The sequence below is a fragment of the Varanus komodoensis genome, unplaced genomic scaffold, assembly GCF_004798865.1.
Source record: "Varanus komodoensis strain SLA01 unplaced genomic scaffold, ASM479886v1 scaffold78, whole genome shotgun sequence".
NCBI classification, from domain to species: domain Eukaryota; kingdom Metazoa; phylum Chordata; class Lepidosauria; order Squamata; family Varanidae; genus Varanus; species Varanus komodoensis.
In genome coordinates this window covers 1,034,650-1,101,344 of record NW_025336455.1, presented here as the reverse complement: position 1 = coordinate 1,101,344, position 66,695 = coordinate 1,034,650, and the positions used below count along the sequence as shown (strand labels likewise).

The following is a 66,695-nucleotide window of genomic DNA, read 5'->3' as shown; positions in this document are numbered from 1 at the left end:
AATTTAGCTGCATCTTCCTGAAATCTTGGTGCCCAGAACTGGACACGGTATTCCAGGTGAGGTCTGACCAGTGAGGAGTATAGGGGAACGACTGCTTCTCGAGATTTGGAAGCAGTCCTTCTGTAAATGCATCCCAAAATAGCATTTGCCCCTTTGGCGGCTGCAGCGCACTGTTGGCTTGTGTGTAGCCTCGCCAGTCAGAGGCATGTTTTGTGTACCAGTTGCTGTGGGCAAAGCTCCCAGGGCCTGGAGCCGCCGGACCTTCCTCTGGCCCAGTGGAGCGGTGGAGCCCCTCCTCGTTAGGAAGTCACTGTTGGTGGGGTTGCTCTCATTTTGTCCGGGGTGGGGGGGGGGGCTCACATGGTTTCTCCTGGGCAGAGCCCTTTTCTTGGTCTGGGCACGAAGCTCCGAGTCTCATGCTCTAAAACAAAGGGATTGCAAGAGGGCCAAAGGAGAGCCAGCAAAGAGCCGCGGCTCCCGGGCGAGGAGCGTCATGGAAAGGAGGCAGGAGAGGTGACCTCTCGCCCCCCTCGTAGGCCAACAGTGAGTAAACAGGATGCTGGAGAGGAAAGACTGGGGATCCGGGCAGGAAGAAGAGGGTGTGGAGGCAGGAAGGGATGCAAGGCTGAACTAGGAGAAAGTGGAGGCCCAACAGGGCTGTTTTTCGGGCTCCTCGGTCACCCAGAGCGCCACGTTCAGGCAGCAACGAGCCTCTTTGAGAACTTGCTAGAATCCACAGAGGGTGTTTTATCCGGCACTCATTTTATGTCCTGCGTGGCTCATTTGACGCTCACGGCAATCCCCCCCCCCCATTCGCTTAGTAAATTGTGCATCTTAATCCTGCGGGAATTCAGTACAGGCATGGCTCCCATAATTACAGCTGGATTACTTCATCAAAACACCTCTTGTGTCCCTCTTTCTTTAGTCCCAGTGGAATTATTTGATAAAGGGTTCTCAGCTCTCTTGAGAATTGTTTTAATGCTTTAATCCAATTAGTGTCTCGAAAGAGGCTTAATATCACTAATGTTATTTTATACATGATTCGAATATGACGATGTATGATGTCCCAAACTGGAATTTTCAGCAGCTTCTGGGAATATTCTGTGGCAACCATATTTAATCTTATAAGTTCTAGTAAAACTTGTTTTAATCATGTCTCCTAAACACTTTTGCAATGTCATCGAACTGGCATGCCAAGCAGCTGAGGCTTTTTCATCACTCTTGCCCACCATTGTTGTGGCTTTGCAAATTAACCCTTGAAACAACCCAGAGGTCACCATTTGACTGGGTTTGCACATCACAACAACCTAGAATTCAACAAGCCCTGGATTACCTAACCATGGGTTACTCTTACATGTGAACCAGGCCTTCTGGTAAATATGTTGATCAGTCTGGAATTACTTTCATGGGGACACACCAAGAGTACAGCATGGATTTGGTAACACAGAAAACAATAATATCCCAACTCAGGCCCTGCCCTGGTCTGTCTAGGCCAGGTTTGTCTGGCCGAAATGAAGGGACCCTCCTGGGATTCTTCTAACCCTACTCAAAGATACAGCATGAAAGGCAGATGTTTCTGTGGCATGTTCTGTCCCCCAGATTATCAGCAGTGGTCCTCTTCCTCTGCCAGGGTGTATGTGATTTAGGGAACCCTCTGCCTTAAGGATGCTGGCGCTTCCTTGTTTCAGAAGTGTCCCTTCCAACGCCTGGAAGGACAAGGGCCATGTCCTGTGGCCCTTCGGAGCAGCCTACCGAGCTGGGGAAAGCTGACCTCGTGCCTAGTTGCTGGGATTCGTGGAAAGAATCCTCGCTGAGGTCCAGCACCTTGGCCTGTGCAGCAAGGCATGCCCCTGTTCTGCAGCCAGAGCGCTGCATGCAGAGTCCTTCCGTTTGTTCAGATGTTTTTGTTCGCTCTTGAGTGCCAATTCACTGCGATGCTTGCAATGCAGCAGAATAAAATCAAGCAAACTGTTAACAACAGGAAAAGAACGACTGGAAGTGCAGTAGCTTAAAAGAAAGCTCTACATGCAGGGAGAACGAGGCGGTTTTCTCCTGGCACAGGGAAAACGATGGATCGTCAGGAGACTTGTCCAGGCCAGAGTCCCTTTTCCACGTTTGCACTGACAACTTCTCCTGCTTTTCCAGCAATGGGGAGCGCGAGGGTCTTCCCAGGGGATCGTGCCCCTGTGCCAGCCGCTGAGTGAAGCTGGGGGCTGAACGGCCGCGTGCCCCCGGAGCTTGGAGCCCCCAGGCCACTGCTCAGCCGGACGGGCATCTGCCCCTCGCAAGCGGATTCGCCTGCTCATGCCTCCCCCACCCAGCCATGGCGAGAGGCATGGGATAAATCGGCTAATGAATCACAGGACAACCAACCCCGCCTTTCCTCCAAGGTGGTCTGGCAGTGCGCAGGTGGCTCCTCTCCCCATTTCATTCTCACAACCACCCTGCGAGGTAGGCTAGGGTGAGGGAGCGTAAGGGGCCGCTGGCCACCCAGGGAGCCACGTGTCCGGGGGTGGGGGTGTCTCCCGTCCAGGCTCTCCCTGGCCCAGAACTGGAGCGCCAGCTCTTCTGGCGGCTCTGGAAACCCGGACGACCCGCCTGGGCCCGGGGCCCTCCCAACCCACCCAGCCACGCACGGCTGCTCTTCTCAGCTCCACTTCCGAACTGAAAGGCCTGCCCCCGCACGGGGCTCCCCCTGCCCCCCCGCTGCCCCTGTTGCCCTTTGCTTCTTGCGTGGACCCTGGGATAGCCAAGCATATTCCGCCCTCTTCGCTCCAGGGGCACATCTGGAGGGGGAGCGGAGGGTCCGTGGGGACAAGGGAAGAGGGTGCTGCCCGGGTTGATGTTTCAGCCCTTCCTGCAAGCTTCCCCTGCCCATTGAAGCGGGGCGGGGGAATCCAGCGGGCGCCCACCTCCCCCTTCCTCGGAGACTTCCCCTAACAAACTCCCAGGCCTGTCCGGCCCGGAGCAGCTGCCTTAAATTAGCCGAGGGTGGGGTCGCGGGGGGAGCTGCAAGGGAGGCCTCCCCCTGCAGCCCTCTGCCGTCCGCAGGAGGGAAGCGCAAGCGCGCCGGCCGGGGCGGGCTGCCAGTTAGCGGATCGCTTGGTTCCCGCAGAGGTGGGTCTGGTGAGAGGGGCCGTGCGCCCTGCGCTGGACGGAGTGAGCAGCCTCTTTGGCTCTGCACAGGCTTCTGGGCACCCAGTGCCGCAGCCCGGAAGCCCCCCGGGGCCCAGAACAGTGCCCGCAATCGGAGGGGGTTTGCCGGTTCGCTCGCGTGCCCCGTGGTTCAAACTGAGTTTTGACCCTAGTCCTTGGCACCCGAGCCTTCTCAGGAACGTCATGCATGCGTGTTGAGTGGATGGAGAAATGTGGAAGGCGAGCGGCCTGCTTGGGGTGTAGCCAGGGCCCTTGCAGGGCTGTCCCAATGGAAAAGGCTTTGAAAGGACTTAGGTGATCATCTTAAGAATGATGCTCCCATTGAAGGCTTGAGTGTGGAGCTGGTCTATACAGCTCTGACTTTCGGAAGGGCTCTGGGGCCGTAATGGGGTGATTAGGGGCCTGTGACACAAGCATCGTTTCTGTCCCAGCAACGGATGAAATTCTTCTTTCATCATTGGCAGTGGCAGGAATGCGCTGGCACACTCCCGCACGGCCGGCTCCGTTTCACCTTCCCTCCTCTCTCTCTCTCTCTCGCAGCATAACCCCCAAGGATCTGAAGGCCATGTTGCCCCAGGTCAACTACAGAGTGCCTAACATGAGGTTCCTGAGGGACAAACTGCTGGTAAGGGGCCAGCCGCTTCCCACGTTGAATCGGCCTGCTTTGCCCACGGGGGGCGCGGAAGTCGGGCACCAGCTTCACGGGGTCCCCGGAGAGAAAGAGGCCGCCGGGCCGTTGCCCTGCTGCATGGGCCAGCCATGTGCCTGCAAGCGTCGCCTCGCTCCCCTCGCCAGACAGGTGGCCGTGCTGTGGGGACCCGTGTGGCACGGCTCTGCGGGCAGTCGCAGCAGCCCTCTGCCTGGGCACGGACGGTGCTCGGGTGGTCGCCCCCTCCCCAAACGCCAAGCCGCCTGGGCCCAGCGGGCGCGACGCAGTGAAGCAGGTGGCTGAGGGTGCTGTGCGGGAATGGTTCCCAGCGCGGCTCCGTCAGGCGCGCAGCCGTGTCCGGCAGCATCGTGCCGGGCCTTCGCCACAAGAGGGGCTGCCGGAGTGGGTTGCAGAATCTGCCGGGAGCCCACAAGGGGAGGCTGTGATGCAGCGGCCATGCGTGTCGAAGGGCTGGGATTGGATGTCCTCCACGCCTTTGGGCATCCCTCTCCCCTCTCCATAAGACACCGTGGCGAGGAATTCCTGTCCTAAGGCAAAACACTTGCCTTGAGCGGGCACGTGAGACCCGCGTGCTTCGCAAAATTCTTTTTGCCTGGGGAGGGGGGTGACCATGAGGCCGATATAAGGATCACCTGCACTTTGCAAGGTGCCACGAAACCCTGGCAGGGGTTGTGGCGCCCTCGGCCCCCCGCACTGATGCCGTGCGTAGCCCTGTCCCGGCCCCTGACCTGGGCTCGCCCAGACGGCCGATGGGGCTCAGCCACCTGGCTCCCAGGGGCAGCTGCAGCTCTGTGCACTCGGCTCCCCCGTGCAGGTCCCCCAGAGGGGGGCCCTTGGCTTGTCGGCCTCGCTGCAGAGGCCCGGCCGGGGCCTTGCTCCCCCGCCTCGCGTGTCGAGCCTGCAGGGCCCCGTCTTGCCCTCTTCGAAGTGCGGGGAAGGCAGCTCTTAAGTGCTCTCCAGGCGAAAGGTTGCAGGCTCTGTCGCAGAATCTCCCGTTTAAAATGGAGGCAGTGGCTGTTTGTAGCAGGCTGCTGTGGCAGGCCCTGTGAGCCGCTGCCAGGCAGATCCGTGGGCTGATTCAACTTGGAATCCTGTCGCGGGATCACAGAAGAGTGGAGTTGGAAGGGGCCAACCCTCTGCTGTTGCAGGACGCCAAGTCGCACCACCCCACCCGGGTGGCTGTCCAGTTTCTTCTTGAATGCCACCCGTGTGGGAGAGCCCACCGCCTCTCCAGGCAATGACGGGTTTCCTGCAGACCGAGAAGCCCCAGTCCAAGAAAGCTGCATTAACTCCTTCCTTTTGCTCCTTTGTCTGAACAGGAGGTAGAAGTCCGCAGTGAAATTAACTTCAGCCACTTTGCTCACTTCTACAAAAACCTGATGTTTGATGCCCAGAAATCAGTAAGCATCTTGGAAGAGCTCTTGCAATGGACGGAACTGGTTTTTTAAAAGTGTATAACCTCTGATATTGGCCTTTTTGCTCCATGCTGCCGCTTTCTATGTGTTGTAATACCATATTTTTATTCTTTAGTGCAGCCCCCTGGGTGTACCTACTGGGCATTGGTGGGGGGGATCTGCCTTCTGGGAACCATCCAGTGCCAGCGCCCCACCTGTGTGTATCCAGAGTGTGCTTTGCAGAGCAGATTGGGGCGGGAGCGGCAGTTGCCCTTTATAGGGATTTTCTGGAGGTGCAGCGAAACGCAGGGTCCAGACGGGGCTGGGCGACTGAGGCATTGAGACGGGTTGCAGAAACAGCACGGCCCTCTTAGATCAGTGCCTGGCAGAGCTGCTGAAAGGGGAAATGGGTTAGGCCGCGCTGGCTGCCCTCTGCGAAGGGGCCTTTCCTCCGGGATCCTCCGAGAGAGGTGTCTGGGATGAGCTTGGCCCTGGAATCCTGTGCCCAGGCCACGCACTGGCACAGAACAGCTGCATTTGGCACCTCTGGGGGTCTTCTCGGTGGGCCGGTGTAAAAGTCCATTCCGGCGGCATTCATTGACTGGTCCTGGGGCGAGTCTGGACTGAGGCGGCACCCGAGCGATGCTCCTGACGGCTGTGTCACTCCTTTGCGTTTCAGATCATTGAGCAGCTGGAGTTGTCCTTTCCCCTGCGGTAAGTGCCAAAGGCCCCTTCCCTTTCCCCGAGTGGAAGAGGCTCTCCTGGAGACCGTTTCCTGCCTCTTTGTGTGGCTGTTCACACAGAGAGGGAAGCGGCTCAGGAAAGGCACTGGGAGTCCTGCGCGCTTGTGAGGGTTCCCAGGGGGGCGGCGGCAACCAAGTTCCCCACGAGCGGAAGATTTCCCTGGCCGGTTGGACCAGCGCAGGCCCAGCCCTCCTCCAGCAGGGGCCAGCCAGATGCCCGGGGGGTCCAGAAGCAGGGAAGGCAGGCGGTTGTCCCTCGGGGTCAGTCCGCCTCCGAAGGTAGAGGTTCTGCATGGGCGATAGGATAACCTTCCCTCCAGCCATAGAAACATGGAAACAGAGCAAGGGGCCTCCCGGGCCATCTAGTCTGACCCCGGCTCCAGCTGGCTCCGCTCACGACATGCCCGCCATGTGCACGTCCAGCCTGCCCTTGAAGCCATGCGCCTCCCCTCTTTCAGAACCCGCTGTGCTCAGTGCACACATCTGAGGGATGGTTCAAAGGACCTGTGTAGCTCTCGGCATCCCAGGTCCCAGCGCCCGTCTCCCCCAGCTCCAGCCCTCTCTTCGTAGCGGCAGCCGCAAACTGAACCGCATGTGGAGTCTCCCTGCGTGTATGAAATGCATGCAGCCTTTGTGACGCGTTTCTGTCTCTCCGACTGTCTCCTCAGAAACGTCGACCGGCCGGAGCTCTGCCAGATCACCCTGTATGACTTCCAGAAGTTCCTGCAATATGATCAGAAGGTATTTGCAGAGCGAGGAGGGCGATTTCGCAGAGGAGGACAGGAAGGCGGGTGCGCTGCAGAGCCCTGGGTTCAAATCCCTGCTTGGCCATGCAGCTCACTGGGAGACCCCGGCCGCCCCCCCCCCCCCCCCCCGAGGCTAGCCTGCTGTGCAGGATGGGATGCCAAGGGGGCGCCCCCTGAGCCCGCCTGGACATGTGGGGTCATGACGAAAGGGATCCGCCTGGGCTGCCAAGGGAGTTGCCCCCTCACGTCAGAGCAAGGCCGGAGCGGCACCTCTGCGTGGGAGGAGGGCTCTTGTGTCCCCCACAGTCTCCGCAGCCGAGGGCTGCCGGGCGCCTTCCTTGCAGCTGCCGCCCGCCCTTCCTTGCAGGAGCCGTGGGCCAGCGACATCGCCAGAGTCCACGAGTGCATGTGCAGCTACCTGCGGGACCCCTTCATCGACATGGCGGAGCCGTTCTTCCAGCTGGATGAGGTGGGGGCACTGTGCTCCCACACCCTCCCTGCTCTCCCGCTGTGGGGGTTGCGGGGGGACTCTTGCTTGTGCTTGCAGCCCCCTGAAAATCTGCTCGAGGGACTTGCAGACCCCTCTGGAGCAGCGTGGGGGGGGCTCGCAGAGGACGGTGGCCGGCAGGGCCTCTCCAGGCCCAGAGCTTTAAGAGACCCGGCAAGAGTCTTTTATTTCAGTGGCCGTGGAGGTTCACGTGACATGCTGGGCTCACTGTGGGTTATTCGTGGGTTACGCAATGGGTGTGTGAGGGTTGTTTAATCCCGACACAAGCCACGGTGGCTTGTTTGGACGGCACACCAGAGCCCCGTCAGGGGCTACTTATTCGTAAGGGTGGCCTGTATGCCTGCTTACCCTCAGTTAAATAACCCCCAGGGAGCCCGAGTACAGCCCCGCTCTCCTCCTTTGCTTCCGGGCGGGCAGCATTCAGAGATTTCTGTCTCTGCAGCTGGAGGCCCCCAAAAGCCTAGAGGAGGAGTAACCCTCGGGAGACCTCCGGCCCACGAGCGTGCAGGTCTCCGTGCTAAAGCCAGCTGCAACATCTGCATCGGCTTGGCACTTCCACACGGCCCCCGGACCCTCTGAGGTCTCCACATGCCCAGTCGCAGCGCCGTCGCCTGCCCGTGCCTGGCTTATCCCCCCCCGCACCCACCCCACTCCCTCCCTCTGACTGCTTTCTCTGCCCGTGTGCCCACACAGTTCCTGACATTCCTGTTCTCCAAAGAAAACATGGTCCTGGACGCCAAGCACGAGCGTGTGGTGCCGGATGAAATGAACCACCCCTTATCCCAGTACTGGATCTCCTCCTCTCACAACACGTAAGCGCTTCCCTGGCCGATCGCACCTGGCAGGCTGTGCGCAGCGCGGGGGGCAGGGGGCCGTCCGTGGCCATGCACAGGGCCCCTCCTGGCCGGGCCGCAGCTCCTGCCCCTCTTAGGCTCCCCACAGCCGCAAAGGTGGAACCGGAGTGTTGGCAGGAGGCCCCGCAGAGTCTCAAGTCTGGCAGGGATGCTCAGGAGACGTGGTCTGAGGGGCAGAGTTGTTGGGCCGGGAGGGAGGCAGGGTTGCCCGTGTCACGTGGGTTTCAGATAGGCCCCCTGGCCACCCATTTGGGGCATTGCCAAGCGGGCCTTGCAGGGTGTGAGAAGCCGCGCCCTGGCTGGCCCGGCCTCACCCCGCCTCGCTCCCTCTCCTCTCGAAGGTATCTCACGGGAGACCAGTTCTCCAGCGAGTCCTCCCTGGAAGCCTACGCCCGCTGCCTCCGGATGGGCTGCCGCTGCATCGAGCGTGAGTCTGGCTTTGGGGTCCTGGCGCCAAGAAGCCCGCAGAGCCTTCGGTTCTGGTTTGGGGGGACTGGTTTTCGCAGCCTGGTCTGGCCTGGGCTTTCTGGCCAGCACGGTCTTTTCGTTGCTAGCTACTCAGGAGCAAGTACAGTGGAGCTTAATTTTCACCAGGATTGTGGCCCAGAATCTCTTGAGGCTCGAGTAAGAGGAGCGAGAGACCTTCTTTTGCACGTGGGCAGAATTATTTGGCCAGTAAAAAGTTTTGAAAGGAGTCATCCTAGCTGGTTAAACAGCTCAGCCCGAGCTTAAAAGTTAATCCAGCGTGGAACCCTCTGTGCCCGCAGTGGACTGCTGGGATGGCCCGGATGACCTGCCGATCATCTACCACGGCCACACGCTCACCTCCAAAATCAAGTTCTTGGACGTGCTGCACACCATCAAGGAACACGCCTTCACCACCTCGGAGTAAGTCGTCCCCTCGCGGGTTGTGCGCCTCGCACGCGGCCGAGGCCTCGGCCTGGTGCCCCTCCTTCCCCTCCGCTCCTTCCTGGAGGGATCCCAGCATCCCGCTGGAACGCTTCCGGAAAACGGAGGGAGGAGAGCGCACGTGGCTGGGAGGGACAGATCGGAGGGTTCCCGCCGCAGTAGCGCCCTCCGGGAGGCATCCCGGGAGGCAGGTGGGAACTTTTCAGCGCCGCTCCGTAGGGTGCTGTGGGAATGAGACCCCTCCGTGAGGAATCGCACAGCCTGTTCCTCCGTGTTCCCTTCCCTCGCCCCACTGCGATGTTTTTATCTGGGGGGTGGAGAAAGGGGGCAAATGTGAAACGTGTGAAACTGCCTGATGTTTGTTTATTTTATTTTTATTATCCAGAGTTTTTATATGCCATCCCAATACTAAAAGTCTCTGGACGGCTTACAAAAAACAAAAACAAAGCAACCATATACAACAAACAACACAAAACACACTGCATCTGATAAATGATGATAAAAACAAGGATAAAACCAATTAACTGTTAAAATTGGGAAAATAAAAAAGTCTTCGCCTGACACTGAAAAGACTGAAGCAACGGCGCCAGGCGAAGCTCCCTGGGGAGCGTGTTCCACAGTCGGGGTGCCACCACCGAAGAGGCCCTTCTCCAGGCCGCTACCCTCCTAATTTCCTTCAAAGAGGGCTCCTGGAGAAGGCCCTCTGCCTCGGATCTCAAGGGGCGGGCTGGCATATAGGGAAGAAGGTGCTCCTTCAGGTATCCGGGACCCCGGCCATAGAAGGCCACAGGGCTATATGCTCGCAGGGGCAGAAAACTGTCTCCCGGCACTCCATAAGGCACCTGCCCGTGGACGGAAGGGTACCAGTGAGCAGGCAGGCCAAGGCAAGGAGCCTGAGGTGTGTCTGACTGAGGCCCCCTGCTGCTCTCCAGGTATCCCATCATCCTCTCCATCGAGGACCACTGCAGCATCGTCCAGCAGAGGAACATGGCCTCCCACTTCAAGAAGGTCTTTGGGGACATGCTTCTCACCAAGCCGGTGGACATCAATGCCGACCAGCTGCCTTCCCCAGCCCAGCTCAAGAAAAGAATCCTCATCAAGGTAAAGACAGAGCCTCTGGCCTGCCCCAGGGGGCGGGGGGGCTCGCCGTCCTGCAGCCCTTCTCTCTGACGCAAGGGACCCCTTAGCCACCCTGATTCCATGCGGTGGCGTACAGCAGCGGTTTTCGACCTTTCTGCACTTGGGGACCAGCAAAAGTAGGAAAAGTATTTTGGGGACCGCCGAGGCAGAAATAAAAAGCATTATATACGTAATATAGTGTTTTATGTATTCGTTTTTAAATATAGTACCAAAAAATGAAAGTTCTCTAAAATAACTGGAAAGTGAGCAGTAAAAATGCTAATAAAGGTATATAATTTTGAAATTAAATGTAGTCGAATACAAATGAAGTTTTTAGAGAGCAATATGTGATTCAAATAAGGCTACTGCAAAATCTGCTATTGCTTCTTTTCAGGAATACTTGATCAAAAATTTACAATAGCAAAATGCAAAACTGTTATAATTACAAGGCTATCCTCCTAGCAGATACAAATTCAAATACAATATTAACAGCAAAGCAATACAAAATCAAACAAAGCAATGCTCAGAATGTTAAATAATAAAATACAGCAGCCACCCACCCCCCCATTCAAACGCCCCCAACACACCAGCACAGTCTGGCTGAGAAATACTCTCAGCCCAACTTCACCTCAACATTTCCCTTCCCGGTAGAAAACTCAGCAGAAAAAGGAGAAGGGCCGGTCTCCGCACGAGGCTCCCAGCTGCCCCTTGTGGAGCTGCCTCTCCCTGCCCAGCTGCGGAAGAGGTGGGCAGTTAGCAGCGAGAGCCCAGCTAACCCCACAGCTTTTATTCAGCTGTTTATATAGTGCTTTTCCTTGCAAGAAGCCCAAGATGGCCACATAATTCTCCTCTTCCTTTCCATGTGATCTCCACAACAACCCTGTGAGGTCAGGTGGGGAGTCCCTGTCACCCACTGATCCTCTTGGCCGAGAGGGGACCGGATTTCCCGAGTCCTGGTCCTGCCCTCCAGCCGCTGCCCCACGCTGGCTGCTGCCCACATCCGGTTTTTCTGCCACCCCTTTGGCCTGTTCCTCGGATTCGTCTCCTTGGCACATTTGCATCGCCGTCCCCGCATCTAGCCGTGCCCCGTTGGCCGGGCGGTCTGGCCCCCCGGTCCCCTTGGACACAAATCTGCCATGAGGTGGCCCAGAGGAACGCACATCCTCGCTCGGCCGGGGCCTCTGAACTTGGCCAGCGCAGTTGGGAAGCAGTGACGCTCGGGCGCCGGGCGGGCCGGTCCCCTGCGTGCCACCTTCTCTTCCAATTGCAGCACAAGAAGCTGGTTGAAGGGAACCTGTACGAGGAGGTCTCCGTGGCCAGCTACTCCGAAAACGACATCAGCAACTCCATCAAGAACGGCATCCTGTACCTGGAAGACCCGATCGACCACGTGAGGCTCCCGCTCAGTCCTCTCGGGGCCTGGGTTCCTCAGCAGCCTGGCCGAACTCACGCATCACCCCGAGGCCGCGCAAAAGCCCCCTCATGAGTCGAGGCTCTGGCTTCTGCCTTGGGGGCCAGTCTTCACCCCCGTCTGCCGTCGTGTCCCCCCATTGTGGTAGCCTCTCACGCTTTGCTCCCCGGAGCAGCCGGCGCCGGGTGCAAGGGGAGGGACCGCCGGTCTCTGTGGGAGCCTGCCTGGTGGGGAAGCTCTCCGGGTGGGGAAGCCAAAGCACTTCCCCGAGTCGCCAGGCCTCGGAGCACGCGCCCTGCCGCTCAGCCCCCGCTCGCTTGGCTTTTAGAAGGGGCGTGAAGACGCTTCCTTCACATTTCCTCTTTAAAAATAGGGCGCTGCTTTGATGCTGTGCTGTTGCCAATGCCATCGTTTTTCTTGCTTTCAATTGTTGGACGCTGCCATCTTGACTTTTAGCGATCTGGCAGCACAGACTGCTCACGGCAGATAAATCACGGAACGTCGGGATGCCCCGGCAAGCTGGTGGCCCAGGCGTTTTGTGGACCCAGCTGCCGCTCTGAGGGTGACCGGCAGCCAGAGGGATTCTGCTCTTCCTTCTCGGCCGATTTGCCGCTTCCCCTTTATTTTGACCGGTGCCCCACAAGCCAAAGAGGCCACGTCCCTCTCACGCCACGTTCCTGTGACACGTCTTTCTCTTCGGCAGACCTGGAGTCCACACTATTTTGTTCTGACGAGCAACAAGATCTACTACTCTGAGGAAACATCCCGCTATCAATCTAACGAGGATGAGGAAGAGACAGAACAGAAAGAGGTGCTTTTTGGGTTGGCGGGGGGGGGGGGGAATTGCTGGGGTTCCTCACTGGAATCTTGCACGGGAAGCCGGGATGCTGCCACTCGTGTGGGATAGCACGGCAGTCAAATATTCCGTGGAATCACAGAGCGTGAAAGGGCTAGTGCCGGTTGCATTGCAGTCAGGAAAAAAGCACCCAAAACCAGCACATGGCCAATGCAAACCAGAGTGTGCCCGGGCGCAGAATTCCTGCTGCTGCATCCTGGATCCAGGGAAGCTTCCGGTTTGCCAGGCCTTGGTCCTTTGGCGTTTCTGGATCCTGGATCTTATCATGCAGCATTTGTGTAATATTCCTTGAGCTTCCAAAGAAAATGGCGAATACTTTTTCTCTGGAGTTTTTCTATTCTCCCGTTCCACCAGTCTGGCAAGTTTTTGGTTTAATTTATTTATGTACGACGTTTCTGTACAGGTTGGTCAAGGCATAGCAGTTCCGAGAACACAATAAGGAGCCCACGGGGGTTTTCCTTGTCGCAGGACTTGGGGCAGAGGCTGAGACCACACAGTTCCTCAGGGACAGATTTGTAGCAGAACCGTGACTTCCTGATCACGGTTCGATGCCACAGTCTTTCCCAGCAAAATTATTGCTGTAATGACTGTGATACTGCAGTGACTGGACTTTGCCTGTAGCAAAGCTCACTTAGCACCCGTGAGGATTATGATGGGTTATTTCTTAAAGGAAGATGCTTTGGCAGGTGCTGCAGGTGAGGCCCTGGAGCAGGCCTGTTTCTTTGCGAGTTCAGTTGCTCCCTTTTGTGAAGCCCCTTTCCAAATCGGGGTGCTCATGATCGGGAGCTGGTCTGTGGGGGGACCTGGGGCTCCCCCAGCCCTGAGAGTCCCCGGCCAGGGCCGTTCCCTTTCTGAAGACCCTCAGAGTGACTGCCGGGGCGGGAGGGTCCTCACCTGCCGCAGCCCCCTGTCCTGCACTCCCCTGCCACTGTTCCTGATTCTCCGGGTGTTCCCCCCCCCCCCATTTCTCTCTGCCCCTCCCCTGCCGGGGCCTGCAGGAGTTCAGCAACAGCGAGCTGCACTTCAGCGAGAAATGGTTCCATGGCAAGCTCGGCGGGGGCCGCGACGGGCGCCAGATCGCGGAGAAGCTGCTGCACGATTACTGCACCGAGACGGGTGGCAAGGACGGCACCTTCCTGGTGCGGGAGAGCGAGACCTTCGTGGGCGACTACACGCTCTCCTTCTGGTAGGCCGCGTGCAAGGAGGACGCGCCGCACTCGGAAGCCGGGCGCGAGCCGGGGTGGCCGCCCCGGCGGGGTCCTCAGCCCTTCCTTCTTCACGCCCTGAGCTTGTGAGCATGAAATGAGGCGTGGCGTGCCCAGAAGGAAGCAGAGCGATCGGGACCCGAAAGGTCACTGGGTGCGCACGCGAGGGAGAGAACCCCTGTGCCACGGGGCATGGGGCGTGTGGAAGAGGGTTGCTGGAAGTATGTACGAGGCGCTCCCGCATTGCCTGGAAGGACCTCTCGAAGTGTCGGAAGCGTTTTCTGGTATTAACTGTCTGGGCATCATACCTGCCCTTAGGCACAGATTCAGACAACCCTTTGACCAAGAGAGGAACTTGCGAGTGCAGGTGGCTGGTCCAGACAGGCCGGCCTGAGATCCAGCCGGGGGGGGGGGCGGTGGGGGCGGCATTGATGGGAAGCCCGGGGCAGCCCCGGAACGACACGGAGGGGCTTGGCCGCCCGCCTCGTCACCCACCCGCTCCCGCCCCCCTGCAGGCGCTCCGGCCGCGTGCAGCACTGCCGCATCCACTCGCGCCAGGAGGCCGGGGCCACCAAGTTCTACCTGACGGACAACCTGGTGTTCGACAGCCTGTACAGCCTCATCTGCCACTACCGGGAGGTGCCGCTGCGCTGCAACGAGTTTGAGATGCGGCTGACGGACCCCGTGCCCCAGCCCAACGCGCACGAGAGCAAAGAGTGAGCGCCCTCCCCGCCCGTGCCCCCTCGCTTGCCCACCCAGCGTGCCGACGGGCTGCCCTGAGCGCTGGCGTGTCGAGGAGGAGGAGGTCTGGGGGAGTGAAAACAGGCGCAGGAAGACCCGGCGAGTGAGGTTGGCGGAGCGTGCCCGAGCCGGCCTGGCTCCTGGGTGCAGGGGGCTCTCTGCGCCGGGGCTTCCGCCCCTGAACCTCTCTGCTGAAGCAAAAGTCAGTCCTGCTATGAGGTGTGCAAAGGCATTGCTGGCCCCGCTTCGCGCGTCTCAGAGGAAGGGCCTGGGGGCTACGAAAGGATATTGTTGGGCAGGAGAAGGGGCAGGAAAAGGCAGGAAAGCCGTCCAGGGGCTGAAGCGACCCCCCCCACATCCCGGGGAGAAGGCGTGGCAGCTGGCGCTGTGCAGCTCAGGGAAAGGCGAGAGGTGATCGAGGCGTCGAAAATCGTGCCTGGGGTGGAGCGTGTCCCAGCTGGGGCTCGTCGCGGAGTCCTTGTGGGCCTGGCTGAGCAGAACGGGGCCCGGATGGACATGTGTCTGATCGGGCGTGGACCTTCGGGTGTTCCGGGGTCTTGCAGGTGGTGGCCCCATCCAGGGACTGTGCCTGCACCTCTGGGCAGGGTTAGAGCACCCCCTTCCCTCGCCAGACTCCCCCAGCACTGCGCCGGCCGTGCAAATGACGGGGGCGCTAACGGAGATGTCCCTTCCCTCCCGGCCAGGTGGTACCACGCCAGCCTGACGCGCCTGCAGGCCGAGCACATGCTGATGAGGGTGCCCCGGGACGGAGCCTTCCTTGTGCGCAAACGCAGCGAGCCCAACTCCTTCGCCATCTCCTTCCGGTGGGCCCCCTCGGCATCCTCGGGGCTGGGGGCGGCGTGGGAGGGATAGGGGGCCCCGTGGAGTGATTGCCCCAGGGAAGCGGAGATCAGGGGAGCGTTCAGTGCCCGTGCCGGCTCGCTCCCGGATTGCGGTGCCTGCCCCCTTTCCCCTTCTGAATGCCCTGGCCCCGTGAGGCTGAAGGGGCAGCATGGCTGCCGCCCGAGGCCCCAGCTGTGCCCCGGGGCCTCTCTAAGGGACGTGGGTGAGCACAGCCACTCGGCCCTCCCCTCGCAGGGTTGTGCCGCGCGACTTGACGCCGACCTCCGGAAGGCTGGGCCTGGGGTGGGGCGGCAAGTCTGGGGCTGCGGGGGAGTCCCTCGGAAGGAGCCACCGGCGCCCCACCCGCCTCACCTGCATGTGTGGGTGCCGCTCCCCGGGAGGCGGCGCAAGGCCCTGCTGCGGAGCCGCTCCCGTGGGCAGGGGCCCCTGCGGTGGCCTAACGCTGCCTTTCTCTCCCGCCGCCACGCCGGGCTCTGTGGCTCGGGGCCCACCCGGCGCGCTGCAGGGCCGAGGGCAAGATCAAGCACTGCCGCATTCAGCAGGAGGGGCGGCTTTTCATGCTGGGCAGCTCGGCGGAGTTCGAGAGCCTGCTGGACCTGGTGGGCTACTACGAGAAGCACCCGCTGTACCGCAAGATGAAGCTGCGCTACCCCATCAACGAGGAGGCCCTGGAGAAGATGGGCACCACGGTGAGCCGCTGCGCCGAGCCTCCCCGAAGGCCGGCGTCGCACTGGCCGGCGCACTCTGCCCGGGAAGGCGTTGCTCTTGCGCTCCCTGAATTTTCCTTCCACGCGGTGGGAATGGCCTCCGCTGACGGCCGCCCCTAGCCGCCTTCACGCACGCCTGCCTGTACCTGCCGCTAGGAGAGGGCGGCTGTGGGGAAGGTGAGCGGGGGGTGAGGCCGGGCCCTCTCCTGCCTTCATGCGAGGCAGAGCGGGGACTTCCAGGCACGCACCGGCCTCTGGGCGAGGCCCCCGGGCGTTTGAGGGGCAGAACGCCCGGGTAGGCCCGCCTGCGCTCCTTCCTCGGCCGGCTGCCGCCCTCCCCTCACGCAAGCCCCTTGGAGCTGGGGCCGCTCCCTCTCCGGCATCGCTCTCCGAAGCGCCACGCACGGGAAGGAGCGCGCTTGGAGCAGGGCCTCCACCCGGCCCTTCCTTGTCCGCTTTGTCTCGCTGGCTGCAGAGGGTAAAGCTGCGTTGCCAAGAGGCCGCTGCGTGCAGCGGCACCTCTGCCCGGCTCGAAAGAGCGCCGTCTGGGAGATGGGCACCCCTCCCCTCCTGCCACCTGTCCCGTCGTGCCGCCCGCACCTTCGCCCCTTCCGAGGGAGGGCGAAGAGGAACTGGAGGGGCTCCTGGCTGCCCGTGGGCCGCAGCCCCGTGCGTCCTTAGGCAGGAGTTGCCCCGCTGAACGCCGTGGGCCGGTCTTCAGAGAAACAGGCCCGGGGGCATGCTGTTAACAGGTCTCATCCTCCTCGCAGGAACTGGACTACGGGGCGCTGTACGAGGTGCGGACGCCCCACTTCTACGTCGAAGCCAACAAGATGCCGATGGCGAGGGTAAGGGTAAGGGAAGGCGGCCGGCGGGACGCTCGCGGCGCTCGCCTCCGTCTGTTCTGAGGAGGCCTCCTTCACGCCTTCGCGTTAGCACAATTAAAATAAACTAAGAGGCACTGACAGAAGCAACAGGTCGAACCAGAAAAGTGGAAGGGAAACAGCCGCTTGCGTTGCTTCTTGGATCAAGACTCACAGGACGCCTTTCGCAGCAGCCTTTCAGCCTGGACGTTTTTGTCCTTTAAAAAGCACAAGCACGTGACTAGTCCCTGTGAGATGATAATCCTGGAACGGATAAATATTATGGGGAGCAGAAACCCGTTCCCTGAGCATAACTTAAGCATTGTAAGTGATAAGCTGGAGTGGAGCAGGGAGACCCCCAAATGAGGAGGGCTCGCTCCACCGAGTCCCTTCTTCGTTTCCTCAGGAAGCTTCAGGACCCTGGTGGAGCGGATCCCTCACGTGGTCATCCCACAAGTGGGCCGGTCAGGCAGGTCTCGCAGTGGTCAGTAGAAATGAGACTTCAGGAGCCTCCCGGTTCCTTGGTCCGCCCTTGTAATTAGCTTTCCTTGCAGCGTATCCCAACCGCCTCTCCTGCTCATCTCCGTCCTTGGAAGAATTAGCACTCCAGGTCCTTGTGCAACCGGTGCAGCAGGGACAGGAGAGCGAGCTGAGCTGAGCTGCAGGATGCTCAGTCTGCAGGCCAGGCTCCCGTGACACAACATTTCGGGGGCATCACTCCAGCTCATCTCTGCCTTTGCAGTGCACAGTGAAGGCCCTGTATGACTACAAGGCCCAGCGGGAAGACGAGCTCTCCTTCTGCAAGCAGGCCATTATTCACAACGTCGACAAGCAGGACGGAGGATGGTGAGTCCGCGGAATTCGGAAGGAAGCCTCCCCTCGGCAGCCGCAAAAGCTCGGCAAATTTCCGCGTTGGGAGCAAGCTCTGCCCAGCAGGGCCTGCAGCGTGGCCAGGTCAGGTGAGAAACCGCGGGGACTGCTCCCTGCCTGGGAACAGGACGAGGAAGGCGCATACGGGACTGGCGGGGACGAGGAAGCGGGACAAGACCGCTCGGTGAGCCTGGTGTCCGAGCCTTGACCACGGAGTTCCCCTGGGAGAACGAAAACCCTTGCGAGCCAGATTAAGCGTTCTTCTTTGAAGGAGATCAGGAGCATGACCGCCCGGAGAAGGGCCTTCTCTGCGGTGGCACCCTGATTATGCAATACACTCCCCTGTGAGGTTCCCCTGGCACTTTATTCTTTTCAGCGCCAGGCCTAAACCTTTTTATTTTCCCAGTATTTTAAGCTTTAAATGGTTATTTTAATTGGTTCTATAGAAGATGATGCTGTGCTGTGCTTTGCTTTGTTGGAAGCCCATCCTGAGTCTTTGGGTAAGAGGACGGTATAGAAAAGCTTTAACTGAGTAAATAAAGAAGCTGCCGCGTGAGTGCAGCCGGGGCTTCGCTGTTCCACCCGCCGGCCTCTCCCTTCTTTGACCAGACCCGTCGTGGCACGGACTCCTGCCGTGCAGGGAAGGCCAGGGGAGCCAGCCCGGTGCCTCCCCCGAGGAACGCCGCTTCCCCCACAGGGTGTTCTCCTGGAGCCACGTTGTCACCCCTTGACAGCGCCTTTCCCGTTCTCCCACCCGACGGTCCCCGCCCTGCGCGCCGTTTCGGCCCCCAAGAGCCCCCCAGGCCACTGCACTTGCCTTGATCCTGTCACCCCTTCCAGGTGGCGTGGAGACTACGGGGGCAAGAAGCAGCTCTGGTTCCCCGCCAACTATGTGGAGGAGATCATGAACTCGGCACCCGAACAGGATGAGGCCGTAAGTTCACCTCTGCCTTCCCTCCAGCGCCAGGGAAGGGGGCAGCCCAGCCCTCCCCTCCCCTCCCACCAACCCAAATTTCTCATTTTAAATCCTCGTCCTGTGCATCACTTGGGTCATAACTCTGCGGTTTTGACACGATCCGCTGGCTGCCATTTTCACTGGTGGGCCTGCGGAGAATCCTCTGCCGTGTGGCGAAGTTGCTGCAACTCGGCTGCCGACTTGACCTTTCTGGTTCAGGGTGCCGTGTATTTGCTACCATGCACGTGAGACCGTGAAATGTTTTGTGCTTGGGGAGGGAGAACCTGCAACGGTTCAAATTGTCTGTGTGTGAGCCAGGGCTGCCAAGAGGGCTCAGGAACCATTGCATGACAATGCCTGGTTATCGAAAGGTCTTCTCCCAAATGCTAGCCCAGAAGATTCTGTAGGCTGCTAGTCCTCAAGATACGCCTTGGATTTATTGAAATCCAATAATGTGAGTGAATATCGCTCTTTTGAACTGAAAGGAAATGTGTCATTTTGAAAAGAACGATTCAGAAATCCTCTGGCTGTGGAGTCCCCACAGAAGTACCTGGGAAAAGTTTCACTCGTGTTGCAGCGTCCTTTATCCAAATCTTCTAGCTGTCAAAAGGGTGCAGAAACCCTCATTCCAGACCTGAGCAGCAGCCCATTTCAGCCCCCGGCTGTCTCCCAAAGCTACCCCTTCTCCTTCCCCTTCCCCTTCCCCTTCCCCTGAGGTTTTCCAGCTCTGCCCGGAACTCCCAGCTCCCCAGTGTAACCAAGGCAGGTTGCGCTGCGGAGAAGCCGCTTCCACTGGGCGCCGAAGGGGCCACGGCAGGCAGCCGGCTGTGTGGGTGAACGGCAGCGGATGGCAGAAGGGGCTTCCTGCGGGCAGAATAGGGCTTGCCATCCCCACGAAGGCAATTAGGGCGGGGGACATGGCGATCCCTGTTCTGCGATGCTGTTCCGCAAGGCTAATGAATGTCTTGATTAACTTGTACTCTCCTGGAACCTCCATTTAGCACTTTGATTGCTTAAATCGATTAACCAGTTAACATTTCTCGCCTGTCCCTGTTCAATCGCTTTTATGCCCATTGATTGCTGTGGAGTCATTAATGTTAAGTAAATGCAGAACAGCTCCTTCTGCATTTGGGGGATGCAACAGGAGAACCCAAAGGTGCTACAGATCCCCCGACCCGCGTGCTCCCGGTCCCTCACTAGGTCACCTCGCCTCTTTCCTTTCCTCCAGACGCGTTGCACCAGCTTTTCTCTCTCCCTCTTCCCCCCCTCTCTTTCTCTCTGTCTTCCAGTCGGTGGAAAACAGCCCGCTGGGCAACTTCCTGAAAGGATTCATTGATGTCCCCTCCTGCCACGTGGGTGAGTCCTTGCGAGAACTGCTCTGGAGGTGGAGGGGGTCCTCTTGGGCATGGACCGCGGCCCACGCTCGCTTGCTGAGCATCCCCTGCCAAACCTGAATCCTCTGTGTGGAGCTCACGTGCATGTGAGTCATAAAATGCAAGAGAGCCATTTGAAAAACCACAGGGAAAAGCCAATTTATTTAAAAAACAGCAGCCGGGAAAGAAATAGTGCAACAAACACGAATCAAGAATAAGTCCAGCAGGAAAGGAGAAATAACAGCGTGGAGATCTCCAGGCACTCCCAACATGGCTGGACTCCCAGTGCAGCCGCCCCGCTCAGCCGGCTGCCCAGCTGCCTCCCAGCTGGGAGCGCCCACCACCTCCTGATGGCCAGCCAGCATTTGGCTTCCTGTCACGTGAGCCCATCGTTCCGTGTCCTGCTCTCTGGCGTTCTGCCGTCGTCATTCTTTGAAACTCGGATGGCCCCATGCGCGCAAAAACCGGAACGGCCAAGCCAACCCCACGGCTGGGACGGAGGTTTCCTGATGAGAACGCTGCATGGGAAAAAGGGGCAGATTGTGCAGGCATCGCCGGGAGAGCGTGGGCAGAGAGTCACGTCCCCCGGGCTACTTCTGTGCTGCGACGCGGTGGGGGGGGCTGCGGGCAGACCGGAGCGCAGATTCTGCGCGGGGTTCTTGCAGAGAATGCTGTGGTGGATGAACCTTGCTCGATCCAGCAAAGCACTTTTGCAGGAGTGCCCCCGCAGAGGCGCCGCCTTCGTGGGCCCGGGAGTGGCAGGCGGTGCCACGGCTCCCTGCTTGCCGCATCCGCTCCCCCGAATTAGGACGAGGGGCTGCCTGGCCGTAACAGGGTTCCCCAGCTGGGGATTCTAGTGGTCGTGAGGATGGAGCCCGGAAAAGTCCCGCTCGGTGTTCGGAAAAGTGCACCCATCCACAGCAAGAGGCGAGGGGATACGGGGCACGCAGGATGGAACCAGGATCGGGCTCGGTTGCCCCGGAAGTCTTGGAAGTGGAGCATAAGGGCAAGGCCCAAAAGTGTCTGAGAAACATTTGCTCAGCGTCCAGAAGTGCTTCTATACAGAAGCCAGAAAACATCCATCCAGGAGGTTGTCCGAATCAAAAAACCACATTCTAGGAATACTACCTAAAATAAAAACGAGCGCTTCCCACTTTATAAATGCCTCCAGTCATTTTCCCAAGGAACTGCCCCTCCCCTGAACGAAATGCACGTGAGAACAAGAAGGTTGCCCCTGGACAGCCCCTCCCCACCCCGGGGGCTCGAAAGACCTTCCAGAGGGGAGAGGTGGGAGGGAACTCCGTGCAGGCAGCAGCGCCTGCTGAAACCGCGGCTCCTGCGCCCCGCTCCGAGGGGCTCTGGGGTGGCCCTCCTCCGTGGAGGGGAAGAGCCGCAGCCCAGGCCGAGCCCACCGTGCCAGCCGCCCCTGCTCCCTGGCCAGCCCCCAACCCGGTGAGCAGGAGCGGCTGGGTGGCCGCGCTGGGAGCCTCGTCCAGTAAAGCTGCCCTCTGGTGTCCTTGTAGTTATCGCCAAAGACGGGAGGAGCTCCAAACCATTTGTCTTCACCATCCATTCCCAGCAGATGACCCACCCATCCCAGTCGCTGGACGTCGCCACTGACACCCAGGAGGAGCTCCATGACTGGGTGGCCAAAATCCGGGAGGCCACGCAGAACGCGGACGCCAGGGTGAGTCCCAAGCCGGGTCGGGGCTCCTCATGGGGTCTCCGGAGGGGCAGGGAAGGAAGACGGGAGGGGCGGGAAAGCAGCGGGAGGATCCGAGGATCCGTGGAAATGGGATTCAACGGAAGCCGCTCTTTGGAGAAGGCTTGCTGAGCAGTGGGATCTCCTCCGGAGCGCGTGTGCTGCAGAGAGGGGGGCTGTCCCAGCGGCTTCCTACGTGGCTTACCGGGAGGGTGGGCATGGGCAGCGCGCCCAGCCAGGGACACCTGTGGATTGCCCTACCCTGCACTGCCTTTCGCAGCCTGGGCGCAGGCTCAGTTATGCGTCTGCGCGTGAGCCGATGCGTCGCTTCCGGCCTGCCCACCTGCTTGGCTCGGATGATCAGGCATGTGGCAGCGAGCAAACTGCCTGGCTCTCCGTGGAAGAAGCAGCAATACGGAGGATCTATGAGTAATTCCCCAGACGGGGGGAGGTGGAATTTCTAGGCTGAGCGTGTGCAGAGCGTGTCTCCGCATGTGTGTGAGAGAGAGAGAGGGGCTGGGAGTTCTCGAGGTCACTCCGACTTTTGCCCCGGTGCAGATGCAGGAGGGCAAGATCATGGAGCGGAGAAAGAAGATCGCCCTGGAGCTGTCCGAGCTGGTGGTCTACTGCCGCCCGGTGCCCTTCGACGAGGAGAGTGAGTCCCGCCGGCCCTGCAAACCAGAGGGGGCCTCCGCAGTCTGAAACGCTTCGGGGCGCCATCCGAGGGAGCGCCCCTGCCACAGGGCCTCCAGCTCTCCCGCCGGGGCTCCCTGCCTCGTCCCGGTCGTGGGAGCCGTGCCTTTACGGGAATTTATAGGGGAGGGGTGGCGTCCACAAGGGGTGCCACTGCCTTGCGTTGCACGAGCTGAGCGGGGCCACGGGGAGGGAGCATTTCATTCACGGGGTCGCCACACAGCGGAGTGCCTGGGCAACCCATTTATGGGGCACCCCAAGCTTGGCTGTGGCACCCCAAGCACTGGCTTCGTTCTGGCCCCAAGTTCAGACCAGGCTTTTTCCCAAGCTTCGGGGTCTTAATGGGAGCAGTGGCTAGTGGCCATTTCCCCGTGTTGCGGTTCGGGGTCACACTGAACTGGCTTCATGCCCGCCCCCTGCCCTGGGGCCTGCTGGCATGGGTCCGGCCAGGAGCAATCGAGGGCCAGTCCTGCCTCGCCCTGGACCCCCGGCTCTGGGCCCTCGCGGGACGCGCGCTGCTCAGCTGGAGATGGATATGGGGGGGCGCCCTGCCCTGCTTAGCTTCGGCAGAGCGGTGGCCCCGGGGACTGCCGAGCCGTCGGCCTGGCTCGGGCCCCCGCGTGTGAGGGCCCAGGGGAGGCCCGGTCTGCGCCCGCTCCCTCCGTGCCCCCGGCGCTGTGCAGCTCTGCCCTTGGTCCCGTGGTCATCTGCCCCGAGCACCAAGCCCGGCCGCCTGTCCCCCCAGAGATCGGCACGGAGAAGGCGTGCTACCGCGACATGTCCTCCTTCCCCGAGACCAAGGCCGAGAAGTACGCCAACCGCAGCAAGGGCAAGCGGTTCCTGCAGTACAACCGCCGGCAGCTGAGCCGCATCTACCCCAAGGGGCAGCGCCTGGACTCCTCCAACTACGACCCGCTGCCCATGTGGATCTGTGGCAGCCAGCTGGTCGCCCTGAACTTCCAGACGCCTGGTAAGCCGCCCGGCCCTCCTCTCGGGCGGCGGGGGCACTCACGCGCCTTCGAGGGAGGGGTCCCGTGACCGGCCTGGCTGGACTGGCCGCAGGGTGGCCGGCAGGGCGCACTTCCGACGGGGCCGGCCGTCTCGGGCAGCAGGGACGTCCCTTGGCAAGCTGAGGGCGGTGAATGGGAAGGCCTTGACCTGGCGCTGAGAAGCATTTGATGTCGACGCCAGGCGGGCCTCTCTGGGGAGCGCGTTCCATAATGCATCGCTTAGACGTTAAAATGCTGAGAGAAGAAAAAGGGTTTGCATGGTGTCGGAACATGTACGGTGTTGGTGCCAGGCGTATTTCTCAGGGGAGCAAATTCCATAAACAGGGTGCTGGCACGAAAAAGGCCCTTCCCTTTTACATCCTTTAAGGGCGGCTCCCAGAGCAGGACCTCCGCAGGTGGTCTTGAGCGGATCTTGCCCGCCATGCCCAGTTAACCGGCCTGCGCCAGAGGTTGTGCACTCGCTGTGCGCATGCATGCGCAGGCACGCGGCTCGCTCTCGTGTAGGTCGGTTTGGATTAGCTCAGAGGAATGATCTCCTCACGAGCAACCCAGCCACCTGTCCCCCGCTGCAAAAGGTTGAGGCCCCCGGCCTCGAGGCACGGGCAGGTAAGTATCCTTGGGCTCTTGCGCTTCCAGACAAGCCGATGCAGCTGAACCAGTCGCTGTTCACGCTGGGCGGGCACAGTGGATACGTCCTGCAGCCCGACATCATGCGAGACGACCTTTTCGACCCCTTCGACAAGAATAGCCTGAAGCACGTGGAGCCCATCACCGTGCAGCTGCAGGCGAGTGATCTTGGGGTGCCCCGGGGGACCAGAGGCCGCCGTGGCCCGTGCCCTTTTCCCGCCCAGGGACCCCGCGGTGTCCTTGGCGAGCCCTAGTCCAGCGCAGCCTTCCTCCCCGCAGATCCTCGGGGCCCGACACCTCCCCAAGAACGGCCGCAGCATCGTCTGCCCCTTCGTGGAGGTCGAGGTCTGTGGCTCGGAGTTCGACAACAGCAAAAGCAAGACGGATGTCGTAGGTGAGCGCCCGGTGCGTCCCCGAGCAGGAGACGTCTCCTCCTCCCTCGTCAAGCAAGGCCCCCTCCTCTCAACAACCGTCCCCCAGCGCACGGGACTCCCTCTGCCCGGTCGCCCCCCCAGTCGCCACGGGCTGCCGGTTTCCATGCTTTGTACTTCCCCAAATAAGATGTCAGTCGTTCGTCTTCCAGGCGACCCTTCCTGGGAGGTGGGTGCTGTGGGTGGGCGAAAGGAAGGGGGGCACCAGCCACCCACACTGCCAACGCGGGGGGCCTTGTGCCCCGCCCGGGGTCCGTCTGGGCCGGTTCCGCGGCACGCGCCTATCGGCACGCTGGTCCACGGGAAATTGGGCCTTCCAGAACACTCCCGGGAAGCACACTGCACAAGACCTCCTGGTCGCCCGCGGCTTCCTGGCGTGCTGCCCACCCTGCCTGCAACGTGCTGTGGCACAGGGGCGCCTCTGTCCTTTGGGCAGGGGTTGGGGCTCTCTCGGCCGAGGCAGCCGGGGCCGAAGGGGAGAGGCAGACAAAGGCCTTGGTCTCGCCGTTGCCCCCTGCATTTGGGTCGCACCGCTTCAGCCCGCGGGCCGTGGCTCCCGTGTGGTTCCCCTCCCCAAAAAAATAATTGATAGCCCCCAGAACGGAAAACTCGCCTCCCGGGGAGAGTTCTGGCCGAGCCGCCCGTGTGCCGCGGGCAGGGGGGCTTCTTCCGCCGAGGAGCAGCGTGGCCCTGAAGCGCTACGGCCGAGACGCACGTGGGCCGCCGCACGCGCCCGGGCAGGGGAAGGAGTCTTCGTGCGCCGGTGCCCCCTGCAGCTCGCCCGGGAGCCTCGCCCCCTGGAGAGCCCCCCCTTCGGCCTTGCCTGCGGGGCAGCCGGCCACCCCGGCTTGACTCGCCCTCCTGCCCGCTCTCCCCACAGCCGACAACGGCCTCAGCCCGGTCTGGCTCAACAAGCAGTTTGTCTTTGACATCAACAACCCCGAGTTTGCCTTCCTGCGCTTTGTGGTCTACGAGGAGGACATGTTCAGTGACCCCAACTTCTTGGCCCAGGCCACCTTCCCCGTCAAGGGCCTCAAGACAGGTATGGGCCACGCCCCTCCCCACAAACCCACCCTGGCCGATTGCCCTCCCGGGCACGGGGGGGGGGGGCACGGCGAGGAGAACGGGGCTGGTGGGTGCTCTCTCCTTCGGCCCCCTTGGCCGACGGTGCGTGGAAGTGGCAGAGACGATCCGTGGTGCGGGGGGTCCTTTTTGGGTGACCCACCTTGCTGTCCGATCGGTCGCCATCGGAGGGAGAGGAGTAAACTCGACGGGCCCTCGGCTGATCCCGGGAGGCAGCGGTGCTGTTTAGTGCTCCCACCAAGTTCCTTCTGGGGGGTCGCAGGAGAGCTGCTGGCCAGCCTCGTGTCTGTCTGTCCCAGTGGCCAGCCAGCGCCTCAGGAAGCCAGTGGGCAGGACGGACCCTCCAAGATGTCCCACCCATGGCAGCTCCTGCACATCCAAGGCTGCCGCTTCCTTCAGGAAGCCGACCCCCCTCCTATCTTCTGTGATCGTTGAATAGCCCCCGTGCCAGGAGAGATTCTGGTGGAAACCCCTCTTGGGACCAAGATTCAGTTGGGATGCCAGGAAGCACTTCCTGACAGTCAGGACCCCGAGGGCATGGAAGGGGCTTCCACGGGAGGTGGTTGAGGCCCCATCGGTGCGGGTGTCCAAGGACAGGCTGGACGTGCACATGGTGGGCATGTTGTGAGCGGAGCCGGCTGGAGCCGGGGTCAGACTAGATGGCCCGGGAGGGCCCGCCCGACTCGTGCTCTCTCTGTGCTTCCACTCTGTGGCTTGCCTGCTTGCACCACCTCTGCTTTCTGTTATTTAAACAGCTGCCATGTGTAAGAGGCCCCACCTCTTCTCACCTGCTCTTCATGGTGATTCCCATAAATGAGCAAGTTTAACAACTGTAATAACTTGTGAGCAGGCTTAATGAAAGTGCTCTAGGTAGCCAGGTGTCCGGGACTGAGAGGCCCCTCAGGCCCTCGCTGCTGTTCAGCGTCCCGACGGAGGGGGCGTGGGCTCTGCCTTCCCTCAAGCGAAAGTTCCTCTCCCGCCCGCAGGTTACAGGTCGGTGCCCCTGAAGAACAGCTACAGCGAGGACCTTGAGCTGGCTTCTCTGCTGCTGCACATCGAAATCGTGAATGCCAAGGTAGGGACGTGCCCGCGGAGTCCAGCACCCGCCACTCTCTGCTGAAAGACGATCGCAATCGTTCTCCCAAAAACCAGTTTCTTCCATTAGGCTCCATGTTGCCCCAGAAAGTAAGGTCAGCTTGGCATCGCTTTCGCCCCTCGTTCTTTCTTTTTTTCTTTTTCCGATTTATATCCTGCCTTTTTCCTGCAAAGGGCTCAAGGCAGCTTACATCTCCTCCTCCATCTTGTCCCCACAACAACACCCCTGTGAGGCAGGTTGGGCTGAGAGTCTGTGACTGGCCCAGTCACCCAGTGGGCTCCATGGCTGAGCGGGGACTGGAACCCGGATCGCCTGAGTCCTAGTCCCGCGCTCTTCACCACGACGCCACACCGGCTCTCAGTGTTCTCCCTCTCTCTCTCAGCTTGCTCGTCACCCCTCCTGCCCTCCTCGCGCTTTGGGTGAACTAAGCTGTTCTCCTTGCTGGGACAGCCTCCCGGCAGATTCAGCCCATCGCCTGTTTCAGGTGCTCCGTCAGTCAGGCAGCCAAATGCGCTCTGATCCCAACCCGTTTGCTTTGGTGCTGAACGTGGGAATAGGATCGGCAGCCTACGCAGTGCCGTGTCCGTAACGTGAGCAGCTTGAACTACGAGTGCCTGCTTCTGCCAACAGAGACGGTCCGAAAGAGGGGCCGGGGGAAGAAGCCTCGTGGTCGGGGGTTGCGCGGGGCCGCCCGCCCTCACCACACGGTGAACAATGCATTGCGAGAGCATCGCTTAGAAAGCCGCTGGAGAAGCTGGAAGCGAGCACAGGCTTCTGCACCCCCACCCATGCGTCTCTTCTACGTGTCGCAGGAAGAAGACGACGAGAACCTGTACTCCTCCATCCAGCAGCTGCGTGACCGGGCCAGCGAGCTCTCGAACCAGGTGTCCAGCTTCGAGCACAACAACAATTGTGACTTGCGCTATCAGCAGCGGCTGGACGAACTGCGGGCGGCGCAGGAGCGGCTCATGGAACTGACGGAAGTGCGCAACCGGAAGTGAGTGGAGCCGATGGGCTTCTGTCAGCCTGGAAGAAGCGTCCCGCCCCCGGAGGCCCTCCAGCCCTGGGCTTAGCCAGTCCCCCCCTCGTTTCTAAGCAGACTGGAAGAAGCTTCTCCTCTTTGTTGGAGACGCACCAGACACCACCCAAAACACAAGAGGGGCTGCAGTATGAAAACGCAGCCAGGTTCGGATAACGGGAGCCGTGCGTTCTTTGGTGGCATGTGCTCTGGCGCCTGCCCTGCTGAACAATCCAGGTGAAAGCACAGGTTCAGCTCTGGATTGTTCTTCTTCCAACATCCGCAATCCCCAGCTTGCTCGTCGTGCTGAACAACCCAAGATCCCTGGGCTGCCGCAGCGGGAGAAGGGGAGCAGCTGGGAGCCAGCGAGCCGGCTCAGTTTTGCTTTGTTAAACAAGTGTGGGTTACTCTGTTGCCCGGGCTGGGTGGGCATCGCTTGCACCCCGTTCTGCTGCAAACGTGCCTTTAGCTGCTGCGGGGAGGGCTCGGGGTGGTTGCTGCTCTCCATAGCCTAAAGCCTGTTTCTCCCCAACGTAGGCTGATGGAGAAGAAGAAACGAGACCGGCAGCTGGCCAACAAGCGCAACTGAAGCGAGGTGCGCGCTTCCGCGTGCCTCCAATTCGGGGGAGCCTGGCGTGGCTTCCCTCCTCTCCCCACCACACCCGACGGAGGCCTTGGATTCTGCCTGCTGCTGAGACTGCACCCGGGTCCCGGCTGCCGGCCCAGCTGCCACCGCGGTGGTGGGGCAGGGGTGGGCAGCTGAGGTGACGGCAGCAGGGTGCTGTGCCGCAGTGCTGGGAAGCAGGAGCCCGGTGCGTCCCTGGCCGTTCCCCCGCTGTGCGAGCAGCCTGGGATGATGGCCGTGCGGTTCCCACAGGCCCCGCTGCACACCTCCGCTGCGAACCGTGTCATGGGAAAGTTTTGTCGCGCTCCGTTTTAGTCCACTGCATTGACCTTCCTCGTGGGTGGAAGAGGCAGCCCTCTCTGCTTTTTACCTGAATTGCCCCCCTCCCCTGGCTGCACCTCCAGCTGGTGCCAGCGCCTTGAGTGCTCCTTCGGAGAGTCTTCTCCCGCCTGGCCTGCAAGAGCTGGTGGGGAAGAGGCCAAGCACCTGGCAGCTGGCGTGCACGGGTCTGCGCGAGGACAGCCGAGCGAGGAAGGTCCGCCGGGTGGCCAGCACACACGAGGCAGCTGAGTGGGAGCGAGAATCACGAGGCTGAAGAGGCCCAGGGTGAAGGCACCACATTCCTTGGAGGAAAGCAGAACCCCAGTCCGCTCTGCCAGACACATCTTCCTGCGTCCAGCAGCACCGCTCTGTCCTTTCCCTCTTTTAGCACAAGTTCTGAAGCAGCTGCCCAAACCCTCGGCCACCTGCCCCAACGGCTGATCCGGCTGAGTGGGCAGTGGGGCTTGCTTATTTATTTATTTATTGTAGAGATGTCTCCTCCCCCACAGCTGCCTTTCCTAAGACAACATTTCCCTATAGATCATGCGCTCAGGGTGTTGGGGAGTCAGGCGTCTCACAGCCACAGGAAGAGGGGTTGATTTAAGGTAGTGGCCACATTCCCAGTGCCACCGCTGTGAGGACCAGAACCATAAATCCCGGTGTTCCCTCTCAGTTTGAAAGGCTTGCTTTTTACCAGCATCTTCTAAAGATAGAAGGGTAGGGAAGTGCAAAATTCCTGCGAAGAGAGATGTCCCACTGAAACACTTGGCTAGAAACCAAACTGATGCTCTGTTGGCGGAGCCTCGAAGGGGACCACTGAGGCTGCGGCAGCCCAAGACAGGACTTTTCTCCAATGCGGTCAAGACTCCCTTAGCTTTGGAATTCTGCAGTGTTTCCCATGAAAAAGCCCTCCTCTTGCTTCACCTCTCATCGTGGTGGCCACTCAGAATGGAAACTCGGCAGTCACGACCTTTGAGAGAAGTCATTTTCTGGCAAGGAAACAGCAGCTGGTGAGATGGCAGAAGCATCACCAGAGCTGGGAGTCACCTGTGGGTTAATGTTCCGGTGGGTCACACGGGGCTGCCCTGCGGCCAGAAAAGATGCCACCAGGCCCAGTGAGGTCCAGGCGCCAAGATAAGGACAGGTGAAGGGCAGGACACCCCTTAACTGCGCATTTTTCCATTCCAAAGCTGCGCAATGTCAGCAGATCACACATTCCCCATTTGGGCTAACAAGCCGTCCAGCCATGCAAGCAGGACCGGCAAGGCCCTGGCTGCCTTGCTTTGGCACCCTGGGCGCTTTCCCTCTCCTCCCTTCCTTGCCTTCACCTCAACAGAACTTGCTCTGTATTCTCGTGTTGCTACTTAGAAAGAGGCCTTTCTTGTTACACAAGTCCCTCCATCAAAGGAAGGGTGTCTCTGGCTCCAACCCAATCAATTTCACATTTTGAGAATCGGTTGCAGAGGCAGCATTCAGAACCATGCAGCTTAGCCAGTTTTAAAATCTCTGAAGGGATCCGTGGCCCTGAGTAGGCTACCCAGCCGAAGCATCCAAGTTTTATCTGGTGCCTTCTTTTTCCCCCAACTCCTTGCAGTAGAATCAGGTTTGTAAGAGAGTCAGTTTTAGGAAAAGCCTTCTATCTTGCACCCCGATTGCATCATTTGGATGGCTTCCAAACAAAGCAAGACGCTGGGAGAAATTTGGTACAGTGGGACTGAAATAGAGGCGACTCCAGCACTGGCCCAGCGGAACGCAAAGCACCAGGACGGACCTCCAGCTGCGGGGAAAACCGGTGCTGGCTTCAGGGGAGTGCAACCTCGGCAGCAACGGGGAGGCCTGTGGAAGCGACGAGGCGGCCTCCTTGTGCTGCCAGCAGTGAGCGAGAAGAGCGGCCCGCTTCCGGACACAAGCGTCTGCAGAGGGGTCAAGGCCCATGTGTGCAAACAGCAAAGCGGTCCGAAGTGGCAGCCGGCCTTAACGGAAGGCAGCATTAAAGGGCTCCATTTGTGCCAGTGATGTTTGCACAGGAAACGTTCCAGGAAAGGTGCGGTCAGGTGAGGAAAGAATCGCTGCACTGAGCAAAGCAGGAATTGCAGACTGGGGCCGGGAAGAAGCGAGAATGATTTCGAAGCAGGCGCTTTTGCCCTCCTGAGCAAATCCCTTCTAGCAAACCAGGAGAAAAACGGAGCAAGGAGGAGGGCACTCTGCTCGCTGTTGTGAGGCACACCACACAAACTGAGAGGTGGCAGTTTTAAAGGGCAACATTTAGTACCTCCAGGGACTATGCAAAACCAAACGACCGTGAAGTGTTGGGAACATGTGAGTTGGAAAGAGGAAAAGGGCCAGGGAAGAAGCCGAAATGCCTGCCTTCACCCTTTCCAGAAGCCGGTGGCAGAGTCACCGAGAAACAGCCCTTACTATGTGGTGGTAAACTTTGCAGCCACAAATGCAGAGACGTGAGTGGGTTAAAATCTCACCTGCCACTATTGGGAAAAAAGGCCCATTGCTGATGCAGAAATAAGCTTTGGAGTCCTGGGAAAACCTCCGCAGCGAAAGAGGCCGAAAGGCCCTTGCGCAAACACGAAGACTCCACACAATGCCTTATCCCCTCCCGCGGAGCTCAGTGTTTCGGATGCCACCCAAGTGGATATGCAGATCCTCATTCGGGCATCGGCAGTGCCACCCCTGACCGTTTACAATCACTCACAGAGGCCTACGCAAAGCTGCGCAGCTACATCCCGGGGAGCCGAGAGCCGCTGCGATGGTGGCGGGGAGGGGGATCCCATCACTGGAGAGCTGCAGCCTCACTGGGCCGTTCTTGCAGCGAGCGCTGCCTCTTCTCCATGGGGCCCGTGGCGGAAGTAGAGCTGCCGCTAGCCAGCACCTGCCCACACAAAAGACGCTTTCCGGTTACAGCTCTGCAGACCCCTGCAGCTTTGAAGCGAGCGGGACTGAAACTGGCCACGATGGGCCTTGAAGTCATTCCTTCAGCCACGCCCCCAAAGCAAGTGGGAGGTCCACCCCGCCCCTTTATGACCACCACTGAAAGACAACTGCCCGGAAGAGGTCTCTGGGGTGGAAGGCCGGGGCATGGTGCCTGGGCTGGGCCGGGCGCTTTGCCGCCAGCCAGGACGGAGACCGAGTCCTGCCTCAGCCTCGCTAAAGGGGCACCTTCTGTTTCTGGGTAACCCCGATGACGCGCTCTGCTCGTTTCCAGCACACCGCCAGTGACTTTGATTTGCGTCTCTGCATCTGAGCGGAGGCACAAGTGAGCGGCTCCCTCGCGGAGATGCCTGCGGAGCCATGAACTGCAGTCGCCCCCATCCCTGCGTTGCGCCTGGGCATCGCCTTGCTCGTCGGCACAGGCAGGTCGAACGCTACCTTGGCCGGGGAGGGAAGCCTCGGAAAGCGGTTGACCTGCTGGCAGGAGGCACACCTGCCGGGAGGTTGAGAGCGTGCCACTCCTGTTCGGGACCCGGGCTGAGCAGAAAAGAGTTCAGGGAGGGAGGGAGGAGGGGTGGCTGTGGGTGTACAGCAGGGGAGATCCGTCCAGGGAGAACTTCAGAAGCACAAGCAAGTCGGCAGGTGCACCAGCTCTGTTGCAAGGAGATCAGGTCCCCCCTCCAGTGCCGTCCTGGAGAGGGACCCACATATACTTTGTATGAAAATAAATCTATTTAGCCAGTATTTATACATGAAACTGTTTGCCTGCAGTTCTGTTTTGGGTTTGGGGTGGGGGTCCTGCCCCGAGCAATTCCACTTCCGTCGCACTGCCGTGATTGACAGAACTGTCCTGCTCCCGCCCGCTCACCTGCAGCTCCGCAGCCACCAGGTGTGGCTGCTGATGCACTTTGCGTCTCACGGCCAGTGCCTGCCTCCGGGATGTGGGTCTGCCTGTGGTGTTCTGGGCTCCAGCTGCACAGGCTTGGTATATTCTGCCCTCGTGTGCCTTTGTCCGCACACTGAATGCAGCATAGTAGAAATGGCCCTTGGCATGTGCCATAACATCCCATCTTCCGCCTTCCCTGGCATGATGGTCTTCCTGGGAGGGGTGGGGTTGGGGGGCTCGCCTTCTCAGGATGAGCCCAAAGTGGGGCAGCCTCAGTTTTCTCATTGTTGCTTCTAAGGAAAGCCCTGGCTTGATTTGAGAGTGTCTGTCTGTCAGCTCCAGGCATCTGCAAAGCTCTCCTCCAGCACCACGTTTCAAACACATCCGTTTTCTTTCTGTCGGTTTTCTTCACTGTCCAACTTTCACACCCGTACATTGTGATTGTGCTGCAATCTTCCCCCTCTTGGAGGCACACCTAATTTGGTGCGGAGGTTTGAGGCCATCAAGGGAACCAAGAGCAATGCCGCCAGGAGGCCAGAAAACAGTCACTGGCGCAGGGCCGCCCAAGACGGAAGGGCCAAGGCACCAGATCGTGTATGGACCCTCTGCAGGAATAAAATCACACTGGCAGAGAAATGACCGGGGGCAGCGGACCCACGCCCTGCCTCCCCTTCCCTGCACCCAGCTGTGGCCAAAACTACCAGGAACGCGACAAAGCCAGCCACTTAATGGGGCTTGTGAGAGACATTTGTTAGAAAAGAGACACACGGCTCAGAAAGAAATGCTCAGCTGAAAGACCGTTTTCAGAAAGGGAAACTAAGCATCATAAAGCCCACAAACGCATCTTCTGTTCTGAGATCGTTCAAGGCAGCCGTTATCAAATAAGTTACAGAGAGGAAAAAGTAGCAGTACCAATGCAGACACCAAGTTTAATAACTCAGTTTGGGGCAGTCCTTGTTCAAATTGAGACAGACAGCAAATACTGTAGAGAAACAGAATCATTACACAGCAAAACTGACCAGCAAGATTCTAGAATTATTGCAGAATTCCAATTGCTCGTCATCTCAATGAAATGGGACAGTCGCAAGGACACCCAATCTGCTACCAAATAAGCATAACTTGCATTAATTGTGCCAAGTTTCCAGCTTCTAGGAGCCCAAAAGGCAGGCAGGCAATCTTTGGATCTCACTGCTACACCGTTTCTCTTCCCAAAGCAGTGGCTCTGAAAAGGGATGGAGTACCTACACTGCGTATAATTTCTGAGGCGTTTTAGGGAAATAGCAGGAAGAAGCGCTATCCCCAAACTACCGCTTGTGGCCACGTGCATAAGGCACTTTTCCCTCTTCACCGTAATTTTATTGCACCCTCTACTAGGCAGAAAATGATGGAAACTATGTTTGGGTTGATTTGGTGGGGGGGAAATCTGTTTTGTGGAGCATATATGTGGGCCTTAAATTACTGTTTTGTTAACTTAATACGCAAGAGATTGCTTGAAATAACAAAGCCCAGCCGAGAAGAGAGAACCACCGTTCGAAGAGAAGGTCAGTCTAACCGATGAGAGGTGAATTGCCAAGAATCCCTCCCCTGACCTGAGTGGGGGAATCGTGGTATCTAGAAAACGCCAAAGGAGACCCTGCCCTAGAGGCAAACTGCCTCCGGGAGAAGAAAAATCAAAACCCAGAGCTGGGCTCTCTTGATCCTCTTGCCTGGATTAAGGCCGCTGTCCAAGCTCTGGGGCAGGACAAGCGCCTTCACGCGCTGCTTCCCCTCTCGGCCCCCCAGGTGCTCAGGACGGGCGCTGGCGCACTCTCCTGGCCGCCACCTTCGGGTGCAAGTGCACGTCCAGGTCTGGAACATGATCATCGCAAGATTCCATCCGAAGCCCCTGGGTGGCCATCTAGATTGGGGGCTGCAGAAGTCAAAAGTGCCTGCCATGTGCATAGGGCAATTAGAGGCACCATGGGGCCAAGGTGCAAGGTGCAAAGCAGGAACAGTTACTACTTGCTTCCCTGAGACATTAAGTTCCCACCTCCTCACTGGGAGGAGGAGGAAGAGGGGGTCTCGCTGAGTTTTGGATTTAAAGTAAGGCAGGAAGTGGTGGGCAAGCCTTCTTCCTGGATCAGCATCAAAGCCAGGCCTCGGGCCTGCTTTCCAGAACGGTTCCACGGGAGGTCGGGACATCCCCGTGCCAGGAACACCTGCAGAAGGCTCACTGTGGAAATCGTGGGAACTGAGAGGGCGTGGCAGGAATGCTCTTCTGTTAATGTTGTTCCCACATGGCTGAGAAGTTTCCGTTGGCAGACCGTCTGCTATCCCCAGCCGTCCGAAGCAAATGCCACCCCCCCGAGCTGCTTACCCCAAAGGCACCTCTGCAAACAGCGTGGAATGCACAGCCGTGGAAAAGCCCCAGCCCCTTCCCCTCTGTGGAGCTGCTGGTGGCATGAAGCGGCCGCGAGTCATCTGTAGAGCGACATTTTCTTGCTTTGGTACATGTACATGTAGGCGTCACAGAAGAGGCGCTTGGCGACTCCCATCTCCCGGGGCTGCTCCATGGCCAGAGCGGCCACTGGCATCTCCAGGTACCTGGCCACCTCTGGGCAGGGCGACACCTTCGGAATGTTGTAGCCGTTCTCGTCCCCTAAGCCAACGAAAGGGAAGAGGGCTGGCGGGAAGGATGCCTCTCGGTTGCGCGGCGCGTTTGCGTTCACGTGAAACCGCCCTTTCGCGTGTGCGGCCGGCCTGGTGGAGCCGTGCAGCGGCCAGGCACGCGCAGGCTGGAATGCCGAGCACTCCGAGGGCGGAGGCTCGGTTCTCACAACGGATGCAGCAGCAGGCAGACAACGAGGCACGCAAACAAGCTACACACGCTTGTGCAGAGGGTGCCGCTCAGCAGGGGCCGCACCGATCCAGAAGCTGGCTTTTCGGGGCACCGAGAAGGAGCGGCTTTCTCCCGGCGGCCCTTCCGGCCAGTGGCCTTTGCCTGGGCCGAGGCAGCTTCTCCTGCAGGTGCCGCAGAGACCACTCAGAAGGGAATAGGGACCGTCTCTGGCACAGAGAAGTGTCAACAGAAGCCGCTCCAGAAACGCAGCGTGATCATGAACCGGCTGGCCCTTCCTAGAAAGCTGCGTGCTGCTGTGCAACGGAGGGCCGGCCCGGCCTGGCGACCCCCTGCTGGGCATCGGCCCCGGCCTCTGCCCGTGTGCTCGGGGCCCCTGAGCCAACCGCTCCTGCTCCGGGATTCGGCAGGGCCCTCTCGCAGTCGCCCCGGGACGAGCCCGCCGCTGCAGCGGCCATTCTGCAACGGTGCTTCACCGCTCGGCCAAACGCGCCCCGTGCCCACAGGCCCCCAGGCGTGGCCGGCACAGCAAACGCTTGGGGGCACGCACGACGCGGCCACCACGGTGACGACCGCCGAGCTCACCGTGCCGGTCCGCCATGCTGTCGAAGAACATCCAGTGCCCCATCTCCGGCCCATACTTCACGAAGGAGACGTAGTGGCTGGTCTCGATGCAGAGGACGGCGAAGAGCTCCAGCTTCTCGCGAGGCACCTGCAGCCCGCTGGCCCGCCTTGCTCTGCAGAACTCCTCGGGGACACGCAGCCTGGTCGGCCGGTGGGACCGCCGCTGGTAGTGCGAGTGAGCCTGCGAGGGGACACAAGGCGCCGAGGCCCCGGGCTGACGGGGCTGCTTGGGAGCGGAGAGGACCGGGGCACCGGGCAGGCAGGCGCTGTTCCTGCTCCCCCCACTTAGAATGTGCTCTCCCAGGCCCCTGGAGCGCCCGGCACCCGCACCTTGCACCTGTGGCGAGTCTGCTGGCCGGTCCTGCCGCAGGCACTGCTTATCCGGACTCCCAAAAATCGTTGGACAACATTCCTCCCCAAAGACTCCCCAGGAGAGGCCCCCCCTCACGGCCTGCTAACTGGTGAGACGAACAGAAGGGGCCAGTGGACAGTTCTCGCGGCAGCAGAGGGTGGTGAACCATCCGCCTGCTCCAGAAACTGCATTGTGGCTGCTACCCTTTAACCTGTTTATACATGAGCTGATGTTAGGGACGGGAGTGAGGCAGCTGAGCTTGCTGACGGCAGCAAAGTGCTCAGGGTGGAACGCTCCTTTCCTGGGAAGGAAACACCTCCTCTAGAATCCTGCCTCCTGCCAAATGGGGAACGGAAAGTTTACGGCTTGCACAAGCATCGAAACCCAGAGAGTCTCTCTGCCGGATCCGAGATGGGGGCAGAAACGAGGGCAGTGGCTCAGGGGCGAAAACGGGGCCTGCCTGCTCTGCTCTGCTCTGCTCTGCTCTGCTCTGCTCTGCTCAGCTCAGCTCAGCTCAGCTCAGCTCCCCGCGTGGCTGCAGCAGTTCACTTGGCCCTTGGCGGGTTTCCTCCCATTCTGCTCAATGCAACATCGGAATATAGCTGGGCATTTTGACCACGAAGCGTGCATTTGTGCGGTGTGGTAACTTCACCCCGCAGGCCACACACAGCCACCAGCGCAGTCCGGCAGGGGCTGCACTCCTTTCCCAAGGGATGGGCGTGACCCGGGGGCCCCCGGCACCCCGCCGAGGAAGAGTACCTGAGCGCAGCAGGAGTCGCAGTACTGCTTCAGCCCGGTGTGCGCGAACATCCGGTCCTTAAAGCACGCCGAGCACTCCCAGGTGGCGATGCCTCCACACACAAAGCACTCCCGGGGACCTGCGGCGGAAGCCCGGAGTCAGGCCTGGGCCTGCTGGGGACGAGCTGAGCCGCCTCGAGACGCTGCCGGCAGCTTACTCAAGCTCAGCCAGCGACGCGCCTCCACCCCTCGGCCGGAGCCGGCCGGGCCGGTTTGCCGCCCGCGTCACCGGCAGCTCTGCATGGCGCTAGTGCAGTGCCTCGCTTAGGGAAAGGGGCGCCGCACAGGTGAGGCAGGTGAGGCCGCTGGGCCACCTCCCGCCCCGCCACAGCCCGCCCCTGCCCTGGAGGCTCACCGTCCAGCAGCAGGTCCGTGATGTCCAACTCCAGGGAAGGGACGATTTTGCTGAACATCTTGTACTCCTTCCCAAAACGAGGCATTTGAAGGATAAAGCAGGATGGAATCTGGATGAGAATACAACCCGAGTTGCTCGGCGGGAATTTCCAAGCAACGCTGCTCCAGAAACAGGGAGGGGGCGAGTCAACGACTTTCAGGGTCGTTCAGGAGTTTCTACCGGCCCAGCAAACCCCGAGGCGGGACAAAGGGCCGCGGGCTCCGGTGCCTCTGGGCTTCCCTCCACCTTGAGGCGTCGGGAGGGGAGCCCAAGCGCTCTGCCCCCTGGAACCGAGGGGCCTTCCCCACTGCAGGTACTGCACGGAGGGGCACCCTTCATTCTGAGCAGGGGTGAGCACACGCAAGAGCAGCAGCAGCCTGGCTCATCGCCCCTCCTGCACCCGCACCGCCGACGGATGCCCAGGCAGTGCTCCGGAGCCGTGGCGTGCGCACGCGCAGCGGCAGGCACCCAAAGCCACGCGGCCGCGGCCCTCGCCGCGCACCTCCACCAGCTTGAGGTCCGACGAGAGGAAGGAGTGCTCGACCAGCTGCTGCACGCTGGGCACCACCAGGTCCTCCTGCTTGTCCATGAAGATCTGGTAGCAGTAGCAGTCTTGCTCCTTCAGCTTCCCGGACCTGAAAGCAGCGAAGAGGCGGCTTCCCGGGGTCATCCGTCGATTCCAGCCCACCCCGGAAAGAGAGGGCTTGTGGCAATTCAGCCCTGGAACGGGGACTGGGGCTCCTTCAGGCTCCCCTCATCCAGCCTGAGCAACACAACGGACCACAGGGACGCGGCCAGGGGGCGGCCAGACTCCCTCACCCGGGGCCGGGAAGGGGCCATCGCTTCCCACTCACAGTTTTTATACAGCCAGCCGGGGATGCCCACGCACGGTTTTGCCGTTTCGCCTCCCTCCCCTTCCCCTCCCCTCCCCGGGGCACCTCGACCTCAAGTCCGCACAAGAGGTGGCGCGTGAAGACGCGAACGTTAATGCACGGGCCCTGAGCAGAGTCACCAGCTGGCCTGGGCCTCTGTGGCCTCCTCTCACGTTTCCCCTACCAGGGAAGCAGCAGCTCTCACTGGCTCCCGGGAGCCCGCAAAGCTGGGCATGCCGGGGACCCAGGCACAGTGCCCCCAGGGCCTTCGCTGCCTCTGCCTCTGCCTTGCCAGGCCGCCGCCCCTTCAAGGGCCCTGCCGTCAGCAGGCAGGATGGGTGCCCCTTGGCCCCGGGCTGGCGCAGGCAGTATGCTTGCTTCCAGAGGGGTGAGGAGGGAGCCAACTCACTGGAGCTTCAGCAGTGGCTCCATGCCAAGGACGTGGTGCATAATGAGATTCAGAAACTCCTCAGGATCTGCAAGGGCAACGGGAGCCGCGCGTCAGAACTGGTTCCGCGAGGCCTCGCTCCCTTCTCTGGGCAGCAAACGCTGCAGGCGGACCGTGCAGGGTCGGCTGCAGAGGCAACATGACCGTGGGGGGGCAGGGGCGCTACACCTTGGCTAGCCCCTTCCACCAGTTAGACCTGACCGAGAATGCCTGGAGCACAGGCCGTCTTCCCAGCTGCTCAGCCAAGCCAGGGCTGGACGCCCTGAAGAGCCCCCAGGGAGGGAGGAAGGGCCATCTCAGTGTTGTGCGTGACTGACAGTGCAGCCATGTCAGCCCAGGAAACGGGGGGGGGGGTCTTCTTTCTCCCCCACCCCAGGTCACCGAAGGCACAGGTTTGCCTTGGCATATCAAGCACCCGCCCTTGCTAGGAAGGACTCGTCCTAGTGAAGCATGAGAGCGCCAAACCGATGAGACGGAGCGCCGGCTGGGAGGAACTCGAGCACAGCAGGAAGGCAAGCCGAAGGTGGAGCGTTTTAAGCTACACTTGTCATCTTGCAGAGCAGGGATTGTGCTCGACTGGCCCTTTATCTCGCCCTTCCTTGAGGCACTTTCTCCCTTTATTCTCACCGGAATCACGAGCAGAGTGAGGGTGAGAGAGGAGGAGGCCCGTGGCCTCCCAGTCAGCCCCACGCCCAAGTGGAGACTCGGTGCGTCTGCCGCACAGCAAGCTGCGCGAGGAGAGACGCCCCAGAAGGAAAGACGGGGTGGAGCGAGGCACCTTTCTCGGAAGTGGCAAAGCTGGAGCACGGCCCCTTCTCGGTCAGCTGGTGGCGAAGGCCCATCACGCTCTTCGCAGCGACGAAGCCGTTCCTGGGAAAGAAAAAATGGCGCCAGCAGTCCATGCGGTGTGCATTTGCCACCGCTCCTTCCTGGGACTCTGGACATGCAGATCTAGTGGAAATCACCATCGCAGTAGCCCCCCCCCCCCCACAGATTCAGCCCCCACCTCCACCCCACCAAACCCGCCTTGCCTGATGAAGCCATCTCAGAAGCCTTCACACTTGGGCATCTTTGAATTAGCTTAACCGAGAGCCTTGTGGCTATTTTGCCCCAAAGTTCTGAAGATGGAGGATTCGATGCAGGGCGGAGGCAGCCGAGGCTGCGCAAGACGTGCGCACGGCACCAGCAGGTGAGAAAGGAGCACCTGGGGCGCAAGAGGGCGGCCTCAGCCGATCGGGGCACACGGCCCGCAACTCACTGTCTGAGGGGGTTGACTATCTTGTCCCGGAGGATCTCCTGGATGTGCCCGTTGTGCGGAGGGGGCGGCTTGAAGAGCATGGAATCCAACACGGAGGAGCAGGAGAAGAGGCTGTGGTGAGAAAGGACATGCTTGGTGACCCCACCAGGCCGGCGGGATCACTTCAGAGCGGAGGACGGCGGCAGGCAGGGGGTTTGTAGAAAAACTGACACAGAAACAGAGAGAAACCGCAGCAGCAAGATGAGCGACCGGAAGGTTCGTTTCTTTCACCAAACGGAGCCTGTGGCCCCACTCAGCACCCTACCAAGTCCCACAGCAAAGCAAAGACTGGGTCTAGCAGGAGGAGCCCGCACACTAACTGCAAAGGGGACGGCTTGCCCAGCTTAACTCGGGACCAGAGCAGCCCTTCCGGTTCCCCTGGGGCCGTTTCCCACAAACGCAACCACTCTCGATCCAGCTCCAGGAGGGAGCGGTTTCCATGCACGTTTGGAAAAGGGGAGCGGAGCCACCGACCTGAAAAGGGCCGCGTCCATGTAGCAGGAGTTGCAGTGGCCCTGGATGCCTCTCATGCGCCCCTGCAGGACGCGCATGGCCATGTCATCTCTGAGAGGGGGCAGGCTGCTCTGCACCACTGCGGCATCCGAGCCACCTGAAACAGAGGGATGCCTTCCTCTCAGAAGAAAAAGACTGGCCGGCAGAATTTCCTGCTCCCGAGGAGCTGGCTGGCTTTTTCCGGCACGGAGAGATAAGGGCGCAAGGGAGGGACCCCAGCTGCAGGCCACGCCGCTATAGTGCAAGACCTCCCGCTGAGTGTCCCAAACACATGAGCCACGGGAGAGAGGCCAACCCTGCGCACCGTGGCGGCTGAGCACTCCTCCGACGGCTCCTGATGCAGCCTTCCCCAAGCGGTGCCCTCCAGACTCTTTGGACTGCGACTCCCATTATCCATGGCCGCCAGTCACACTGACCGGGCACTGATGGTCGCACTGGAGGACACCGGAGTGAGAAGGCCACCCCAACCCATTTGCAGGAACATGCCAGGAGCCACGTGCATGGGAGGCCTTCGCATGCAAGACGAGCGGCCCGCGGACTCTCCCAGCCCGCATCCGCTTGATTTGTAGAGCAGCGCATTGGCTGGAAGGAAGGGAACTTACGCAGCTCCACGGACTCCAGGGAGCGGGGGCCGCTGCACTGGAAGCGCATGTCTGGCTGGCATGACTCGAGTGCCGCAAACAGCCCTCGCTTCGGGGGGCAGGTGAAGTAGCGCACTCCCTCGAACTCTCCGTCGCAAACGCCCTTCTCGTCATCCTGTGAGGGCGGACATGCAGGGCTTGGGACCGCTGGCCGCAAGGCACTGCTGAGCCACGTGCGCCAGGGTGCGGCGCCAAAGGTACACAGAGCACAGCACAGCCTGGCCGGATGTCAGAGCAGGATTCATGCACAAAACAACCTCCCCACACCTGCTGGCCAAGCTGGAGGATCTGGAAGGCTGCAATGCAGCGGTGGGGACAAAAGCAAGAGCGGCTGGGCCAAAGCACCAACGGTATGTCAGCTCAAAGCTCCAGCTCAAAGCTCGAGGAAGTAAGCCTCAGGAGAGGGACGTCGGCCTTTCGAATGTGGGAAAATACACACAAAAGCTCGAAAACGACTCAATAATAAGCAGTTGGAGAAAAGGGGGAGGGGCCTTCCAGGTAACCCCAGAGGGGGACAGGATGAGGGCTGTAGCCCGGAGGTTCGATACACTTGTGCGAAAACCCAGAGCAAACTGAGCAGACACAGAACTCAAGAACTGCATATGTAACTCTTACCAGCTCGATCCCAGCCATTTTCTGTGGCATTTTAGGCAGGCAGCCAATCCAGCGAATGGTTCCTGTGACTGGATTCCCCTTGTCTAACTCTATTAGTACCACGGAGTTCACACTGAGCGCTGGCCTTACTTCCCAGTCCTCTCCACGATCGCTTCTCCGGCGCTGCAGCTGTTCTGTGAGCCCACAGTCTGAATCTATTTCAAATCCTGAAAAGAAACACACAACCTTTAAATTGGATAACCTTTGCAATAGCTCGATACCATTTCTCTGCCCTGCTGTGAACGGGCCCCAGTGGAAGCTGCAGAGTAGGCAGAAAAGGAGCTCCAAATCCCATGTTGCTTGCTTGACAGTTGTTTATGTTGTTAGTAAGATCAAATATACCTGCCCTTTGTGCTCTTGCAAGGAGCCTGTGGCAGCTTGCAAGGCCACCTTCCTTTTTCATTTCAACCTCGCAACAAACCTTGTGAGAATGGTAAGGCTGCGAGCCAGTGACTGCCCCGGAGTCCGGAGCCGAGCGGGGACGAGACCTGGATCTCCCCGGGCCCAGCCCAGCAGTCAGACTCCCTGCCACCCCAACCCTTAGCAGCTCTGGCTGGGGTTAGGACGCTAGGTTACCCATACCTGCTCTTGGCTATGCACTCTGCTTTCTGCGGCTAATGAACAGCAATCTGGTTTCTAGGTAATTTTAGTAACACGTTTTACCTATTGCAGCTTAAGCCTTTCTTTCAACGAAAGGTCTTCCTGCCTGGTGCAGCAAAGCAAAGCAAAGACCTTCGTTTCTCCCAAGTAAGAGCCTTGCCTCACTTCCTCCTCCCCCTGCCTGCACTCAAACATCGGTGTCTTCAAGGGCTCAGAAAGGGGAATGTAACACAGAAGCTAATGCAGCACAGCTGCCTTGTCACCTGGAGGAGCCTGGCCAACACACACACACACACACACACACACACACACACACACAGACAGTCCACTATAGGGACAATTCACCTGGGGACAGCAGCTCTTCCTTTACCACAGAATCCAGGGGAATATTTCGGAACAAATCTGTGAATCCTTCTTCCTCCTACAGACCAAGGAAAAAAAACATTACGGAACCAAAGTTGGCTTCATTTCAAGTACAGATAATGGCTGCATTTCACCCACAAGCCTCAGTTATCTCTCAACTCTGTGGAATTACTCGAGAGCAGTTTTTAATATGTGTCACTTCTGCTGTTTCTTTACATGTTTGCTTACAGAGAGCTCCCTGCCTGTCTGCCAAGCGACTCCAGCTCATCTCCAAAGATTTGGGGAACTCGGCGTGATTTGGGGCATCACACTCAATTCCCTGAGAAGGCTGGCCACGTCTCTTGGGCCCCACAGTAAAATGAAAACACACTTCCTAAGTGTGACTTGCCCATTGGCAAGTCATCTCCCGGGGACCCTTGTATACCATTAGTAACCTTATCATTAAACTAGCCCCACGTTTTCCAGCATATTTTTGGAAAATCACTGCTCTAGAGAAGACAGATTATGACTGCAGCACAGAATGCTTGGAAACCTTCTGAGAGGAAGACAACCTGTACCGGCTTGCTCTCTGGTTCCCACAACAATTCTTTCCTGTCTTAGATGCGGAGAGGAATTGAAGAAGCATCTTTCTGCTTTCCTTTCAGTGCATGAGAGCCCCCGCGCTGCTTCCCCTTTCTGGCTGTTGAGGTCTCTCAGTTCCTCATCTGCCACTCTTCAGGAAGGCGTCTGGGTGCTCCTGTTGTCCTACCATGAGGCGGACTCCTGAAATCACTGACTTCATCTTCTTTTTGTCCAGCCAGTAGCATAGGTGTCTGGCTCCTGTAAACCCACCATCCCAAGCTCCTTCTGCCCCTTTTCTAAGAAAGATTAGGTGTTCTGAGGTGGGAAGTAACCCCACTCTTGGAAAATCTCTGTCAAAGAAGCTGAATTAATTCTGGTGTGAAAATCCTGTTGAACCGCCACCATGGTGAGACGCTGGAATGGGCACACTTTCCAAGTAAGAGAAAGTACATCCCAGATTTTTCCCAGCACTACCAATGTACGTTGGCTGCAATTCTACCACAATTCACAAAAATCTCAAAAAGGGAGGGAAGTGATCAAACCAAGACTGCCACAAAGAACTACAATATTCCGAGTCTAACTAGGTCTAAGCTAATATAATTTTATCATGACTGGCAGTTGTCCCAAGCCTCAGGCAAACGTCTGGGCTTACACTGGGACTCGCGGTTTTTTAAATGGAACTTTCCAGTGGAACCTGAACATTAGACATACAAATTATTGACCAGCAAGTTACACAGTTGCACTATATGCAATTCTGTTCATTTGTCCACATAAAGACGGATGTACGTCCTTAAGATGCACCTGCCTGGAAAATCAAGTTATGTCATTGATGCTTAAAATGAAAGCAGCACCATCTTCTACTTGCAAGTCTGCAAGGCATGAAAGTACAGATCAATGACTCTTCCAGAGAGATAAAGAAGGGAGCCGATGACTCTCTTACCGGACAGACTTGAACCATCCAGGTGCCGTTCTCCTGGTATACATCCATTGCTACGCCGCGCGTGAGGTGGTCATCCAGGTAGAAGCCAACGGCGTCCCCCACTTTCACTGGCACTGCCCCAGCCGCATCGGGTTTTGCCTCCCGCTTCTCCTCGTCATCCTCCAGTGCTGGCAGGAACCGCAGCTTGTTAAACGGCAGAAAAAGCCCGCAATTCTGTTTGCACGTGAAGTATTCTGTCCCATTGTAGGTGCCATCGCAGCAGCCTTTGCCCTCACCATCACCCTGGAGAAGCAGTACACAGGTTACGTTATGCTCCAGACCACAGATACGTTCAGAGAGGCCCTGCAAGTACAGCGTTAGTCCATTTCGCATTCCAGACAGAGACAACCTTGAGCGCAGAGAGCAAAGGAATCGCCCAGGTAGGAGGACAGGGCCCCATCCTGAGGGCAACCCGTCCCCACGGTTTACTAGACCAACACCATACACTGTAGAAGTTGCCCGGTGTAGATGCACTACCCACCGCACTGCACAGGCAGCCTGGTTTAGATATACCAGGAAATTTACTTCTGGCTTAATAGTCATATTAAAGGAGCGCATATTCATTTAGTATTTCGCCTGAAAGCTTATCAAGTGGCCCATTTTGTATCACAGTCTCCACTCCAGCTCCCTCCCTCCATTGCCATAGGGACTGGAGGCAACAGGTGAAAGGGAGCACTCCAATCAGGTCTGGATGTTGAAAAAGACTTCCTCCAACATCCAGCGGGAGCAAGAGTTTCATGATCTCAGAACTTGGATATTCTAATCCGAGCACTGGCTAAGACACAGAAAACACGAACCGTTTCACATTTTCATTTGACAAGGGCAGAGCAACTTGTTCTCCTCATCAAGAAACTCAGTTCTAAGACTGAAGCATCCAGAAGAATGTACCTCATGGAGTATTGAGAAGCCCTTTGAACACCCCAAAGAGGCTACATAAACAAGCATTTCCCCCTTAAATCATCTTACCTGCAGCTCCACCCCAAAGTAAACTGGACAAAGCCCAGAGGGCAAAGAGTTCCTAGAAAGTTGCCCAATGTAGCGGACGATGCCAAAGAGAGTCTGCTGGTTGCACTCCACAAAGACCTGCTGGCCTGGTTTGGCATTCATGGCGGCATCGAGAACATGCCCATCCAGAAAACAATCCAGCCGCTCATGGACATTGCTGATGGCTGAGAGGAAGTTGGCCTTCTTGTCGCTCAAAGGCTGTAGGTTGTTCACATTCATGGTGGCCACAGTACCATCCTCTTCCATGACAAACCGCCAGTAGTTGCTGAATGTCAGGTTAATTTGCTTCAGATACGTCTGTTCGTTCAGGTAACACATACTCCCTGCAATGAATAACTTGCTCCCATAAGGGATGTCTTCAGTCAGGATATAATATATGTTCTTATCTCCTTGTAAAATTTGATGGGAGGACTGCATGACTACAGTATTCATCTTAGATCTCCTTCAGTCCTAAAAAAGATCACACAATTATATCATACAAACCTATTTCATATTTTTGTAGAAGATAAAATATTATTATTAATAATACTAAATGGAATACATATATGCACTGCTTACTGTATTTTAAAATATCGGTAAGAAATTTTCCATCTATCTATAGAAATAATCTATAGACAAGACAGTGAGCACATTCACCATCAAGTCTATTATTACCTTATTTAGGGCAAGGGTTTTGACATCCTAAGCTGCTCATGGAGAGAGCAATCTCGAGGATTCTTGAGGCACAAGCCACAACTGGTAAACCAGCTTATAATTACATGGTAGACACGCTTTAAGGCCACCAGACAATTACAGTTCCTTATATCTGGTGAAACTGTGGCTGAAGAATCCAAATGACTTGACCTATGTAGGCCTTTGAGAACACTTTTGTGGTCAAGAGAGGCCAGCCTAAAAGATATATCTACTTCTAGAAAATATATGTTTATACTAAATTACCTATATTTTTAATAGTATAAAATTCATCGGCATGCTTTGAAAGTGATGTATTTACATGTGTGCACATGCCAAAACTTAAGGTAAGGATACAATTATTAAAATGCTTTTGCTTTATCCATTGCAAAATGATTTCGGCTGCCAAGAAACCAGAGCTCCAAATGCTGATGGAGAAAATGATCAGGAAGGCGTCGTGTGCCATGGAAGTACAAAAGAGTCTTTAAAAAGAACAGGAAGCATAGCTGAAGGTTCATTACTTTCCAAATTAAAGGTTCTGGACATGGGCATCCTTAATCTGCGTATCCAACCATGCTACTGATGAAGCCCAAACCTTTAATGCCATCAGCGTAAGCTTCTCTGTGCCTTGCCAGCGATTCGTTTGCTGCGCGCACACAGCTTCTGGTCGACGATACGCCGTTTGGATAGAAAACCTACTCTGAGCGCAACCTGATGGCTTTCCAGACATACCAGTAGACACGTGTGCGTATCCCCGAGGGTGGCCACGTTAGTCTGTAAAAGCGAAACCAGGCCAAAGCCTTCCACGCCACACAGGCCTCTCCTGCCTCCCCGCCCAAGCAGCGCGACCGCAGCGCCGGGAACCTCCGCGGGGAGAGGCCCAGGAGCTCGCCCCGGCCAGCGGAGGGCGCCGAGTCCTTTCCCACGACAGGCCAGGCGCCCCAGGCACACACGCGTGTTTGCACGCCGGGGAGACGCCGCGCACCGAGGACGCGGCCTGCCAGCCGGCCGCTCGCTGTGGAGCCGCCCTCGGGCCCCTGCGCCGGCGCCCGGGCGGGCGGGCGGCCCCGGCGCGCCTACCTCGCAGGGCGGTCGTGCGGAGACGCGGGCGCGGCTGCCCGCAGAGGCCGAGCAAGGCGTCCGCTCGCTCAGCCCAGGCGGACCATAGACAGCGGCCCAGGGGCGGCCAGAGAGGCCTCGGCCCCGGCCGCTCCAGGCACCGCCCGCCCCGCTGGCCAATCAGAACAAGGGGCTCCCAGGGGGCGGGGCTCGCTCGCTCCGGGCGAGGAGCAGAGAAGGCGAGGTCTCCGCGCCCGACCAATCAGCAGCTTCCCCGCTGTCCAATCCTCGGGGCCCCGCCCGGGAAGGAGACCTCTCTTCTCCTCTGATTGGCCGGGCTCTTCTCCTTTCGAAGGCGGGGCTACTGAGCGTGGAGTTGCAGCTCCCTCCTGGCGTCTTGGACTACAACTCCCAGCGGCCCCAGGGGCGCGGCCCTGTTGCAGAAGCGGGCTAGACCCCGGCGCCCTGGTAAGGGGAGCGCTCTGGCGTTGCTGGGTGGGGAGGAGGCTGCTGGGGACCCGGAGAAGAGCGACGGGGAGCTCGGCGGGTGGCCGCGGCCGGCGCAGGGCTGGAGCTGCGTCCTTTTTGCAAGGCTCCCGTCCGTTTAGCCCCACGGTGGCAGGCAGAAGCTCAACGGGTGCAGCAGCTCCAGCTGGCTCTCGGCCCTCGCCCACGTGGCGCACTGCGGGTAGAAGCCCAAATGCAAGAGAACCGAATGCACTGCATGAAACGGGAGCAGCCGACGAAAGAGCGACGTGCAGGGCGGTTCAAACGCCTCCCAAGTTTTGGCGGGTGGCAAAGCCTGCTTGCAGCCGATTTTGCTGGTGCCTTTGGCCCCGCCGCTGTGGCCTCTGGTCCCACCCAGTCCCGGAATGCGGCCCGAGACATCTCCGATCTGGAGTTCAACCCCCCAGTCCCAGCCTGGGAGTTGCTTGCTTTTTTTTTCTTGCCCTCAGCAATAGCGCAAATTGCCCAACAGCAGTCGTCGAGTCAGACCTGAAATTGCTCGCACTGCAATTCAGCCAGTAATTTGTATTTTATTACAAGATTCATCCCTGGAACGCAAACGGTATGAGAGGTGGTAACCTCTGAGCATGTCTGTGGAGGTGCGTTCCTTTCCACTGTTGCCTGGATAAAGCCAGCTGTGTGCAGCAGTTCAGGCCAGACGGAGGGAAGCAGGAATGCGGCTTCTCTGCATTCGCGTTCTCCGCCCCTTTCCTCTAAAGCAGCTTTGTCCAACCTGATGGCCTTCAGAGACGTTTGGGCCAACTCCTAGGCTTCCCATCCAGCAGAGCCATTGATTGGGAATCCTGGGTGCTGCAGTCCAAGCGTGCTGGAAGGCCCCGGGATGGGGAAGGTTGCTCTAGAGGGGAAGCCGATTCCGAATGCGCGAGATGCCGAGCATTCCCGTGGAAGCAGCGCAGGGGGACAGCACCGCGTTGGAAGGCTGATACTGCCGTGAACGGAGTGTAATTGCTCCGTTCTCCCTGGAGTGTTTTCTTTTGTCAGGGGACCGTTAGCAGCCCTCCCCGAAATCTGCCCCACCTACCCGCGCATACTAGTGACGCGCCAAGGAGACACAAGTCTTAACAGGGAGAAAATGCCATTTTATTTCCGGATTGCTTCTCCAAAAGTACAAAATGAAGGAATGAACCGCAGCTTTACTGAGCTTACACAGAAAACATAGGCCTCAGCGATTACGAAGCACAGCCCCCCAGCGAAAACCACGTAACGCATCCCGAGCGCAGCCGTGAAAAGCCCGGAACGGATTCCAGCGCGTCCGCCCGCCTGTCTCCCGTTCCCCGCGTGCAGAAGCGCGCGCTGGTCGCAGCCCAGCGCCAGGGAATGAATGCGCGGCTTGGTCCGGGTGGTCGCAGCGGGCGGCGCTCGCCCGCTCACTGCTCCCCGCCGGCGTCCGCCTCCTCGCCGGCCGGCCGCCTGGTGCCCTCCGCGACCGCCTCCTGCGCCCTGGTGATCGTGATGGGGATGGTGCGCTCCTCGGCGGACGGCAGCGACAGGCGCGGCGCCTCGATGCAGAGCCGCCCGTCCTGCGACAGCGCGCAGGCCACGGCCTCGAGGTTGACGTCCTCGGGCAGCAGGACCTCCCTGCGCACCTCGCGGTGCTCGTGCGAGAGGCAGCCGTCCTCCGACTCCGACCGCGCATCGTGCGTCCCGCACACCGTGAGCTTCCTGCCGTCCATCTTCACGGTCAGCTCCTCGGGGGAGAAGCCGCGCACGTCCAGCGAGAACTCGCACTTGTCCGCGCCCTGGGAGGCCGTGCGCCGGGCGCCCCTCTGCGCGCCCTTGCGCGCCTGCCCTTCCTCGCCGAGCGCCAGCAGCGGGTACGCGTCCAGCAGCAGCGCGCGCATCCGCCCCACCTCGTCCAGGTGGCCCTGCAGGTCGCCCATCAGCTGGTTGAAGAGGCTCTGGCTCCCCAGCGGCCTGAGCCCGTAGTCGGGCTCCCGGCTGTACAGCCACAGGGGGCTCAGGTCCGGGTCGTGCATCACGCGCACCGGGCGCATCCTGCCGTGCACGGAGTGGCTCGCCATTGCTTTGCTTTGCCGATCGCCTCGCCTCGCCTCGCCTCGCCTCTTTGCTGGCTTGCTTGTTTGCTTGCTCGCTCGCCCGCTCGCTCTTCTCCGCTCGCCTCGCCTCGCCTCTTTGCTGGCTTGCTTGTTTGCTCGCTCGCTCGCCCGCTCTTCTCCGCTCCGACTCTCGGCTCGGATGCCGGGCCCGCCGCAGCGCCGCCTTATATACGCCGGGCGGGCCGTCCAGACTCTTCTGGAAGCGCCCTCCCCCTGGCCCGGCCGGCACGCCTCTCCGGGCCGTGGGCGGCGCAGAGCCCGCGACGCCGCGAGAAAGTTCGGGCGGCGGCGCGATGCGCCGCGCACGGCGGCCCCGGGGCAGGCGGCGGCTTGGACGGGGCTCCCCGCAGGCCCCCGGGCGGCGCCGGGGCGGGGCTCGAGCGGGGCGCGGAGGCGCTGCCGCGGGTCCCCGCTGAGCGTTGCGCCGACGCTGGCGGCCAGGGGGCCGGCCGCTGGCTCTGCCTACCTCGCCGGGTGGTCGTGAGGGTAAATGAGGAGGGAGCCGGGAGGTTGATTGGAAGAGGGGTATGAATGCAGTAAATGTACAAAACCGGCGGAGAGAGGCGCTTGCGGGGACTGTGGCGGAGCGGGACAGAAGCGCTTAGGGTGGTGCTGCCCGCCTGGCGCTGGTTTGCACAGTAAGGAGGACTACAGAGGGAAGACCACCTTTTTATGTTCCCAGTATTTTAAGTTAATTGTTTCTATCCTTGTTTCTATCGTTATTTATTGGATGCACTGTGTTGTTATGGTTTGCTTTGGGTTTGTTTGTTTTTTGTTAGCTGTCCAGAGGCTTAGTACTGGAACAGCATATTTATTTATTTATTTATTTATTTATCGATTTATATCCTGCCTTTTTCCTACAAAGGGCTCAAGGCAGCTTACATCATTTCTCCTCCTCCATCTGATCCCCACAACAACAACCCTGTGAGGCAGGTTGGGCTGAGAGTCTGTGACTGGCCCAAAGTCACCCAGGTGGCTCCATGGCTGAGCGGGGACTCAAACCCGGATTGCCTGAGTCCCAGTCCCATGATCTAACCACTACACCACACTGCGTCTCATATAAAAACCTTAAATAAATAAAAAGGAATTAGTGTGGAGCAGGGGGAAGCATCAGAACCACCTTATCTCACCCTTGCTGGTTGTTTTCCACACCATTTTGCATGAAAATCCCCGTGCAAATGCAGCACTTAAAAGCTGAGTTTTAGCTGAGAAAGCTCTTGGGTGTAGAGAGGGGGGCATTGGCCCAGGTGGCGGACACCCAAATTCAAATCTTCACTCTGCCATGGGCTCACTGGGCAGGTGACCTTGGGCCCCGTCACTCTGGCAGGCTGGCCTACCTTGCAGGGGCCATGTTGTTGCTCTTGAGGTTTCTGCCAGGGTTGGCTGGTCGCTTGCTAATCCCCAGGCAGAGGCTTCTGGGACTCCCATGCCCTGCAAGGCCAGTGCTAGCAGGGCGGGAGGACCAGCAAAGGCTACTTTTGACTCCCCATCCTCCTACATTTTGGATTTTCTGACCTTGGAGAGGCAGCTGGCATGGGTTCTCCTGGGGGGGGGGGGGGGGGTCAGAGCTCCAACTCCCCCTTTCCAGGCCGGAGAACTGTTTCTCACCTTGGAAGGGCCCTTCTTCCAGCCAGCCGTGCTCCCTGGGATTCTCGGTCAACAACAGTCCACAGTGAACTAACAGCAACATCAGGCTTAAACAGTTATCTGCTAAAATACACTCATCCCATGAAACTAAAACATTGGACAGGGTGACAGTCCTGCTCAGCTTTGGAAAATTCAAGACTGGCTCCCTTGATGGCCGTCTTGTCTTCTGCCTGGCGACACGCAGGTATGTGAGGGGTGTCACAAGGAGGTGGGCAGAGACCTGTTCTCCCCTGCAGAGGAAGGCAGGACGTGCTCCAACAGAGCCAAGCTCAGGGACCAAGGCTCAGTTTGATGCCAGGAAGCACTTCTTGACAGTCAGGACCCCGAGGGTGTGGAGTGGGCTTCCCCGGGAGGTGGTTGAGGCCCCATCGGTGCGGGTGTCCAAGGACAGGCTGGACATGCACATGGTGGGCATGTCGTGAGCGGAGCTGGCTGGAGCCGGGGGTCAGACTAGATGGCCCAGGAGGCCCCTTCTGACTCGCTCTGTTTCTGTGTTTCGACCTTCCCTAGCATGATTCATTTGGACGTATCCCATTCATTTCAGCTGTTTTTTTAACTGCAATATAATTTCTCTTCTTACACGACTCGCTGATCTACAGCCATTCTTAACTGGTGTATTGTGTTGTTATGGCTAAAACAGTGCAACTGAACTAATTTCAATAAACTTTCCAGGTAAGAAAGATTTGCAAACATGTAACCTCAGAATTCAGTGCTGGTGAGGCTTAAAACACCATCCTACACGTTTGGGCAGTAAAGTCATACAACGCCTCTGCTGCTAGGAGTCTGTCATCTGAAAGTACACAGGACTGCAATCTCATTTCCCAGTAAAACCAGTTCAGGCTTGCCAGTAAAACATCCTGCCCCCACACCGCTTTGAGCCATAATCCTGATTTGCAACTTTCATTTTTTAAAATGCATGCCACTTGGATGTCACGTCTGGGATATGAGCCTGTTTTTAGTGGGAAAACCTCTCCCCTTCCTTTGATGTTTAGTCAACCAAGTCCTAGCAACACACCCACCATCTGGAAAAGAGATCTTCTCATCCATTGTCAGGGCAGGGGTGTGGGGAGTCTTCGGAATGGCTTTACTGGGGCTGGGAGGCAGCGGGCCTGCCCCAAGCAACGCCTCATGGCCAGACAGGTGTTCTCTTTCCCATGCAGTTTGTCAGAGTTCCATGGAATACACTCCTGCGTGCAGGTGAGTCTTCTGGTTAGACTTGCAAAGTAACCTAGTGTTGTTACACCCATTTTGCTGGAGGGAAGATGGAAGTAGCAGAGAGGGGGGTGGGGCAAAGCCCAGTCGGACTGCAGCCCCGGCAGCGCCGCTTGCAGCCCGTTCCTGGGAGACCCTCTGCGGCAACACGCTGCTTTCTACGGGCGCCAGCTGAAAGAGCCGTATCGTAAATGCCTAACGGGCCGGTCCAAAATGGCTGGCTTTGGGCCACATGGGCACCCCTCCTGCTGCCCCCGCGTGCCTCTTACTGCCTGAGATATTTTTCCTGAAATTGAACCCCCTCTTCTTCCACTCAAGCACCTCTTTTTAAAACGGGTGTCCTTTCCCCAGCGTGATTTTCTCCTCCAGGGAGTCGTCTTCTCATGCTGGGTATGAAGTACGAGAGTGTCAGTTTTGGCATTTTTCCTAGGGAAAGCTCCAGTTCAAATTCATCTGGTACCCACTTGTTCTTCCTGGTGTTGGTCCAGCTATTTTCCGAGCTCCGCTCCAGCACGACGTTTCAAATGCCTCAATGGAGGATACACAAATTGCCATGTCCACACACATTTAGGCATTATTCTCCTCCGCTCCGCCTGAGCCCCAGAGCTGCTCGGTACCTAGCGGGGCGCCCCAGACAACCCTGTGGTTGCGATTCAGCCTCCGGGTCTTTCTAGGAGATTCCAGAGGGGGCTGCAAAGCTGACTGAAGCAGGAGTGTGTTTGTGAGCATCTAGAGGGGTTGTGACGTATGGGAAGCACACATTCCGTTTCTGTTTCTCTTTCCTCCTGGACAGCAGCACTCCAACAGGAAGAGAGAAGTTTCTAGAAAAGCCCAGATGATCGGAGCTAACAGTATATAAATGGGGGAACTGCAAGCTTCGGACCAGTGCTGGGAGGAAGGGACCCGTGGGAAGGATTTTCTCCCGCAGTGGCACATTCTGGAGAATTTAGCTCCGTGTGGATGGACAAAGCTGCTGCCGTCCTCTGGGCTCCAACTGCAGCTCTGGGCTCGATTCAGGCCTGTGCAAGGTCTGCAGGTTGAGTCAAAGCGTCCACCGTGTCTTTTGGGATCACTGGCTGAGCCTGTAGAGGGGAAAGCTCTTCCTTGTGACCTGCTGCAACCGGACTCACTACTCCGGAAGCCGTTCCTTGGAACTGGTTAGTTTGGGGCAGAATTTTGGAAGTGTTTTCAAGCTGCCGACCTTTGTTTTGGTTTATACTCTGAGTTTTTCCTTTTTTTCCCCTGAGACCAGCAGGTGGCCAAGGAGACCAGGCAGGCCCTTTTGCAGCACCATTCATTCTAGAAGGATCCAGAAGGGACAGGACTGGGAGCACTCGCAAAACAACCTGATGGGAATGTTTTCGGAACTCCGGCCATGGCGTTCGCCCATCTTTGGCCCCGTCGCCATCTGAAGTAGGAAGCCCAAGGCCAGCCTGGCGATAGCGGCATGCCGGCCCCGGGAGGCATCTGCAGGATGCCCTGCTGCACCTCCGGCTCCTGGATGGGGTGACAGAAAGCAGAGGCTGCGCCTGGATGTGAACGACTTCACCCCAGACGAGCGGCTGCCATGAGCGGAGGAGGATGCCACAGCCCCTGGGAGACGCGGACCTGCAGCGCTGGTGGGAGCCCTTTCCTTCCAGTGTGTCTTTGCTAGACCTTTGTGTCTAGCAAAGACACACTCCCGTGTCCCATCTGTTGCGGCATGAAAGCACAAGAAGGCGATGCAAACAGCAAGGCTGGGAAAGACAAGGGCAGAAGCAGGGCACGGGCCTGGGTCGCTGGCCCACCGACGGCTGTAAATTCACGGCTTGGCTTCTCCTTTCATTCTGCCTTGCTTCCTTCTCTTCCTGCTCTGAGAATTGCAAGTTGTTCTTCCACTGAGCCTGGGTTTTTCAGTAATTCCTTACAGCTGGCATTCATAACCTTTTCTTGATTGTTTTGTAAATATAATCTATAAAATGAAGATAAAACAGTGCTTTCTGCAAGTGCGTGTCAGCTTTTTTATTAGCAAAAAAGCCGAGCTTGCCTCAAAAAATCAGTTTGGCTATTTGAATGTACAGGGCTGCCTGCAGTACTAGAAGAGTTCTAAAACCTTAGAAATGTCACACCACCGGGAAGTTACTCTCGCCTCCAACATACTCATTTCTTTTGGTTTTCGGAACCGGGGCAGCACGCCAGCCCTATCTGAGTCAAGGCCAGAGACCTTGCAACAGCTCTCGGTGTCAAACAATCGTGGCTCCTTGTTCATCCAAAATCTAGGAGCCAGAGAGCTTTGCAACTGGTTCCCAGTGGTCCCACAATGTGTTGGGGCCAACCGCATGGATCCTACCCATGCAAGTGTAGCCTTCCCTTTCAGCTGGGCCTGAGCACAATTCTTTCCAAAGAGGGTAAATTTATTTCCTATACTTTCATCATATGCTGCAGCGCTCAACTCAGCCTTATTACAGGCTGGGAAAAGCCTGAACCAACAGGTGTTTCCAGGAGGAGTTTGGAGGATACCAAATTCTCTGGCTCTTGAATGGCACGAGGGGTTTTCTCCATGGGACGGGGGGGGGGGGGGAGGCCTGCTCTCAAGGTGTCCTGCGGCAGCATGGGATTAATTCTGGAATGACCAGCAAGGTCTCACCCGATGGCCTTGGCAGTTGTTTGGATTATATCTAAGGGAAGTCAGTCTGCTAGGCAGCTTGGTTGAAGTCAGAGCGCTTCGCATCACACGAGAGTAACACTGAGCGTGGCGGAGTTCTTTTCCTGTGGGGCTTATGTGGGCACAGCTTGGGGCCCCCCGCCCGGCCTGCTGTGCGCTGCACCCGCTGAGCCAGCCAAGGGCAGCCCCACACAGAGCGCAACAGGGTATTGGCGATGGTCGCTGGCGGGGGCCTCTGGGCGCGGGGGGGGGTTCTGCGGGAGCGGTCACAGCGCTGCCTCCATCACGCCTCCCCACTCCCCCAATCCGGGGGTGGACCTCAAGCGCAGGGCTCTGAGAGGGAATTGAAGGGGGGGGCACTGAAGAGCACCAGGGAGCGCCAGCGTCAAAGGATTTGGGAGCAGGGCCCGTATTAAGACAGGAGGCACAGAAGGAAATTAGACGTCAAGGCAAAGATTCTCTGTCTTCTCTGCTGACTCGGGAGTGTTGGCAGCCTTGCTGGAAGGGAAGCGGGAGAAGAAAAGGTGCAGGACGGCTTCTCCTCTGGGCAGCCCAAGCGAGGCAGAAACAGCCACGGCCCGGGAGAGCCTGGCTCCGCATCACGTCCTCAGAGCCCCAAAGGTCTGATGAGGATGGCGCATTTCTAGCCCACGTCTTCCTCTTGCAATGAAGTCTAGGCAGCTCACGTGTTCTGCACGTTTTCTGTCTCAACAACACCCCTGTGAAGCAGGTGAGTTCAAGAGCGGCTGGCCAGCCCAAAATTACCATGAAGTGGGCTCCAGGGCCAAATGGGGACTCGAACCCAGATCTCCTGGGTCCCCAGTCCAGCACTCCACCCACTAGGCCACACGAGTCCAGCCTGGCCAGTGGGACCAGCACTTGCTCGGCCCAGGCCAGCTGCCCGGGTGCTTGTGCTTGAATGGTGATGGACGAGGAAGAGAAACAGGAGAGAGGACGGGGTAAGAGGCACAGAAGCTGTTTCTGGGGCAGAAATAGTTAAGTAGCTTAAAGAATGCGAGTGGGTAATAAAGCCCTGGGAAATTTGCCAAAGAACAGGGCTGAAGCAGGACTATCTGGACCTGAGAACCAGGAACCAAAGGAATCACTTTACATCTGCATGATTAGCTGCGGCTCTTGGTTTCTACCAGTGGCACTGGAGCAAGAGAGATTTTGAGTTAGTGGAGAGATGCTGAGTGTTGCGCTATGAACACGCCGGCAGTGAAAGATGGGGAGACGCTCCCAAGAGGACTTCCAGCATGCAGAAAATAAAACTGAGTGTACTCCCAATTCTGGGGGTGAGAAGTCACTTTCAAGAACTTGGAGGGTTCCGGGACTTGTGAATATGTGAAAAAGTATTGGATTAAAATACATAAATGACTTGAGGAAATGCTACAAAAACCCTTAGCTTTTAAACCTGAAATTTTCTTGTTAGGTATTGTACCGGAAAATATTAGCAAACAAGAAATGTATTTGATGCTACAGTTAATCACAGCAGTGAGGATCGCGCTTGCTCAGTACTAGAAGAGTGAGGAACTACCCACTGAGGAACTTATTTTAAAAAAGATTCTGGACTGTGCAGAAATGGACAGATTGACTCTATTATTGAAGGAAAAAGAAGATACTAACTTCTATCAAACTTGGGACCTTTTTTACGAGTGGCTGGAGAAACGGGACTTGGCTTAGATTTAAAGATGTCTTTAAGTTTTTATAAATCAATTTGAATATGATTATAGAATGTTTAAAAGATATGTTATGGGGGCTGACCCAGTACGTCCGATGTATTTGATGATTTTTTTAGTTTTTAGTTTAAAATCTTAATAAAAAATGTGCAAAAGGCCAAGATCCTGAATGTCTGCTGGCCGCATCTGATCTCGCAGCCTCTCTCGGGAACACCCAGTGCGCACACCAGTTGCTCCTTCCCGGGGCCTTCCTATGGAGCGGTAGCTCCCAGCAAGGCCTAGCGATTAGGACTACGGGATTTTTGAGCAGGCCCCAATAATGAGGACTAGTTGCACCATCAGCAATCAGATGACCCACCCCAGACCAGGTGGCGGGTGAGCTGAGAGCCTTTGTTCTGTCTGAAGCCCTACCTCACATTTAAATAGAGCGGGGGGGGGAGGAAAAACAAAACAACCCCCCCTCCCCGAAGGCAATTATGGAGTGTGGTCAATGATAGGATGCTGCCACTCCACCAAGGGGGATGCTGGCTTATTTCAAGTACACTGATTATGGTAAACAAACCTGCAAGGTTTTAAGTCCACAGCATCTGTGAGAGATGCTCTATCTAAGCCATGTTCCTTCGTGGGCACCTTGAATTGACACGAAAGGGCACGCTTCCACAGAGCCCTCGAAAGCCCCCCCCCCCCCCCCGGGGCAGGCACGCAAGAGCCAGTGTTTCTCTCATGCGACGGAGAGCGTCCAAAGAACCTCGCCGAACGATTCAGATGGAAACAGTCCAAAACCCAAACCCATGGGATGAATCTGGCAGCTGCTGCCAGGGCACAGCCTGCCCCTGCACTTCTGTTGCTCGGTTTCCGGTTGTTTTGCACAGTTTTCAATTTTATTTTTGTGGTATTGTCTTTGGAAACTAATATACAGAATAGTTTGTTATGTGTATGGGGCTTTTTGTTTCTGCCTCAGCAGTTCGCAGGGTGCCTCAGCCTGTTTTTACTGGTCCCCAGCTGTGGAAAGATAGACAACCACTGGTCTAACAGACCATCTTAAGACATTCCCTCTATTTCCACTTCTGCATGGATACCCACAACCTGCCTGGCCCCATAGTGATAAAGGAGCGCTCTCCACAATTCTGTTGATAAGACTCTCCTAGTTTCTATCACCCCCAGTCGCTATAAAAGCCCCACAGAGGCTGGTTCAAAGTCCACCCCCAGCTCCAAAACCTGCCCTAATTGCAGGTCCGACTTCTTTATGGACTTGGGGCGCCCTCACACCCAGCCTCACCAGAGCAGGCTGAGCTGCATTAGCAGGCACTGGGAGTAGCAACCCAAACCGTCCCAAGATGGCGCTTATCTCAGCCTTCTCCCTGAGGGAATGTCGGAGCCCTGAAGGCAGACCTTTCCAAACACAGAGGAATGAATCCCACAGGCAGGGAAGTTACTCGAATCTGTGGGGAACTCCGCAAATCCTGGGAGCTTTTCAGAGCCATTTTGCCCATAGAGAAATTAAAAGCATTATTCACTGTGGCCAAATCAATGAATCCGTCCACACAGCCAAAGCGATGAAAGGCAAAACAAATGAAAGGAACTGTTGGGCAACCTATTCCTAAAGCTCCAAAAATAGGCTGAAATTAATGTAAGCAACGAGAAGAGGCGCCCGATGAAGGCTGTGTTCATTGGTCAGTCTTTTGCTTTTTTAAATCAATATTCCGGCATAGGAAACCTCCACTTTAGTAGAAGAATCATAATATCAGTTTGCACAGAAAGTTAGTTCTTGATGGATTGGCTGGGATGAAAGAGCCGTTAGTCTCAGCTTGTGCTTCGGGCAATTATCTCTGTACAGATAAGCAGGCTCTCACTGGAGGGCTGTTGCCATTCCAGGAACAGGGTGGGAAGATTCTTGCTTTTTCCCAAACAGATCCATCCAAAAAGTTACTTGAGTGTGCAATGCCGACGCCCCAAAAATGGCCTTGCAAATTTAGCAGTTGATGGTGCGCGGCGTGAAGAGGCCCAAAGCAGAAAGGGCTGTGTGCACACACACACAAACACGCACCCCCCCCGTCACCATCGTCCTCATTCTCGTGCATGTCCAACATTCAGACCACTGTGCCACAGCAGCTGCCAGTCCCCACTGCAGCCCAAAGCGCTCCCTCCCAGGCCTGAGCCTTCGGCGAGGCATTCCAGCCTTTCCGAAGGAGAAGAGGCAGGCACAGCCTGGGAAACGGCCCGGCGAAGGGGACTGCATGAAGTCGGAGCAGGGGAACTGGCCCGCAGTCCAGAGGTCTGGCACCGAAGTTCTGCCAGGAAGGAGCTCCTTCACTGGGCACCACCACGAAGCAGGCCCTTCTCTGTGGGGCAGCCCCACACGGGCGTGCCAGCGGAGGCTCCTCCAGTTACCGGCTCCGCCATTCTTCTGCCTTGCCTCCTCTCCATTCTATCCTCACACCAAGCCTGCAAGGTAGGCTATACCTTGGGCACTGAGTGGCCCAAAGCCACTCAAGGAGCTTCGTGGCCAAGAGAGGGCAATGGCAGCGGAACAAGAGCCTCGGCAGGTCCAACCCGACACCCTAACCACTACACCACACTGTCTCTCATGGAGCTGAACGCGCAGATGATCTGGCAAGGTGTGGGACTGAAAAGAGCTTTGTAGCTAATGCCAACGCTTCAAAATTGGAGGGGAGGGGGCAGTGGGGGCAGAGTGCCCACAATCGATGCAACGCGACCCTCCCTGGGCAGCGCCCATTCGCACCTGCTTCCAGACTGTGTTCTAAGGGGGTTCTACTCAATGCGGAGCACCGGGCGCCGTGGCCAGGTTTTGCACAGAAACGCTGCACTCGCAAGAAGTGAAAGAAAACACACATTCCCCGGAAATCGAAAGACTTATTTGAAACTGGAAACAGATCTTGGCCCAGAAATAAGCTACATGCAACTCTTAGCACGACCGGACTGCGCTTGCCGCCTGGTAACGCTCACTGCAAACCTGCTTTTTGCAAAACAAAAATGCAATTGCGACTTCCGTGCAAGATCTGCTTTCTGCTAATAATGATGCTCGTGCGATTTTCGGGTATTATGTAATCCGAGCCGTGCAGCGTAGCTCGCTGGAAAGTTGCTGTTCTGTAAGTTTGCGGTTTCGGTTTTCGTTTTTTTGCAAAATAGCGCGCGCCAGACACGCTCCCTGGGAACGAGGGTTTTGTTGACATGTGAAATGCTGTACTCCGTTTAGAAAGTCCCAAGACTGCTTATAGCGGAAAATAATTTCAATGAATGCATGGGTGAATGCGTGAATAAACACGTAAAAGATTCCAAGTTTGGCTACCATGCTCTGCGAGCAATTAAGGAATTAAAAGCTGTTCTATCCCGTTCCCTACAAACGACCCGGGAGGCAGTTTGGGAGCGTGCGCCTGGACTGCAGAATGCACCGCGAGCACAACTCTGTGCAAGTTGGGGGGGGGGGGAATACACGTGCGTAGGATCGCGCCGAATTTTGCTCCTCGGGGAAGCGTGGGCTCGCAGAGAGGCGCGCAGAGGAGGCGCCCCGCGCCCGCACCCGCCCCCCCGCACGGCCCCGAACGCGCAGCGCCGGCGCGCCGCCCAGCCCCACCCCCGGCGGGCCCGGCGAGCAACGGGCGTCCTGCGCCGCCCCGCGAGCCCGCACCGCTGGGGCTGCCCCGCCGCGACTCCCGGACCAGCTGGCGGCCGGCATGCAGAGCCACCTGGGCGAGGCGCAAGGGATGCGCGCGGCGCTGGCCGGGGCCCGCCCGCAGCCCTCCGAGCGCAGGGAGCCGCCGGCGGCCCGCGCCGACAGGGACGAGCACGACGCCAGCCGCTACCGCTTCTGGCTGAACGTGGCCGGCTTCGCGGCGGACGAGCTGGCGGCGCGGCTGGACGGGCGGCGGCTGGCGCTGTGCGGCAAGAGCATGCGCAGGAGCGAGGCGCCCGACGGCTGCGTGTCGCACGAGTTCCGCGAGGTGCGCAAGGAGATCCTCCTGCCCGCGGACGCGCAGCTGGACGCGCTGGCCTGCAGCTTCGTGCCCGAGACAGGGCGCCTGCTGGTCGAGGCCCCGCGCCTCGCCCCGCCGCGCGCCGACGGGGGCGCCGTCGCCATCCCGGTCCTCCGGGGGCCCGCCCGCACCTCGCCCGGCGGCCTCCCCGCGCCGAAAGAGGCCGCCCCGGAGAAGAAGGGCGCCGCCGCCTCGCCCTGAAAGCGGCCGCCGCGTGGCCCGCGGAACCGGCGCGGCCCTGCGCGTTTCCTGGCGCACCTCGGGCGGCCGGAGCCCGCGCGCGGCCGCGGGAGCGCAAGGGAGAAGCTTGGCGCGCTGCGGCAGCAGGAAGCTGAACTTGAAGACGTTGCTAAGATGGGAGGCAACCCCGTTTGTTCTTCCGTTAAAAAGGTGAACTGAAGATCGAGAAGGCTGGCGGATCGGTGGGCGTCCTGTGCTGGGCTTTGTTGCAATAAATCCGCCGTTTCTTGCATCTGCACCTGCTTGGATTTTTAAAGAATAAATATTGCTGCAGGAAATTTGGGCCGCAGGCTAATAGCTAGGCTTTGGCCCCGTTGGACGCGCTGGAATTCTCTCCTGAAAAAGCACGGATAGGGTTGCGCGGGAAAAGGAAGTCTGGCCTCGGAGAAGGCCCCGCTGGCGGCTCGTATTTCAAAACAAGCCCCTGTGGCGGCCGCGAGGTGGCGGCGGGCTGCCCGCAGCTGCGCTGGGCATTCAGGCGTCGGGACAGCCTGTCGGGTGGGCTGGCTCTGCAGGCTCCAGGTGCCTCCTGGGGGCAAAGCGGGCCACGTCTTGCAGTTGCGAGTGCGGGGCTGTTCTGGATGGGGACCTAGCGTGCAGGGGGGCGCCCTGGGCTGGGAGCAGGGTCACTTCCAGAGCAAGGTGATTGGATCCCTGGACTGCAGTGGGACTTGGAACTTCCCTAGGCAAGGAAGGAGGTGCATCGGCTTTCCTGGCTCTGCAACCTGCAGCTGCTTGCCTTTTTTGTGCTGCTATTAAAGTTGCACAGGACCCCCCTCTCCCCAGTAGAGATGATGATGTTGTTGTTAGTCGTGAAGTTGTGTCTGACCCCTCGCAACCCCCTGGACAACATTCCTCCAGGCCTTCCTGTCCTCCACCATCCCCCGGGGTCCACTCAAGCTCACGCCAACTGCTTCAGTGGCCCCATCCAGCCACCTCATCCTCTGCCGCCCCCTCCTTCTTTTGCCGTCACTTGTTCCCAGCATCAGGCTCTTCTCCAGGGAGTCCTTGCTTCTCATTCAGTGGCCAAAGTATTTGAGTTTCATCTTCAGGATCTGGCCTTCCAAAGAGCAGTCAGGGTTGATCTCCTCTAGGACTGACCAGTTGGATCGCCTTGCGGCCCAAGGGACTCGCAGGAGTCTCCTCCAGCACAATTCAAAGGCCTCAATCCTTTGGCACTCAGCCTTCCTTATGGTCCAGCTTTCACAGCCATACATTGCAACTGGGAAAACCATAGCCTTGCCTATACGCACTTTTGTTGGCAGGGCGATGTCACCGCTTTTTAGTATGTTGTCTAGATTTGCCATAGCTTTCCTCCCCAGGAGTGTCTTTTAATTTCTTGGCTGCAGTCCCCATCTGCGGTGATCTTGGAGCCCAGGAAAATAAAATCTGTCACTACTTCCATTTCTTCCCCATCTATTTGCCAGGAAGTGAGAGGACCGGATGCCATGATCTTAGTTTTCTTAATGTTGAGTTTCCAGTAGAGATAGCTATACAAAAAAGTGCCCACCTTTTAGGCTTTGAGATTCTTTTGCTTCATAAAAATCCCTGTTTTTTTGAGCAAATCATGTAAAAATTGGCAGTCATCTGAAAATCAGCGCACGGACCCTTTCCCTGGAATTTGTGGAAATACCCTGTGGAATACTTGTTTCTAATTTGGGTGCAAACCTACCACGCACTTCATTCCGGCTGGTCAGAGGCTTGCTTTTTGTTGGCTTGGTGACCTTGCCAGCAGTAGAGAGGCTGCCAGTTTTGCTGCTCGTATCGGGGCCTCCGGACACCAGCGGCTGGCAAAGGTTGGATGCACCGGTTCAGTTTCGTTCTGAGGCTGGAGTGCCCCGGGACTCATGCTTGGAGAGCCGCACTGTGAAATGTGAACTCACAAATTAAGACGGCACATTACACTGCAGATTGAAATCCTAGCATGGGGTGGAAAGTTGAGGAGACATAAATAGTTTGCAACCCCCACCCACTGTGATCCCAGTTTGGATCAGCCACCCGCCCCCCCCCCCGCAGCTCCAGTGTGCATTGCCATCGGGGCATCTGGTGAAGGGGTGAACATTCCTGCCTTCCACTCGAAAGTCCAGACTCTCATTAGGCCTCAAAAAGTTAATTTTGAGCAAAAAGGATAAGTAACTTGCTTGATTTCCAGGGAGTTGCATGTGTGGAAAGCATTATTATTTAAACCTTTTGTACTTGTCCTATGCATAAAGTCTCAGGAGAAAAGCAGGAGAATCGGGGCCACACATTGCCTTCCTGAGAGCAGGTGATGAAGTAGTTTCTGTGCCGGGTCGTTTACGTCTTCCCTGCTCAGTCCTCCTGCTGTTGGTGCGTATCCCATCGGCCCGCAAGCCTGAAATCCGTTCCCCCAAGTTGCTTGCTTCCGTCTTCCTCACTGGGCTGGGGACCTTGCAGTAGTTGCATATCAGAACCATGGAACCATGATCCTGGGTTCAGACGAGACAACAAGCCATAGTAGTACAGTGAAACCATAGAAGAAAACTTGTTTCTTCTCATGGGTTCTCAAAACCAAACTTACCATGGTGAAATACCGGGTGACAGGACAACCCAACAAAGGTAAAACCACCACGGTTGTCATGTTTGAATCCAGCCACTGTAAAGGCCCCAATCCTTGCTGCTCTGTTCTGTACGGTAGGAAAGGGGCATACGCATTTGCCACACTTGGGAGTACTCAGAAATTACGTGGACTCTGTTCGGGGTGCCGCCATTAAGAGGGGCATGACCTGTTCAGGCACACCACGTATTCACCCTATAGGCAATGTGGGTGGGGGGGAGAAGGAGTCCCTGGAAACACTCTTAGGATTTACAGTCTCCATGTTTCACATAAGCAAAGAACATTCTGCGTTCTTCAGAAGCATTTGGAAGGCTAAGACAGCCTGAAGTCACTACTCAGCGTACGTACCTGAGTAGTGACGTGCCGCAAAGAGGAAGGCCAGGATCTCTCCTTGGTGATGCCGGAGGGTAGGACACGGAATAAGGAAGTTGCGGCAACCCAGGTTCAGGCTGGACATCAGGAAAAGCTTCCTCACGGTCCGAGCAACACGACAGTGGAACCAGCTGCCCGGAGAGGTGGGGGACTGCCCCACACTGGGGGCATTCAAGGAGAAACTGGGCAGCCCTCTGAGTGGGGTGGTGTGACTTGGTGTCCTGCAACAGCAGGAGGTGGACCGGATGGCCTTCATGGCCCCTTCCAGCTCTGCTATTCTGTGATTCTATGCATTCGGTTCTTATGCCAGCAGCTCTCCTCTTGGTTTACCCGTCGCGTACACTCGCTTCCTGCCTCTTCTCCAAGGAGCTCTGAACCTGGCACGGCTCTCTTGCCACCCACTTGGGTCGTCTCCACATCAGCGCACGAGCTAGGCAGGCCCAGGTCCTGGTCCCGAGCAGCCAGCCCCGGTCACTCAGATCTCCACGGCCGCAGGCACGGCCATTTTAAACCCCTTGCATCGGATCCCCCCACGTAGGGTCTGCTTCCCTCGCGTTGCCTCCTCCCTCCAAGAGGCTGAATGCAAACGCTGCATGGCCAGTGCTGCATCTTGCTCCCAGAGCGACCGGCCGGCCGGCCGACCGGAGGGGGACAGCACCCTCCCCCCACGTTCCCCAGCAACAGGTGGGCAAAGGCTGCTCCGGTAGCGGGGGCAGCTCACGGCTATCCTGAGGACAGCGCATCCCTTACCGCTTTCCCGCGGATTTGCTTTCCGGCCATCGTTCAGCTTCCAGTTTGAAACCAGGCACTGGCCCACGACAAGGAGCGAGGTCCCACATGCCACGTACCCCAATCTGCCCTGGAAGAGAGACAGCAGCACACCGACTTCCAACATAAGAATTAGTAGCACTTTTATTATTGCGTAGTAGTAGCATAATTTATGTCCATTTATTCTAAATCTGGACCTCTGGTAGAGTATCTTCCCTAAAGAGCACGTGCAATTTGATCGCTCAGCGTTGCTTTAACACACTGGAAGTGCATAAATGCAGCCTTGGTTAGTTCTGGCACAGCCGTCGCACTCGTCCAAGGCGCATGACGGTGCTGCGCCCGTAGAGCCTCCGGCCGCGCGATGCGGACCCTGCCGGGCCCGTGCCTGGGCTCCTGGGCGTCACCGGCTGTTTCTCCGGAGGTCCGTGAGGAGCAAATGCAGCTTTTCTGTCATGGCTACCTGTTGGGGGAGTGGAGAAACAGCAGGTTGACAGAGCGAGGTTTGCAGGAAGAGACCCCCTTCCAGGACCCAGATGGCTTGGGCGTGGAAGGCCCTCGGGGGATTCTGATGACCCGAGATGGCTGCATCAAGGCTGGAGGAGACCTGAAGGCACGTGCCTTCAACCAAGAACAAAGCCGAGCAATCAAACAAGGACATCAGGCCAGTGGTCCATCCAGTCCAGCACTCGGGGCACACGGTGGCCAGCCAGCTGCCCACGGGGTCCCTCCGGCAGGAGGGGTGCAAGACCTGCACCTGCCCAGCTCCTCAGCAGCCGGGGCGTGCCGGCAGGCCGCCTCTGGGGAAGGAGGGAGCCGTGGCCAGCAAGCCCAGTAGCCACAAATGGCTGCCTTCTCGAGGAATTTGCCCAGTCCCATTTTAAAGGCATCCAAATGGGTGGCCATCGCGACCTGGAAATGAGTTCTATTGTTTAACCACACCATTGCGCGATGGACGTTCGTTTGTGCCGAACCTCCCACAGATCTGCGTTCTAGTATTATGGGGGAGAGAATTAAATGGCGTCCTTTCCACTTTCTAGACTGAACTGGGCTGGATGGGCCAAAGGCAGCTTTTCTCGAGCCAAGCTGACTTTCCTACTCCAACCTATCTGGACAGCCTGATTGATGCCACAGCAGCTCTGCCTCCCCCCCCCCCCTGCCAGGGCTACTGATTTCCGGTCTCCCCACTGCTGAAATCACACAGGTAACGCACTGCAAATGTGGTTCGGAATCTGACTCAACAGGCCCATACTGTGGTTGCTCTGCTTGTTGTTTAGATTTTTATATACCATCCCATTCCCATAGGCTCTTGGCAGTTTACAAGAGATTAAAACCAACGATAATTCAGAATTATGGAAAAGCATATTAAACTAATCTGGAGATGTCTGTCGGAAGAGGCGTGTCTTTAACTCGCTCTTTGAAGGTAGCAACCCGAGATCTCGGACGCTTCTCTCCCGACAGACGAGTCCACAGTTTAGGGCCTCTGAGCAGCTGGCATTAATCTTGCAGAAGCAGACTGTTCCCTCGCGTCCGCGGAAGCACAATTTGTCCCTGCAGTGCTGCCACCACTGGAAGGCACGCAAGAGCCAAGGGTGCATTTGAACCACAACCGAGCTGAAATAGCGACAGGATCCTGGACCTTCAGTGTCGCTGTTCGTGTGATCTGGGGCCCAAGCTCGCAGGAAAGACACACGTGACGTCCCGGGAGCTCAAAGAACTTTAAAGCTCCCAGCGGCCCTGCTCTGGGTTTGCTTGCTTGGCTGATTGGAATAAGTTAATGGACTTGCTGGGAGTGCTTAGCAAGAGAACTGGGTGTTCTCAGACCGCATCTGCACAGGTTTCGGGGTCCCTCCGGTTGCGGCAAAGTGTGGGGAGAGAAGGTGGGTTCATACAATTTCTCCTGTGGAAGGAAAGGATGCTTCTTCGAGTCAAAGAGG

The 66,695-nt window shown here is 58.1% G+C and overlaps 4 protein-coding genes and 1 long non-coding RNA gene across 8 annotated transcripts in view; 2 read left to right on the top strand and 3 right to left on the bottom strand.

The window, feature by feature from the left end:
* LOC123035300 (1-phosphatidylinositol 4,5-bisphosphate phosphodiesterase gamma-1-like) overlaps positions 1-32,250 on the top strand; it is a 56,165-nt gene extending 23,915 nt beyond the window's left edge. The window contains exons 5-32 of one of the 2 annotated variants that reach the window (XM_044453331.1): positions 3,697-3,781; positions 5,146-5,226; positions 5,900-5,934; positions 6,632-6,704; positions 7,077-7,178; positions 7,911-8,029; positions 8,413-8,498; positions 8,839-8,959; positions 9,913-10,081; positions 11,370-11,489; positions 12,214-12,321; positions 13,365-13,552; positions 14,087-14,287; positions 15,017-15,136; positions 15,682-15,865; positions 16,654-16,731; positions 17,489-17,592; positions 18,457-18,550; positions 19,861-19,927; positions 21,468-21,631; positions 22,205-22,301; positions 23,085-23,309; positions 23,986-24,134; positions 24,256-24,370; positions 25,288-25,449; positions 26,477-26,565; positions 27,399-27,583; positions 28,142-32,250. In XM_044453331.1, coding sequence (XP_044309266.1) covers positions 3,697-3,781; positions 5,146-5,226; positions 5,900-5,934; positions 6,632-6,704; positions 7,077-7,178; positions 7,911-8,029; positions 8,413-8,498; positions 8,839-8,959; positions 9,913-10,081; positions 11,370-11,489; positions 12,214-12,321; positions 13,365-13,552; positions 14,087-14,287; positions 15,017-15,136; positions 15,682-15,865; positions 16,654-16,731; positions 17,489-17,592; positions 18,457-18,550; positions 19,861-19,927; positions 21,468-21,631; positions 22,205-22,301; positions 23,085-23,309; positions 23,986-24,134; positions 24,256-24,370; positions 25,288-25,449; positions 26,477-26,565; positions 27,399-27,583; positions 28,142-28,193 — 3,373 coding nt within the window. In that variant the 3' untranslated portion in view covers positions 28,194-32,250. Of the gene's footprint in view, positions 1-3,696; positions 3,782-5,145; positions 5,227-5,899; positions 5,935-6,631; positions 6,705-7,076; positions 7,179-7,910; positions 8,030-8,412; positions 8,499-8,838; positions 8,960-9,912; positions 10,082-11,369; positions 11,490-12,213; positions 12,322-13,364; positions 13,553-14,086; positions 14,288-15,016; positions 15,137-15,681; positions 15,866-16,653; positions 16,732-17,488; positions 17,593-18,456; positions 18,551-19,860; positions 19,928-21,467; positions 21,632-22,204; positions 22,302-23,084; positions 23,310-23,985; positions 24,135-24,255; positions 24,382-25,287; positions 25,450-26,476; positions 26,566-27,398; positions 27,584-28,141 lie in introns of those variants that run through there. The other variant, XR_006416913.1, reaches the window with a different exon arrangement.
* Positions 32,251-33,282: 1,032 nt separating this feature from the next.
* On the bottom strand, positions 33,283-47,151 carry LOC123035309 (ubiquitin carboxyl-terminal hydrolase CYLD-like). Of its 3 annotated transcripts, none has more exons than XM_044453343.1 (15): positions 47,066-47,151; positions 45,278-45,766; positions 44,273-44,554; positions 42,754-42,829; positions 41,770-41,975; positions 41,116-41,269; positions 40,475-40,610; positions 39,962-40,072; positions 39,482-39,573; positions 38,665-38,731; positions 37,886-38,018; positions 37,345-37,453; positions 36,951-37,069; positions 35,801-36,020; positions 33,283-35,017 (listed from the first exon to the last, which is right to left on the bottom strand). In XM_044453343.1, the coding sequence occupies exons 2-15, from the start codon at positions 45,746-45,748 to the stop codon at positions 34,836-34,838; spliced, it is 2,358 nt and encodes a 785-aa protein (XP_044309278.1). In that variant the 5' UTR covers positions 45,749-45,766; positions 47,066-47,151; the 3' UTR covers positions 33,283-34,835. The 3 variants fall into 3 exon arrangements, with proteins under 3 accessions (XP_044309278.1, XP_044309277.1, XP_044309279.1); XM_044453342.1 differs by lacking the exon at positions 47,066-47,151 and adding an exon at positions 46,718-46,966; XM_044453344.1 differs by lacking the exon at positions 47,066-47,151 and adding an exon at positions 46,581-46,600.
* A 1,479-nt stretch (positions 47,152-48,630) lies between these two features.
* LOC123035279 (heat shock protein 30C-like) lies at positions 48,631-49,808 on the bottom strand. The gene has a single exon (XM_044453277.1). It carries the CDS (start codon positions 49,591-49,593, stop codon positions 48,940-48,942), a length of 654 nt encoding a protein of 217 aa, XP_044309212.1. The 5' UTR covers positions 49,594-49,808; the 3' UTR covers positions 48,631-48,939.
* A 1,969-nt stretch (positions 49,809-51,777) lies between these two features.
* Positions 51,778-54,473, top strand: LOC123035277. Its single transcript, XR_006416911.1, has 2 exons — positions 51,778-53,645; positions 53,736-54,473. It is a non-coding gene; the product is annotated as an uncharacterized LOC123035277 (long non-coding RNA).
* A 10,414-nt stretch (positions 54,474-64,887) lies between these two features.
* Positions 64,888-66,695, bottom strand: part of NAPRT (nicotinate phosphoribosyltransferase) — a 20,675-nt gene continuing 18,867 nt past the window's right edge. Inside the window, exon 13 of the mRNA XM_044453233.1 lies at positions 64,888-65,221. Coding sequence (XP_044309168.1) covers positions 65,162-65,221 — 60 coding nt within the window. The 3' untranslated portion in view covers positions 64,888-65,161. The remainder of the gene's footprint in view (positions 65,222-66,695) is intronic.

Excerpts from the sequence above, each read along its gene's own strand:
- LOC123035309 (XM_044453343.1), bottom strand. The coding sequence starts at position 45,748 with ATGAATACTGTAGTCATGCAGTCCTCCCATCAAATTTTACAAGGAGAT. Across the intron at positions 41,270-41,769 it reads AAATGGCTGGGATCGAGCTG|GATGACGAGAAGGGCGTTTG; the intron begins GTAAGAGTTACA and ends CCGCCCTCACAG. Across the intron at positions 40,073-40,474 it reads ATGGACGCGGCCCTTTTCAG|CCTCTTCTCCTGCTCCTCCG; the intron begins GTCGGTGGCTCC and ends TTCTCACCACAG.
- LOC123035279 (XM_044453277.1), bottom strand. The coding sequence starts at position 49,593 with ATGGCGAGCCACTCCGTGCACGGCAGGATGCGCCCGGTGCGCGTGATG.